Raw genomic sequence first — 62,893 nt, 5'->3', positions numbered from 1 at the left:
TATCAGTAAAAACAGGGCTGAAAGAAAAAGGTTGTTAGTCATATCATAATATAATAATATCAATTCAAGAAACATGTTTATTAGGAATGTTTGATTTTAAAATGGCTCATTTGGAATATTTGCTCTTTAAAGAAAATGGGTAGCTCTTAAAAGAGCTTTTGGTTTGGAGGAGCCATGGTGACCCTACACCACTTTATGCTGCCATGACACTACACCCTCCTCATTCAAATAGGAGCAGAAGGTCTCCCGCAGTTGGATGGATCGGCGTGTGGCGTTGTTTGAGCCCATCATAGGTGCATCGCGCAGGGTTGGAGCTTCATCACTCGACTCTGCGACGACAGGTGTGCGTGATGACCTTCCTGTTGTCTTCCTGCGGAGGAAGTTGTGCAACACACAGGTGGCCTTCACACACAACTCTGTTACCTCCGGGCTGGTGGTGATGACACACCGGAACATTCTCCACTGAGATGAGAGGATGCCAAACGCACATTCAACCACCAACCTGGCCCGGCTGAGGCGGTAGTTGAACAGCCTCCTTTCACGCGTGAGCTGACGTCCAGGGAACGGACGCAGCAGGTTGTCCAGCAGCGGAAAAGCCTCATCTCCACCGAAGACATGGGGGAGAAGGCCCAGCCGCTCTGCTCCTGGGATGACGGTGTCAGGTGGTAGCTGCAGACTGCCATCTCTGAGGCTCTCTCCAAAAGCGGAATTCCGCAGGCTCCCGCCGTCGCTGCTCCTTCCAAAACCTCCGACATCCACTACCCTGAAGAGGTACTCAGCATCCACGACAGCCAGCAGTACCAAGGAGTGGCTGGACTTGTAGTTGAAGTAGAGGGACCCAGAATTTGCCGGAGCCTGGATCACCACGTGCTTCCCATCAATGGCACCAACGCAATTTGGAAAGTACCAGCGCTCCTGGAACCCAGCAGCGATGGCTCTCCAGTCCTCCGTCTGTGGTACCGGCATCCTCGACCAGCACGGTCCAGATGGCACCCGCAACCTCCTTGACGATGACAGCCACTGTTGCATGCCCGACCCGATAGCTGAATGCTATGGTCCTGTACGAGTCACCGGTTGCCAGGTACCTGAGAAAAAAGTAATATACAAGATTTAAAAAAAAAAAGTTATACGCCACGCAGACACACCACAGGCACACACACACACATCACAGACACACACATACACCACAGGCAGACACAAACACCACATACACACACATCACAGACACACACACCAACATACCACACACACACACCACAGGCACACACATCACAGACACACACACACACATCACAGGCAGACACAAACACCACAGACACACACCACACAGACACACACACCACAGACACACCAACATACCACAGACACACACATCACAGACACACACACACCACAGACACACACATCACACAGACACACACATACACCACAGGCAGACACACACATACACCACAGGCAGACACACACACCACAGGCAGACAGACCACAAACACACACACACACAGGGGAGCAATACTGCGTTTACCTAGCTATCTTAATTAATGTCATTCATCTGAACTACATCACAGACTTCATTCATCCATTGCATGCATTCTCTCTCTTTATATACAGAGTCATATTAAAGAAGTAGAAATACACAAAACGTACCGTAGGCAGATGGCGAGTCGCTCGGCGGGTCCGATTGACAAACGCATACGGGTGTCTGCCTTTGCAATCAGTGGACCGACTTTTCCGAGCAACTCGTCGAACTTTGCTCATCCTGAAGTACTGCTGAAACAGTACACCATCCAGGCGGAGCTCTTGGACAAGAACGTGGTATTCCCCCCGTTGCAGACGTTTTCTGAGTATTGTATGTACCCAACAGCGACGCACTATACGTGGCCTCCTGCGAGACATTGCATAAACCAACGCTACCGTTGCTACAAAACCGGCATCCATTTTGGCAATAGTGTAGAAGAACCGGGCTTTTTTTTGCTTTGTATGCTGGGGGCGGGCGGGAGATTCCTGATTGGTTGTTGGTCGCCTTGGGCGCGAGAAAGCGCCAAGCCTCAGACACGCCCAGCTTCAAGCTTTTTCGACGCCTGTAGTGTAGACGGGCCGTGATGAAAGGGGGGGATGGTTGCTTACCCACGCGCCGCGACTCACAGCCAAAGTGACGCGGCAGCTCCAGCTGAAAGTGTCAGAGTTTGCAACGATGCAACAGCAAGAGGCAAACAATTAGAATTATGAAAAGGTCCAAGCCTTCAGGGGCAACGGGAAGGAAACGGAAAAAAGAACAGGAGGAATCGAAAGTCAAAGACAGAGGCTTGTGTAAAAAAGAAAAAAGTCAGTATGTACTGTACCGTTAGACATTTTATTTTAAGCTAGCTAGCTAGCTCGCTAAGGAGGTAGCCTGCCCATGATACAGCTTTGATGCCATGCTAGCCGCGAGCCTCTGATACAGAATGATAAATACAAATGATTTAAAGTTTTTATTTATGTGTTATTATTCTTATATCATCTTTTTGTAAATAATATACTAATTTTCTATTGTGATAGCTGTACATTGATCCTCCAATAGTGTTTAATTTGTCAGATAGTTTATTTTCACGGTCAACTTGTGTGTATATAAAAAAATATATATATTATATATATATATTTATTTTTTTGTTTATTTTCTATTATATTTTATAATTTGTTTATTTTCTGCTCTTTTTAACGTCTAATTATTGTACAATGCTTTGTTTTATATGCTTCTGTAACGAAATAATGTGAATGTTAGCCAGAAGAAAGCTATCTGGATAACTGCTCCTTTGTATAAAGTGAGGCTGACCAACAAATATGGGCATGTGTTATTATTTACATTACATGTCATTTGTTAGACGCATTTATCCAAAGCGACTTACATACATTCAGTACTGTGGACAATCCCCACAGGAGTAATTTGGGGTGAAGTGTTAGGGACACAACGACATGCTGAATGCAGTGGGACTCGAACTTGCTACCCCCTGATTCAAAGTCCAGACCTAACTTTTATATAGGCTAGTTGTGAACTTGCATACAGCTGAGGCAGATTGCAGCAGTTATTTTTTCCTGACTGTATATACATGTTTTTGCTTGTAATGTGCTAATATCTACCATATAATTTTCCAGCTGCACTTGAGAAATACCTCAAAAAGCCCCCAGTTGCTGGAGAAGGAACATCTGATCTCCCATGTCCATCACACTCTGAAGAATGTAAGTTTTGCCAAACATTTATGGTCTCTGTGTAATCGTTAATACACTACTTTTTTGTCATTATTATTATTGTTATTATTATGATAAATAATGAAAACTGAAGCATGAATAACTTCTTTGCATGATTGGATTGCCTGCCTGCAGGTGAAGGAATAACGAGCACAGTATGTGAGTCCACCATTGCAGCCCCCTCAGATCCTGCTGACTGCCCAGGCCCATCTGAGTCCAACATTACAGTCCCCTCAGATCCTGCTGACTGGCCAGCACTGAGTGATACAGTGAGAAAAGCCATGTGAACATCACATTGAAATCATGGTCTGATACCAGATGGGAGAGTCGGATCAACAGCATAGGTATCAGGCTGCAGAAGTCAGAGATGCACTTCTAGAGGTGAGGGATAAAGCTACAGATGGAGTTGTAAAAATTGAGGCACAATCTTTGGCTGAAGAGGTTGGATCAGGGGTCACCAACCTTTTTTAGGATGAGGGCTACTTTCAAAAAATAAAACAAGTCGGGGGCTACTTTTACTCCTCTTTTTTTTGTTTTTTGCAGTGTATATATTTAGCACATTTTAACATTATTATATGCTTATCTTTAACCTTTGTGTGCTGTTTGGGTCTTTGGGACCCGTTTTCAGTGTTTACTAAAATAACATGCAATTTAATTATTTTAACCTGCTTTATTTGGGGGTGGACGGGCCTCACCTCCTCTAGGGGGGGGCCTCACATCCTCCAGGGGGGACCTCACCTCCTCTAAGTGAAATGCATCAATCTGGTGCACTTTGAGCACAACATGAATTTCTGGATACAGCTCTCAACACTCAGATGAAAGGGAGCTGTATACTTTTCAAGAATCCAAACATCTTTAGAATATTATCACAACCAATAATAAATCATTTAAACTTGTTTATTCTTATCTTGTGTTACCACATTCTTTCTTTTTATTTATGCATATTTTACTAATCACTCCCCTTTTAAACTGTTTTTGTACTGTCCTATTGTACACATTGGAATGATTTCTTACTTTATCTATATTAAATAGATAAAGGGGTGCGCACACACACACACACACACAGGCTGTATGCTCCTCCGTGGCGATGACGGCTTGCGCTCACGAATAATAATAAACATATTTGTAAAGTGGGGGGACACAAACGGGATTTCGAAAAGTGCTGGGGACATGTCCCCCCCTGGAGATTACGCCATGCGTGTGTGTGCGTCAAGTGCAATAAATAAATATGCAAGTTGCAACACACACAGTAAAACTCTGCCCCTCATGTGCTGTATATAGGCTGGCATGATGGGCTGTTCAATGGGGCTGATGTGTTGTGTAGATTCTGCCAGAAGGGAAATCAGCAGGGAGGTGCCACATTGCTTTTCTTCCCGACTGCAACGCTGGTCCATGGATGTATAATAAGAACGCGCTGGTCCCGCAAATCAAGCAAGAACGTGATTGGTCGATATTCATTGTGGGGGTGGGGGGAGGAGGGGTGTTAGATATAGAGTTGTAGTAAGTAGATAGAGTTTGCTATGATTTATGTGTCGTTTATGCATAGGGTAGATTATTTTAATTACATTTCCTTTTTTGTTTTGTGTATTTTATACATTTTGGATTTTCTTGGTGAGCTATTTTTAGAACGTGCCCGGCGGGCGCCTCACGTTGCCCCTGCGGGCGACTGAGTGCCCGCGGGCACCGTGTTGGCTACCCCTGGGTTGGATCATACCGCTTTGCAATATGCACTGTGGTAGGGTATGACATCCTGACCAACATCAAACATGTCAGCAAAATGTTGCAATCAGTGTCAATGCAGCTGGATATTGCTGTTGACCTCCTGAGAAAAACAGAAGTTTCTTTGGTCAGCTACAGAAGCAATGGATTTGCTTCTGCCCAAGCATCTGCCAAAGACATCTGTGGCCAAATGAATGTGGAAGCTGTTCTCAAGCAGAAGAGGCTGAGAACAACCAAGAGACAGTTCTCCTATGAGTCCCCGGAGGAGCAAGTGAGTGATGCACTAAAGAAACTCGAAGTTTCTTTTTTCAATATGGTGGTGGATGTTTCCATTGCATCACTGCAGGACAGATTCAAGGCCTTAGGTGAAGTAGAGGAAACGTTTGGGGTGCTACTCAACTTCCCTGACCTGCCAAAGGAAGATCTGACAAAGCAATGTGAAACACTCAGCAACACCCTGAGCTGGGGTGGACAGTCAGACCTGGATAAGAGGGAACTTGCACTGGAGATGCAGAATTTCCCAGCTTTGTCAAAAGCCAACATGACCATCCTGGAACTTCTGACTTTCCTACAGGAGAAGAAAATGAACGAAGTGTATCCAAATATGTGGGTGGCCCTCAGGATCGCTGTCACTATTCCAGTAACAGTTGCTGCTGGGGAGAGGAGCTTCTCCAAATTGAAGCTCATTAAAACATACCTGAGGTCGTCAATGGCTCAAGAACACCTCAATACATTAGCTTTAATAAGCATACATCGCAAGGTTTCGGTCAAATATCATTTGACGATACAATAAATGAATTTGCAGCAAGGAAGTCCAGACGTGTCCGACTTTAAGGATGTGGACTAATTAAAGGACACAATAACATAGCAGAGACTTGTTGTTCTGATTGCCTGTTTCATTTGATTTATAGTGTGTGTAATGTTGTTCGTTATCTTAATTTATTTGCAATAACCTCAGTTGTAAGAGCTCCGTTGGCTATATTTGTGTCCACGTTTGCACTTTCTTTTCTTAAAGTTGTAAGAGAAGCTACTTTTGTTTGATGAGTGATTTTCATTTAATAACTACAATATTAATAATAAGGATAAAATAAATAAATATGTTACATTTATTTATTATTGGCTGTGGGTTATTGGTTATGTTCACATACTTATTTGGTTATTAAAATGTAAACCGATCTTTTTCATATGGGTGTTTTAGAGTTGTACCTCCTATCAGGTCTCTAGTAATTGTGTGCTCAAAGTGCACCAGATTGAAGTATTTTACTTTAAAATGTAAAAAAATAATCTTTCCGGGGGGGCATAGGGACTCCCCTAGAGGATGTGACATCCACCCCCCAATTAAAAGATGTTCATACAATAATGAATACATTTGAAACCTTTATGTATATTACCTATGTCAATACGTTTCTGTTTTTGTAGTGTATTGGTCTTTTGTAGAGATTTTTCATTTATTCTTTATATATTCTATTGTGTATTGCTTGGAGGGGGGGGGGGCACCAAATCATAATCTCGCCTTGGGCACCAAAATGTCTAGGGCCGGCCCTGGCTAGATGTGTCTAGAAATAGAACAACAACATTCTGTTTTATCGTTAATGTCCTATAACCAGTGGCGTTTTTATATGTACAAAAGTGGTGGGGCACAAAAAACTTAGATGTCTATATATAAGCTTCTGAGGTTCATGGCTGGTGAGGCACTGACTCTTCAGGTTTACAAATATTATATTTTGACCTAAATCAAAATATAATATTATTTTCAAAAGCTTTTTTTGTCTGATGCTTCAATTAATTTTAAACAGACAGTTCAACAAAAGGATACCCAAAAAATGTAATTTTATCATTTAAATATTGAATTGTTCTCTCTTAGTAAGATCCCATTTTCAATACAATTGCAGTCTTACCTTGACATGAAGATGAAGTCCATTTGCCTATCCTTCTGGACAAAAATCTCTATGACTTTTTTGTAAAAGTCCTCCTTATGTTCTTGTAGTTTCAAAAGTCTATCATAAATCTGATCTAATCAATAGATTTATGATTCGAAAATTATAAAAGTAGGGTAGACATGTGGATATTATCCGGCTGAACAAAACGTGCATTTATCTAACAGGTTTGTTTCCCACAGATCTTATTTGGAGCTATTTTCTAAAATCCTATGGAGAAATATCATTGCTTTTTTGTGGAGGGAAGCCATGCGCAGTTTATTTCCGGATTTTAGGACGCCTCACTGCAGCTCTCTCTCCTCCTCTTCACACACCACACTTTTCGCGGCACACGTACTTACAGCCAATCAGCTCTGAATTATGTGAGATGACGTATGGTGGGGATGGCAGCTCTATGCCCCTATGGTCATTATTTTTTTGCCACACACATTAAATAGGACAATACTCTGAGCATGCGCAGTGTAGTTTTTACAGTCACCATTGACTTAAACAGGGAGAGGGAGGGGCAGGATCGGGTTTTGTCCCACATGGCTCAAAACAGCTCAATAGGCACACACTGTAGACACTAATTAGAAGAACACAGACTAAAACAGCAATGTACAGACGAATCAGATGATTAAACATGATCTTAAAATATATTTTTTAATTTATTTTTTTGCATTTTTTTGTAATCATTACTTTTAATACTTTCTGCTGACACTAGGTGGGGCTGTGCCCCACCTGCCCCTAATGACCAGTCGCCACTGCCTATAACATAATCTTCCTGTGTCAGAATAATGCACATGAACGCATCAAAGCTTTGTGATTGGCCGTCGTGACCCCATGTGTCGGGGCGTGGCTGGTGGGCAGTGGGCACTATTTCGCTGACCACATTATTATTATTAATTACGGCAGAAGCAAAAAAGCCCAAAATATATAATTTTCACTCCGAGTGGGAGGGTGATTATTTTTGTATCTATTCCAATTCAAAGTCCATCTGTCTCATCTGCAATGCGAGCGTGGCTTTATCGAAGAAGAGTAATTTAGGAGCGGCATTTCAAAACAGTGCACAAACGCTACGAGACGGAATTCCCTCCTAATTCCAATATGGTCTAGCTGCGGCCGCGGACAGTACACGACGGTACTACTGATGTGTCGGTCGCCGTAACGACGGGAGCCGGTGTTATGCCGTAGGTTGAAGCCTTGCCGTGGATTGAAGCCCTGTTCGCGGGGACGCGCAAAGGTGACGTCATCGCCTGTATTGAGCGTTCGCCGTTTTTTCACCCTTTTCAAAGCTTTTTTCTCTCTTTTGAATGATATATCAGATTAAACAGCAAACGGCTGAATAAATAATGTGCATACAATTGCGAGGAGGCTCGTTTTAAGGACACGTTTTTCAGATCTGTCACAATCTTCGTATTGGAATAAACTTCCGTTTTTGAGTGTTTAGTCCCACTCTGTTATATTCCTCCTTCCTACAGAACAGACAATGACAGGATAATATGTGATTTGTCAATAGTCCTATTTCTTAAAACCTTCTCTGTTGTTTATGTGTCTGATAACCACGAATAGTAAGCAATGATATAACAGTAATGATATCACATGATTATGTCAGACACTGTGTTATTTTCAATCAAGCCTTAAAGATAATGTGTTCAAACTGGCTTCACTCACTTGAATTGCTCCTTTGAATATCATTTTTATATATCCCTACTCAACACATGTTTGTATTGTAATGCCACTCATATTTTTTAATTGTATTTTAAGGTGACATTGAATGCTTTGAAAGGTGCCCTAAAATAAAGTGTATTATTGGTGTCAATAGGGAAGATCTGCACTGTTCTCTACATAACATGTTCAGAGCAGGTATTTCTCCTGCCGGATTTGGAACCCCTCCTATATCTTTCTCCAGGATAGTCACAACTTCACCAAAATCACACTGGTGCTTGCTGTTCCCCTCTAGTTTGTGCTCACAAAAGCATTTCACTCTGGGCCCAGCAGGTACAAAAACTAAAGAGGGGCTTCCAAATCCGGCAGTGCAGTTGCTAGAGCTGCCGGATTTTGAAGCGCCCCTGTAATTTTGGCCAGGATAGTCACAGACTCACCAAAATCACACAGGGTGCTTGCTGTTCCCCTCTAGTTTGTGCTCACAAAAGCATTTCACTCTGGGCCCTGCCTGTAGAAGAGGCATCACAGTCTTTTTACAGTGCTTTCATCCTGATTGATGAGTCAATAAAGCAGTTCAGTGTTTATGGTCATTTGGCATGTGTATTTGATTATTGATTTTTAATGGCAGTGTTTTGAAAATGGCAAACAAGTGACTATGTCAGTTTGTTTGCCTGAACTGTAGAACTGCGTTGCAAGTGGCAAAAGTGCCCTGTTGAATTTAAAATTGAGTGCAAAAGCTGAAAATGTGTTTAGATTTTTTGGAGACTTGAGCTGGGGTTTGCTTTTTGAGTGTCACTTTAAATAATGTTGCTTTATGTGTAATTTTAGTGTGTTTGCAAACGAAAAATAATACTGTATTGGTCTAATATTATAATTTCACAAACTTATTGCAATAAAGTGAAGAAATGGAGAATGATACCACAAATGTGAACAAATATGGTTTGGGGTGAGGTTAAAAAGAATGTCCCTTTATTTGTGTCCATGTGGTAATAAAGAACGTGTGCGCTGTTGAAATTAATTAGTCACAAATAATAAAATAAAATAAAAATGTGGCTTGGTGCAGAATTCTAGCCTTAAGACTAACTAGTCTAGTATTAATGCAATGAACATCAGCAGCTTAACATAACATGAATAAACAAAGTATTATATTTCCATTTTACTGGAGTAACACAATTCAATAGTGTAGCGTCCCCAGCTGAATAATGGCCATACTCTCGAACTGATGGTATCCTTTTATTGTACACCCTTGAATGTATACATTACGTATCAACGTAAGAGCTAAGAAAATAAAGAAAACACAATAATTAGCCACCATCTCACAGATAAAACATCTACATTTCTTGCATTTATAAACGTTACATTTCTAATATAAACTAAATAATGCAATTATAGCTCACTACTGCCCCCTAACTAACAGAGCAGAACGCATGTCGGCTAATATAGCAGTTTTGCTAATTCAAAAGCATGGACTCAAAACTCTGCAAAACTACGAAATAACACCACATAATATCAATACACAGATTATTAAAGTAATAACAAACCTTGTACCCCTATCAGCCAGGTGCTAAAAACCCAACGTAACTAATTATTTGATGTTAATTTCTCCGTCATTCATCCGTCATTACACGTGTTTACACTCCTTTGTTCTCTATTCACTTCCGGCAAAAGTCTCTTCAAAATAAAAGTCCGGATCTTATAACTATCAAAATAAAAGTACAAAACTAAAACTTTACCACAGGAAAACATCGGCACACAAATATAACCACCTCTACAAAAGGTTAAACATATTAAAGGTCATTTACAAATAGTAATCAGCAGCGAACCACTTCAACACGTGTATTTCGGTGTATTCACGGCATTAATTTAGTTATTCTACAGTATTGTTGTTTTATAGTTATTTGTTAATGTAACCCAATTTGTGTTCTTTGAAATTGAAAAGGATATCGCATTGTGTTTGTTACTTTCGTTGCAGTTGTATATGTCTTAAGTGTAATTTGGCTTGGCTTCCTATTTGTGGACATGCTTTTATTTTGAAGGAGAGGTAGCGCTGTTGACAGGAAGTTGTTTTGGAAACAACGTGACGGAGATTAACGGAGAAAAGTAATATCTACATATAAAGACGGAGAAAGTAAACGATAACGTTTATGGTTAAGTGTTAGCACCCCCCGGAGAGGCACAAGCTCTTACGTTGATATTGGAGATTTCAATAAATTCAATTTGAAAAAAAAAACGGGGGGAAAAATGAAAAAACAAACAATCGTATTAGATTGGTCGTGTTGAACGTAGCTCTGTTCTTTCCACCACGCGGAACCTCCTTCTTGCAAACATTGCATCTGGCTGTTGCACTGCCTTCGCTTTCAATTTTATAATACTTCCAAACTCCTGACATTTTCTCTGTCCCGACTCTCGAGTCACCAGCTGAACGTAGCCTCTCGTTAGCTTGCTGCTACTATTAGACACTGCGCCCTCTCTGTTGCCAGATTTGAGAGAAATAAACAACCAGGTCTGAACACAAGCCCAAAAGAAGCAACACACACATGATGTTGTGTAATTTTAAACCAAAACTAAGACCTCAGGATGACTTTAAGACGTGAATATGGTCATTTTTGTTTTGTAACATTAAATAAAATAATTGTTTTAAGGATTCCCGATCCCCTTCTCCCGATTCCGATCTTTTAAAAATCACGTGATCGGCTCCGATCCCCGATCGGATCGGGACATCTCTAACACAGGGTCATAGATACGTTGAGCGATACACTGACCATGGTGCTGCTTGCATGCGTCCTTTTACGACTGATCCTGAATGTAGGTGGGACATTGTCGCTAAGGGTCGCCCTGCCTTCCTCACTATAGTGAGCAAACTTCTTTCCATACCTGCAATTAAGACACATTTTCTTGACCAGAAGGTTGCATTTTAGATCCAGGTGTTCACCCCCAAATCTTCTTGATAATACAATTACAAATTCAAATGTTTTTGTAGCACTGCAGCATACCCTTCCAGTCCAAAGTTTTCCATCAGGATAACACACCACCACCTTCTCAGGAGAGACATGTCATGCTAAAGAAAGAGCATCAATTTTCATTAAGTTTGTTATAGCATTTTAATGTGACTTCTTTCCTTAATACTTACAATGCTGAAGTCAAAGCTGGCCTCCATGGCAAAATACCAGGCATACTGTAATGAGAATGTTATTAGTACATGCAAGACATAATGTACACGTGACGGCTTATAACTCAGTGAGAAAGTAGTCACACACCTCCAATAAAATGTGGAGGTGATAACGCCACAAGAAAGATGCACGAGAGGCCTACCTATACGTGAACATTCCTTAAATCCTTTTATTATTGCACACCTTTTTATTTGCAAGTGCATAAAGTGAGAGAACATTGGGATTCAAACAGAACGTTTGTCAGGTCTAAGTGGTGGTGAATCACTATTGTATGTATTTACAAATGAAAGGTGTTAAGGAGCAATCATAATCATTGCAGGATCCTGGACAGAGAAGACTGCTCTGGATTTTGAGGTGTTTGCAATGTCACTATCGTATTGTCACAATTGGCTATTATGCTCTTACTAACTTTTCTTCAAACGGGCTTCCGAAGCAGACCCATGGGAATGCTACGTGGCCATGCAAGGGGTGTCTGATGTCTGTCTCCTGTGTTCTCCGTTCATCTTGAGCGATACCTAGTCGTCTGATGTGTGGGGGAGAGATGCTGGCTAGCGCATAGAGGCACGGGACAGGTGTTGTCTTAACGCATCCCGTGATGATGCGGCAGGTGTCATGCAAGGCTGTGTCGACCAGTTTGGTGTGACGTGATCGGCTCCAGTTTGAAAAACTCAAGTTAGATACTGTTATTAATCAGCTGTAAGTTTTAGTTTGTTTGAACTTATTCATTATAATTATTGTACAAAATGGTATAAGAATGCAAACTTAAATTGATTATAGTCTATTATCAATTCAGGTTAAGAAACTAGTGTTGCTTGCATCCTATTTTAAAAGGCATTTATTTTTATAATCTACTAAAATGCAACAAAAAAAGGGTTTGATTATATTAATGTTGTCTTTTTATTGCACTTTGGCAGCAGATTCCTGAGTAGCTTCAGATCTGAGTTGTCTTATTAGTGAGCCTAATTTATACTTTTGTAGCAACACTGTTTTTATATAATGGCAAAGAAAGGGTTCAGTGTCTTTTCTTTTTTCCTGTGTCATATGTGGCAGCACTTCAATGTTTCTTGAAAACATTACCCACTGTAGTATGTGATGTGTGAATAAACTCTGTATCAACAACACTGTTGTGTGACTTCAGTTAAATACTTGTATGTGTGTAGATTAGAAAGAGGTAATATAAAGGATCTGCAGTATTTTATGAAGTATTAATCGTACAAAGGTCAGTTTTATTCAAGTAGAAGTGTGTATTTACCTGGTAGGCTGTCACTAATGGCTACGCCTCTCGATTTGGACTGGTAGATCTCGGAAGACTGGCAACTTTAAAAGTAGCTCTCGGTTCAAAAAAGGTTGGGCACCCCTGTAACTAGGGCATTGCGTTCCAAGAATGCAGGGTTGTTGGTTGTTCCTAGAGTCTCTAAAAGTACAATGGGAGCCAGAGCCTTTTCTTATCAAGCTCCACATTTGTGGAATCAGCTTCCAGTTTGTGTTCGGGCGGCAGACACCCTATCCGTTTTTAAGAGTGCGCTTAAGACCTTCCTTTTTGATAAAGCTTATAGTTAGGGCTGATTAGATTCAGCCCCTAGTTTTGCTGATATAGGCTTAGTTTGTCGGGGGACATCTTACTTCTTCCTTCTCTCTGTCTATACCTGTGTACTCTCATGTTCCGATTAACCCAGCTTCCCCAAATGTCTTTCTTTTTGGTGTCTATATACGCCGGGATCCGGAGTCATGGATGATCCTGCGGTCCTGTGTCCTGGATCGCGAGCCCTGGATCGCGAGTCGTGGCTGTGGTCCTGGATCATAGGTCCTGGATGGATATCCTCGTGGATTCATCTTCCTATTATACACACATGCATTTCCAAACATTTGGACTACCTATGTTGCAAATGTATTATCTTTTCAATGTACACACGGCATCTATTGCATGTCTGTCCGTCCTGGGAGAGGGATCCCTCCTCTGTTGCTCTCCCTGAGGTTTCTCCCATGTTCCCTTTAAACTGTGGGTTTTCTCCGGAAGTTTTTCCTTGTACGATGTGAGGGTCTAAGGACAGAGGGTGTCGTATTGCCATACTGATATTCTGTACACACTGTGAAGACCACTGAGACAAATGTAACATTTGTGACATTGGGCTATATAAATAAACATTGACTGATCATTTATTATTATTATTATGATTATTATTATTAAAAGGGGAGTGATTTGTAAAATATCAATTTTTAAAAATAGCACTTTACCCCTGCTTACACCTATGCCGTAAGCTGATTATCGAGCCTTCATTGTAACAAGTATACTGTGTATGTGTGTGTGGGGAGGGGTGTTCACTGCAAACATCGCTGCTACAACCCGCTGCTGCAGATACACGCTTTACAACATCAGGAGGATACGTCCCCAGCTGACCCAGAAAGCCACGCAGGTTCTGGCCCAGGCTCTCGTCATCTCATGCCTAGACTACTGCAACTCCTTAAACCTTCCTAAATGTTCCCACACCACTCCGCTCCCTTCACTGGCTTCTGGTAACTGCTAGAATCCACTTTAAGATACTGGTACTTGCGTACCATGCTGTGAATGGATCTGGCCCTTCGTACATCCAGGACATGGTTAAACCGTACACCCCAGCACGTGCACTCCACTCTGCATCAGCCAAACGACTCGCTGCGCCCTCGCTGCGAGGGGGACCCAAGTTCCCATCAGCAAAAACACGTGGGTTTGCTATCCTGGCTCCAAGATGGTGGAATGAGCTCCCCATTGACATCAGGACAGCAGATAGCTTACACTTCTTCCGGCGCAGACTGAAAACTCATCTCTTTCGACTCCACTTCGAGCGATAGAACTATTAACAAAGCACTTATATACTAATAAAGGACTGGCTTATCTAAAGCCAGTTGAGTAGCACTTGAAATGTTTGGCTCTATGAAGCCTGATGTACTTATATGATTCTGTTTTCTTCAAGGTTGTATTTTGTTGGTCGAACGCACTTATTGTAAGTCGCTTTGGATAAAAGCGTCAGCTAAATGCAATGTAATGGGGAGTGTAGCAGTAGAACATTTAACTGTAGCGCCCGGTAGATTAAGGGAAACCCCTAAATGCTTGAGCACCCTCTGTGAAACGTCAAGGCAACAAACGTCCGACTGGACTGGCCAAAGGCAGTCGGAAAAAAAGGCGTCGGCAATTGTGCTAAATTCAACCTCACATTTTCAGATAAAAATACAAAGTATGGTTTGTTGAAAAATTTGCAAATAAACGACATTAAAAACATCTACAAAAAGATGACATAAATATAAATATTCCCCAAAACTACTTAGTATAGTGTGTCGACATCTTCAGAAAGAACATCATTGTATAGTATGTTGAAAAATATGGGAGAAAAACGACATAGTATAGTTAGTATGTCGACAATATTACAAAAGTACCAACCAAAGTGTAAAAAATAATTATGTTATGCATACAGTAATATGTTATATTCTGGTGCAGGGGATACAACAAAGCAGTCAAACAAACAAATATAATTTTTAAAGCAAAGTTTATTGCATATAAAGTAAGATACAAGCTAACAAAGGAACAGAAGTAGTGGCTGATAATGCAGCAGAAACGTACTGGATGAGAGAGAGAATGCTGATGAAGCTTCACAGTTTTTAAAGTTCAGCCACCAAGCGGTACAACATACAGTATCAAGGGAAGGTTTGTCGAACTTTTTTAAAAAACGACATAGTATGTCCTGTAGGGGTTTATATAGCAAGAGGCAAATTACCCAGGATGGACTCCATTTCCCACACTGCTGAGCAGTAACGTGAAACGGTAGATAGAAAGACACAAATTTAGACCACATGGAACACAATGCAACATAATATGAACAACCCTCTTCACAAGCGATGTATATTGCATTGTATGAGAAAACAGTTTTGCTTCTATGCTTAAAAATATCACCTCTCTATTAAGAGAACTGAAGCATTACAGGCATCATGACACGGCGCTGTTCTGACACAGCGGCATGTTTTGTCCAATAGGGAGCATCAACCAGTTGTCACATACCTTAAATCCCATGCCCTGCCTAACCCTAATTAGACACAGAAAGGGTTAAACAAAAGGTGGGAGGATGCAAGTGGATGGAGTCAGTAGTGTATTGTGATAGAGAGAGGGAAACACAGGAAAAGACAAGCACACAAGAGCTGAATGAGGAATACAATGCGTATGAAGCTAGAGCCAGGAGGTAATATTAACAGATTGTTCTAAATCTCTCTTCATCTCTTTTTTATTCTCCAATCATCATCTTTCTTTGGAATATCATATATCCACTGCTCTGCTGCTATAGCCAGGGTGATCTAATCTCTTGTGTGCACCAGGACTGAATTGTGAATATTTAAGAGTGAGTAAGGACTTAGCTGGGAACTTCCTGCCAAAGAGAGGGAGAGAGAAGAGAGCTAGTGTGTACCTGAGAGAGAACCGAGGAGGTAAGATGAGTCAAAACAACGGGGACACACTGACAGCCCGTGGACCTGACTTGACCAGTGGACCTGACTTGACCAGTGGACCTGACTTGACCAGTGGACCTGACTTGACCAGCATCAGCAAGTTGAAGCCCACCACCTGTCAACCTAAACCTGTGAGTATCCTTCAGCCTTCATCCATTTACAGCTGCAGTATCAGAGTTGTTGACAGCAAAGGCGAATGTAAACGTTGGAGTTTAATTATGTTTCTCTTACTTGATAGTGAAAGCCTGCCAAGACACATTTATGTTCAGGACTTGAGGCTGCTTATTTCCCGGTGGTCATGATCTGACCTGTCATCTGAATTTAGTGCAGCATTGAAAGCCTCAGTAAGAAAAAAAGTTATGTTGAGATATCGTTAGGTGAAGCAGGAGATAGAAACTCAGAAAGGCTTTATTGTTAGAAACTGAGCAAAGCACAGAGGGCTCTTGTTAGTGCGAATGCTGTGCAACAGAATTTGCCTTTTTTTGCATGAAATACAAATTCTAGTTTGATATCAGGTGCAAGGTTGTCTGTGAAGGATATTGTTTGGATTTCTTACCTGGAAAGGATGCAGTAAAACACAAAAAAAGACAAAAACAACTGCTACTTCAGTCCCTTACAGGATGTAGGGAGTTGTCTCAGTTGTAAGTTAAAAAAATGTGAAACTAAATATTTGTTAAATACTCTTTAAGCAGTGGAAGTACGTTTTCAACCCCAGGTTTCAGGTTAAAATATCTTCATGGTATTATCTGGTCTTTAAAAAACTACTGACTTTACAGTAATATCATTTACAAAAGTATAACAAAACCACAGAACCTCAAAATGTGTTGTGGTTATAATATGATGACCAAAAGTGTGATCACCATTATAAACAGTGTGCTATATTCTGTGTTGTTGTCCCAGTGTCATAATGCTTAACAGGCCGACTCTGTATGTGGGCCTGCACTATCAGAGTCTTGCAAAGGAAAGTATTTCTTATCACATCGTCACCTCTATTGTCACAAAAACTCACTCAGTTTACCCACTGTTGGCATTAAATAAAGCCTTTATGAAATAGTTTATATCTACTTGGAGCTGCAAATCAGAAAACACTTTTCCAATATTCTAGTGCCACTGCTCACAATATTAATAATGCACTGCGTTTGTTGTTGGATAACAACAAAAAGAAGGACAACTTGTTTATGAAACAACATTTGTGTGGCAACAATTGTATTAAGGCTTGTACAGAGATATCGTTGATATCGATAAAGCCACGCTAGCGGTTTCTCCGTATTACAGTCTTCATGCTAAGCTAGCTGATGTGTCTTGCTCATCTCAAATAAGGCAATTGTGATTGTTAACAAAAACTAAAGCTGGATGTTAATGCAACTTATTTTTACTCTAGCCGAAGCCGGAGAATGCCATCACCATCGGCATCTCGGCACAAGTTCTCTTCAACATGGAGAAGGAGCAGCAGGGCCTTGAAGACTACATCAAGTATCAGATGGAGCATGAAATGCAGCCTTTCAGCCCCGGCCCTGCCTTCTCCTTTGTCAAAGTCAGAGAACACACACACACACACACACACACACACACACACACACACACACACACACACACACACACACACACACACACACACACACACACACACACACACACACACGCACATGCACACACACACACACACGCATACACACACACACACACACACACACACACACACACACACACACACACACACACACACGCACATGCACACACACACACACACGCATACACACATACCATGTATACATCACTTCAGGGGACATTGCATTGACTTACATGCATTTCCTGGAGACTTATCCTAACCTTAACCATAACCAACACATGCCTAACCCTAATCCTAAACCTAACCAAATCTTCACCCTAAAATGTATGATTCCCCTCGTGGGGACCTCCATCTCCTTCATACAACTAATAATAAGGCGTAATAATCGGGCAGTTCGATGTGTGTGTAGAGGTGTGTTGTGTACCGTCAAAAGTGTTGAGTCAGTTACGTTTCATGTTGTTGTTTAGTCAATTATTGTATTGTCTCCCACTTCCTGTTTCATTTTGACACTCAACTGTTACGTTTCATTCCAGGTTCCTTGACACCCTACCCTTGTGTGTGTCTCCCGCGCTCATCAGCGCCAGCCCCGCCAACCCCGCCCTTGATTGTTTCCCCCTGTGCCCAGTTACCTCTTGCTTAAATCCCCCAGTCTCCCCTTGTTGTTTGTCACTTTGTCTTGTCCTGTCCTCATGCCAGTACTCTGCTCATCAGCGAATGCTTATCTAGTCACAAGCCTGATTTATGCTCCTGAAACTTTTTGTAAGTTTTGTTCCTCACGTTGTGAGCGATTTCTGTTGTGCCTTATTGGAGCCTTTTTTGTCACCTCGTTAAGAGTGTTATTTTCTTTTTGTATACATTTTTGTAAAATATATTGAATGTGAAAAAGGTAGATAAAGACACAAATTTAGACCACATGAAATACAATGCAACATAATATGATCAACCCTCTTCACAAGCGATGTATATTGCATTGTATGAGAAAACAGTTTTGCTTCTATGCTTAAAAATATCACACACACACACACACACACACACACACACACACACACACACACACACACACACACACACACACACACACACACACACACACACACACACACACACACACACACACACACACACACACACACACACACACACACACACACACACACACACACACACACACACAATATGTATACCCAATGCAGTTATATCTCTCACAGGCTCCGCCCTCTACTGGACTCTATGGGTACTACCTTACCCTGCGAGCATTCTCCCACTGAGACTTCTATAGACGTAGCCGGCCTTGGGCGGGCCTACCTGAATGCGCGCGCATCACACCGTATAAAAGGAGGCCTCACCTCCTGACTATCATCCTTTTCTCTTCAGCAGCGGAGGTGATTCCACGAAAGACTGAGAGACGTTTAAAAAGAGTTATCATACCTCCAGGGAGTCGCCACTGCTATATTCGAGTGTTTGGGGGACCAGGATATGGCCGAGGCGGTGCCATTCACGTTCGCCATTCCTTCCGGGTCTGGCGTCCATGGAAGTCCACCGCCCAGGGCTGTACTCTCCCTGGATGATGATCATGGCGGCGGGTGTGTGGGCTACTCACTCATTGCTAGAGATGCCCCCGCCTCACCAGGTCAGAGCGATTATTGGGCCGCAAGGCCGAATAAGTAGCTTGGTCCACGGGCCTTGCCCCAGGCCCGGTTCCCCCGGGGACCGGTGCTCGGTGGCTTCACATGATATAGGGTCGACCCTACTTCATCACAGGCCGCCGCCGCTGCCCGCCGTGTGATGTCCCTGGGATATCACGCCGCGTGGCACTTTCCAAAGAGGATCGTGTTGATCTCCTGGGAGCCCCCGTGTTTACGGAGGGCTCTTTGGCTCGATCTCCTTGCTCACGGGATGAGGAATAGTCGCAGCGTGGCTGCTTCTTGCCCATTCCCAGAGGAAGAAACACTGTCCTACACTCCCCGCCCCCGCTGTAAACCCCAGTATATGGAGCCAGCAGGTGGGCGTGTGCACGTGAGTGGAATAAACCGAGTGCTGTCAAAGCACTGTGCGGGTTCAAGAGACGCTATTGCCGGCGTGCTGTTGTCAGAAAACACACCTTGCCTGGTATAATAGCCCCGATTAATGCATTTCACCGTTGCAATGGGAAATACAGCATTAATACGTGGGCGCGCGGCCCTCGTGAGAGTGGCCGCGGTGCGTTCAGGGACCCCCGCAGGAGAACGGTGGTTTACGTTTGTAAACTCTAGTTCTGGAGTGAGGTATGTGTGTGGGAAAAATGCATTCAGTAAAGACTATTGCATTTATCCCAGAGTAAGAGTAATTTCTCACCACAATTCCACTTTTCCCCATAATGTCCGTTTCAAAGAGACGGCATTGTGACGGCGCGCGCGGCCCCCGTCCCCCGAGGGCGGGCCACGATGCGTTCAAAGACCTCAGTAGAGAGGTGAGACGAAGGGAGAGGTGCCGACACGGAGATCCCGTGGCTGCGGCGCCCTCCACCTCTTCGGCCCACCCCGTGGAACCGGCGTGCCGGCACTCACGGGGACGGGTTTTCCGTCTTTACGGATCTGGCTGGCGGGGGGAGAAAATCTCTCCGCCCGGGACAGGGGGGCGAATCCCGCCTCCTCCCTGTATAATGCACAGATCACTACGTTTTCTAATAGAAATGATTGATCTGTATCCAAGTCTAAGTGTCTTTTGTTTCCACAAGGGCCACACTTACACACAATGTTAACCGTACAAATTCCCCATTCGCTGCCCCATGCTGCAGCTCCTGTAAAGGAGGTGGCTAGTGGGCATGCGCAGATGAGAGGGATGAACCGCAGGGAGTGCTATCTAAGGGAGAGCACTATGCGGGTACAGGGACATTATGGCCGGCGTATTGCTGTCAGAGAACACACTACGCCTAGAGCAAAGACTCCAATGCAGTTTTCCGTGGTGGTAAAGGCTGCATTATGGCGGAGCCCGCACTCACACAAGAGCGCGTGGCGGTGCGTTCAGGGACCTTAGTAAAACACACTACGCCTATAAAGACTCCGATGAATGCTGTTTACCGTAGTGGTGAGAACAGCATTAGGGTGGAGCGCGCGCTCTTGTGTGAGCGCGTGGCGGTGCGTTCAGGGTCCTCAGTAAATAATCGGCCCTTTCTGTGTCAACCCTCCAGGGGCAAATCTTCCCTTCGCGGGGAGTTTTTGCGGCGGAACGGGTCACCAGAGAGTATCACAGCTTCATAGCTGCTGCCCCTCACCTGAGGGCTTGTCCATTAACACAATGTTCTAGGGAATGGAAACTCAGCTGTGTGCTAACAAGGTGGAGGGACAGGACGCTGAAACGGGGCCATTCACTCCAGTTTTGCAGCGTCCCACTGTACCACATGTCTATACACTGTACCAATGTATCACATGGACCACTGTCTTGTGGGTGTCCCACACCCACCTTCTTTATGGGCATGCAAGAGGTAAATCTTTCCTCCCAGGAGGAGATGTGTTTCCTCTCAGCAGAGATTCAGGCTCTGGTACAGAAACAGGCTGTGTCTGTTGTGCACCCTCAGCACAGAGAAAATGATGTACTTCCTGGTTCTCAGGAAGACAGGGGAATTTAGACCTATTCTAGATCTCAGCGGCCTGAATCGCCACATTTTCTGCAGGAAATTCCGCAAGTTAACTATGAAATAGTTACTGGGGCTTGTGCAGCCAGGCGATTGGTTCACCACCATCGACCTGAAAGATGCGTACTTTCATGTAGAAATTGCTCCAGAGCACAGAAAGTATCTGCGTTTTGCCTTCCAGGGAATAGCCTACGAGTACAACAGGCTGCCGTTCGGCTATTCCCTATTCCCACGCACATTCAGCAAATGTGTGGCCACAGCGCTTCAACCGCTGCGCGCACACGGCATGAGAGTTTTCTTTTACATAGACGACCTCATAGTCATGGCTGGGTCACGGGAACAGGCAATGTTTTGCACAGCACAATTGATCACACACCTGACCAAATTGGGCTTTGCGATCAATTGGAAAAAGAGCACCCCCATACCTCACCAACGGGCGCTGTATTTGGGTGTGGTGCTCGATGCAGGCGCGTCGCGCGCTACCCTGTCAGAGAGCAGACGTGCGTCCCTTCTTCAGGGGGTGCGCAGGCTGCGACAGGGGGCAACAGTGACAGCTTTTACTGTCATGCAGACATTGGGTCTCATGGCGGCTGCTCACATGGTGGTCCCGTTAGGGTTACTACATATGCGCCGCCTGCAGAGGTGGTTCTCCAGCCTGCGCTTGGATCCCAAGAGGCACAGGCGGCGGCTGGTGACCATCCCCCCCTCAGTGGAGGGCAACCTCCGGTTTTGGGGGTCTCCGGATCACCTCCGGAGGGAGTCTCCACTGGGACGGGTGACCTCCTACATCACAGTGTTCACGGATGCGTCCAGAACAGGATGGGGAGGGACCTGCCTGAAGAGCGCTATAGGTGGGCGCTGGGCTCTAACAGAGTCTCGACACAGCAACCTCCTAGAGCTACGGGCGGTAATGTTAGTCCTCCAGCATTTCAGGCCCCTAATTCAAGGGAGGCATGTAATGGTCAGGAGCGACAACAGCACCACAGTGGCTTACATCAACAGGCAGGGCGGAGTCCGCTCCGCCGCCTTGTTGACCACAGCGGAGAGGCTGTGGTTATGGGCTTCAGAGGTGGTGTTATCTCTGAGAGCCTTCCATATCCCGGGACTGGAGAACAGAGGGGCCGACCTCATGTCGAGGAGCGGCCCCCTGCCAGGCGAGTGGGTGCTTCACCCGAGGGTGGTGAAGCAAATCTGGGCCCAGTTCGGGAGAGCGGAAGTGGATCTGTTCGCCAGCCGGCGAAACAGCCACTGTGCCCTGTGGTTCTCCGTGGCTCAGAGCGACGACCCACCCTTGGGGGTGGACGCGTTTGCACACGAGCCATGGCCAAGGAAGCTGCTATACGCCTTTCCACCGCTGCGTCTCATTCTCCCCCTCCTGAGGAGAGTGAAGCGAGAACGTCTGTCAGTCATCCTAGTGGCTCCGGATCGCGTTGGGGCGCCGTGGTACTCAGAGATTACACAGATGAAGGTGGGCCAGCCCTGGGCGGTTCCCCAGTTCTGGGGGCGATGTCTCAAGAGGCAGGTGCAATCGGGGCATTACCCACTCTCGGCCGTCCTCTCCAGGTTTGGCTCCTGAGAGGGACAGGCTGAGACAGGGTGGATTGTCTGATAGTGTTATTCAGTCTATCCAGGCAGCTAGAGCTGGATCCACCACAGCCTGTTACAGGCCAAGGTGGCTAGGATTCCAGCGATGGTGTGAGGAGCGGAGAATAGAGCCCCTATCTTGTGAGTAGGCTCTATTTTATCCTTCTTACAGTTACTGGTGGACAGAGGGCTTGCACATTCAACAGTGAAAGTGTATGCAGCAGCCATCTCGTCCTGCCATGAGGGATTTGGCGGCAGGTCAGCCTTTAGTCAACCACTGATGTCGCGGTTTTTACAGGGGGTCAGGAGGCTGCGCCCAGTAGTGCACGCCTCCACCCCACAGTGGGACCTGCCCCTAGTGCTCGAGGCTCTGGCCTCTGGGCCGTTTGAGCCTCTGGAGCTCTCCTCTCTGAAAGCATTGTCGTGGAAACAGCTTTGCTTCTTGCCTTAACGTCAGCCAAAAGAGTGTCCGAGTTAACTGCTCTGTCGGTGCACCCGAGCTGTTTACAGATTCGGGGTGACCAGAGCGGCGCGACACTCAGACCGAACCCCTCCTTTGTGCCCAAGAGCCTAAGGAGTGCGTTCAGGTCAAGGGCTATTCAGTTAGGGGGTTTTAGTCTTCCCCCCCATGGTGGGACCAGGGAAGCTAAACTGCACCTCCTCTGCCCGGTGCGTGCGCTAGCATGTTATGTGCAGCGCACGGCTACCCTTAGACGCACCGAACAGCTATTCGTGTGCTTCGGGGGCGGGGTGATCGGGAAAGCTCTGTCCAAGAAACGCCTGGCAGGCTGGCTCTGCGAGTGCATTGCACATGCCTACGGACAGGCAGGGAGAGCCTGCCCCACGGGGGTTCGTGCACACTCCACACGGGCTGTGGCTGCGTCAACAGCCTTATTCAACGGTGTGAGTGTGGAGGATATATGCACAGCGGCGTCTTGGTCGACGCCAGGCCCCTTCATAAGGTTTATCTCTTGGACATGTCGGGCTCTTTCTCCTCGTCTGTGTTTGCGGGGGCAACACAGGACTGGTAGGGGGGAGGGGGGTTGTGGGTCAGTTGGCATCTGACCCCCTCCCCGGACGTAATGCGCCTTCGCTGTTCTTGGGCCTTCTGAGGGTCCCGGGAGGGGCGGGGGGGGGCGCACTGGGCCCTTACAGGGCTGGAGGACTACTCTCCTCCTGTCGAGAGGCAGGAGGGGGGTAGCCCTCCACACTTTAGTCCACACACTCTGCACGGGGTCAGTGTTTGAGTGTGGGACGTGGGCTCTGACGCTCTCCCTGTTATCCTTAGGGATTCAGGGAGGCAGGCGTGTAGTAAGCCCATTCGGGGCCGAGGGGGCTCTCCCCATCCGTCTATGGGCGGGGGGGGGTCCCCCGGCACTGTTTTTTGAGCACACTTTCTGCGAGGCAAGCGCAGCAGGGTGTGCTCTGTCAGCCACAGCCCAGATTTCTCCTCGGTTACAACCGGGTTAAAGGAGAATGTGGGGCAGCAGCTGCTGACCATAAAAGCCGGTCAGGGGCAGTAGGGTGGAATATTGTTGTTGGACGACAGTGCGCGTATACATCGCGGCTCCACCCACTGTACCCATAGAGTCCAGTAGAGGGCGGAGCCTGTGAGAGATATAACGTCGGGTTACGTATGGTAACCCTTGTTATATTAGCACAGGCGGAGCCCTCTACCCAGGGCACTGTCTGTCCTATTCCGCTCGCTGAAGAGAGGTGTAGGATGATAGTCAGGAGGTGAGGCCTCCTTTTATACGGTGTGATGCGCGCGCATTCAGGTAGGCCCGCCCAAGGCCGGCTACGTCTATAGAAGTCTCAGTGGGAGAATGCTCGCAGGGTAAGGTAGTACCCATAGAGTCCAGTAGAGGGCTCCGCCTGTGCTAATATAACAAGGGTTACCATACGTAACCCGACGATACTTTCCTTGTTGTCAGTGTTTGATGTTAGGTCGTGACTCTATGAGCTGTGATTGGTGATTTTAACATCCATGTTGACAACCCCCAGGACAGAGGGGCTAAAGAACTGTTTTGTGTTCTTGATAGCTATGGACTGACTGAGCATGTGATGGAGCCCACGCACAATAAGGGGCACACTCTGGACTTAATTATCTTAAAGGGTCTGAATATCTCTAAGGTTGTGGTGACTGATGTTGCACTCTGACCATTCCTGTGTTTTCTTTGAGAGCTTTATTTCTGTTCACAAAAATGTTCAAAAAGAGGTAACCACAAAGCGATATTTAACTAAACATTTTTTTGTTCCATGCCCCTGCTAACATCTCAGTAAATGAGCGAGTAGATCATTTTAATTCAAAGATTAAAAATGTTATAGATGCCATTGCTCCAACTAAGGTAAAGGAAGTGACTGGGAAGAAAATATCTCGATGGAGAAAGGCCATGACCGTGAAAACAGAAAAAAGAGTGTCGAAAAGCTGAACGCAGGTGGAGGTTCACTTTGAAATCTATAAAGAGGGACTTGGCCTTTATAATTTGGAATTGAAAAACGCACGACAGTCTTTCTTCTCTGACATCATTACCAAAAACAAAAACAACGCACGCGCCTTGTTTGCTACCGTCGACAGACTAACTAACCCCCCAGTGTCAGTAGCCTCTGAGCTTCTATCCACCAAGGCGTGCAATGATTTTGCCTTTTTCACTGACAACATGCAGAAAATCAGACAAGCAGTCAGTGCCTCTGCATCAGGTACAGCAAATGTGTTGTCCCTATGTCCACCTAATATCAATTCAAACACCATGACACAATTCCATCAGATTCATGATAAAAACCTAGAGGACATTATACAACTTCTGAAATCCTCCTCCTGCTACCTTGATATTATTCCAACAGGATTTTTCAAAGATGTTTTTCCTTGCATGGCCTCAAATCTACTTCATATAGTTAACAAATCTCTTCACTCAGGTATTTTTCCACAGGCCCTGAAAACTGCAGTCATTAAACCGCTCTTAAAAAAGAATAATCTAGATGCTTCAGTAATGAACAATTACAGGCCAATATCAAACCTCCCATTTCTAGGTAAAATCATTGAAAAAGTTGTTTTTCAACAGTAATTTCTTGCATTTAAATAACTGTTTCGATGTGTTCCAGTCAGGCTTTCATCCAAACCACAGCACTGAGACTGCTCTTGTTAAGGTCTTCATTGACATCCACTTAAACACAGACAGTGGCAGAACTTCAGTGTTAGTATTATTAGATCTCAGCGCTGCGTTTGACACTGTTGTTACTCAAAAAAAGTAATATATTACTTTACTTCGTTACTCTCTACATAAATCAACGCGTTACTTTACTCGTTACTTTACTCGTTACTCTACTCGCAGGGCCGCCCCTCCATACAGGCAGATCACGAAGACTGATGCGACGACGACGCTCTCGACACAGAGGGCCTCATCATATAACTTTGTTCTCTCTCTGTCTCGCTCCCTCACAGAGGCTGTGTGGTGAAGTGCACATGTAGCCACACACACACACACACACACACACACACACACACACACACACACACACACATCCCCACTGCAGTGGCATAGAGTATCTTTTTTTTGTATAGCTGAAATCTGTGTTTTGTCATGTTGCCAGGCTCTGGAGGCTGTGAACACTCAACTGAAGGAGCTTTACCCTGACAGCAAGGAGCTGTTTGATGTGGTGCTCATGACCAACAACCATCCATACGCTGGCCTAAGACTTATCAAGACCATCAATCATCACCGTGAGTTACAGGAGCAGAGCCGGCCCGACCCATTAAGCGACATAAGCGGCCGCTTAGGGCCCCGCAGCCACTAAGGGCCCCCTAGCAAAACAAATAAATAATAATAATCTCAGTACACCATCGCCGTGATAAGTATGTTTAATTAATTGTGTTAATATGCCTAGTATGCATGTATTATATTATTGAGTCAATAATGTAATACATTAACCGTGCTTTACCTGAACCTCATCATGACACTAGAAAGGACGGCAGGATTGTAATTTCCCGTGTTCAGTGAATGCAACAGAGGCAAGGCACCAGACCAACCAGAGAGTTGAATGGAAATAAACATCTGTAGTGCCGTGAAAAGAGAGTCGGAGGCGGTGTATTAAGAATGGAGTTCCAATCTTTATTATCCATTACTATCAGAGAGGTTAACACATGCACTGCTCTGCCTGATGAGCTAGCAGGAATGGCAGCTAAAGCTACAGGTGTTCCCCACTAAAGGGTCCGTGTGGCAACACAATAAGCAAGGTGAATTATGTCCAATAACGTGTCACCACACAAGCCCCCCCCCCCAGAATTCACACATAAACAAAATCAGTATGGCGGGGAGGAACGACACGCCGACCCCCACGACTCCTGAGCACGGGAGTCGGAAAAGTGACTTACGCCTGTGCGGCCCCCGGAAGGGGAGGGACCGGAACAACAGGTCTTAAATCCGTGACAGGGGACGAGGCCGGGGGGCGGCCCCGTCGCGGAGGTCGAGCCAGCACCACAGGCTGGTCCAAGTCCAGGTGAGCAGCCTTCACCCGGTCCACCGAGACGTGCTCGGCCTTGCCACCCAGGTCGACCACCAGGTGTTTGTCCCCGTGCTCCAAGACCCGGAAAGGCCCATCATAAGGGGGCTGCAGGGGGCCTCTGTGCGCATCGTGCCGGATGAACACGTGCTCCGCCGAGCGGAACTCTGCGGGAACCTGGGACACCTGAGTACCGTGCTGAGTAGTAGGGATCGGAGCAAAGGCCTCAGCGGCGTCCTGCAGGAAAGCCCGCTGGGCCGACGCCGACCAGGGAGCCGATGCGTTAGGGAGGAAATCCCCTGGAACTCTCAACGGCTGCCCGTAGACCATCTCAGCCGTAGAGCACTGCAGGTCTTCTTTAGGCGCAGTCCTCAGGCCCAGCATCACCCAGGGCAGCTTGTCGACCCAATTCCCGTCCTTAAGGCCGGCTTTGAGGGCCGCCTTCATGGAGCGATGGAAGCGCTCGCAGAGGCCGTTATCCTGAGGGTGGTAAGCGGTAGTCCTGTGTGTGAAGGTAAACTTCTGTTGTTGCAATGTTGAGGTAGAATGAAGGAGTCTGGAACCGTTGTTAGCCAAAAACACTGAGAGTTTTATTGGAGAAAGTACAGACAATACGGCCGGGAGATCATCTTAGTTTCACACATGTCCAGTGCTCCACCAGCGATCTCTGAACCAAAAGCCACAAAACATCTAACCAACACGAGGAGAGGCCGGCCCATAGAAAGCCCACGTTTACCTAATCAATAACCGATGGGAGACAATGATCTGCTTGTCTCAAAGAGATGCGGCCAGGTCTCAACCCCCCCACGGATATAGGAGAAGCGTTTGACCTGTGACCTCAACCTACAGAGGAGTCTTTGAGTGACTACAAGCAGATGTTTGCAGTATCACAGACTCTAAGGAATAATAAGAGACTCTATAAACTGATCAGATTAAAATATTCTCTTACTGTGCTGTCCCCGGTATATGTAGTGTATATATCTTAACAGCCAGATAAACTCCCTCCGTACACCAAGACTCTGAAGACGTGAATCCTTTGCCCACAGGTTTAATGATATAAGGAAGGTGTGAAACTAAAAATAAACAAGACAAAATATAATCAATTCTATGATCATTTCTACATACACAAATATGCACAATGTATATAAATCAACACAGCTTTAACATTAATTGAATTGCCTTGTTATATTTACTGTAAGCTTTTTAATGTATTTATTGTAATTCTAGAACTTAAACAGTTATAAATGGCATCATATTTTAAACATATAATCAACCATTTGTACATTTATTCATTTAACTCTCCTTGCATTAGCCTTGTACAATATTGAGACAACTCGGAAGATCTCCAGCATTAAACACCACATAATACAATATTTCCTAAAAATAATCATCTGCAATTGTTAATAACACAAACATAAACAATACTTACATACGATGCGATCAAAGGCATTAAGACGTATGCAGATGTAGCTGGATTTCTAACAAACAATAACACATTGCTCACAGAGCCATGCTTTGCCTATTTCCTGTCTAATGATCACCTGACACACCCATCTGATGATGTCATCCTGATTCTTAAAGGGACCACGACTAGGCACAATAGGCACACAAAGAATAGCCTAGAAGATGCAAACAAGAGTAAACTTAGCTGTAACAAAACACTCCCCGTCTGGCGTGGTTACACGTCACCTGAATCTAGAACACCTAAATTACCTAGACATTTGGGGAGAGAAGAAGCACTATCTCTGTAATAGGCCTAAGAAAGAGTGAAGTCCCTCCTGGTTTAATGACCTTCACCTCGACCTGACGCACCTTCCCGTCTTTGTTGGGAAAAGTCTGTGTTATCAGTCCAAGAGCCAGTTAGTGTATTTTAAGTGACCTGCAGCGACAGAACGTGTTGCATGATCTGCAGGGTTCTGATCTGTTGGCACATAGTACCATTGGTCTGGATTGGAAGATCTTCGGATACGTACTACCCGGTTACTGACATAGACGTAAAAACGTCTGGTTTCGTTACAAATGTAACCCAGAACTACCTTACTGTCTGAGTAATAGGTCACAGCATGAAGCTGAAGGTCTAGTTCTGCTAAGATTACATCTGCTAGCTCAACAGCAAGAACTGCTGCACACAGTTCTAGTCTTGGTACTGTGTGCTCGGGGCGGGGGGCCAGCTTAGCTTTCCCCATTACAAACCCAACATGATTTTTTCCAGCTGCGTCCGTGAGTTTCAGATATGCCACTGCAGCAATAGCTTTGGTTGATGCGTCACAGAAGACGCACAGTTCTCTTCTGACTGCTGCTGCAGACGATGTTTGGGTATAGGGTCTGGAGATGGAAAGATTAGACAGTCCTGACAAAGAATCTCTCCATGATATCCAGGCTTCCTCCTTTTCTTTAGGCAATGGCGTGTCCCAGTCACCATCCTCAACAGTGAGTTCTCTCATAATAGCCTTGCCTTGGATTGTCACTGGCGCTGCAAACCCAAGAGGATCATAGAGGCTATTCGTGGTGGATAGAACACCCCGCCGAGTGTAAGGTTTTATCTCATCTGAGACACTAAAGAGGAAGTAGTCTGTCTGGAGGTCCCAAATGATTCCCAGACTGCGTTGCATAGGCAGTGTATCTGCACCAAGATCAAGATCTTTAAGCTCATTTGTATGGTCTTTGGATGGAAATGCTTCCATGACCTCTTTATTGTTTGCTGCAATCTTATGCAGCCTCAGGTTTGATTTGGAGAGGACGTCCTGTGTCTTTTTTAACAAGTCGATGGCAGCTTCAACCGTCGGAAGAGATTTCAGACCGTCGTCTACGTAGAAGTCACGCATCACAAAATGCTTTACCTCGGCGTCGACATTGAGCTCTTTGACTTGAACAGACTGCTGAAGGCCATGAATAGCCACTGCAGGTGACGGGCTATTACCAAAGACGTGGACATTCATGCGAAAATCAACAATGTCTTTAGAGAGGTCGTTATCACGAAACCAAAGAAAACGTAGGAAATTCCTGTCTTCTCCCTTGACCAGAAAGCTATAGAACATCTGTTCTATGTCTGCTGTGAAAGCGATTGATTCCTTCCTGAAGCGGATAAGTACACCAAGAAGTGTGTTGTTTAGATCAGGCCCAGTCAACAGTACATCATTGAGTGATACACCGTTGTACTGGGCGCTGGAATCGAACACGACTCTGATTTTTTTGGGTTTCTTCGGGTGGTACACACCGAATGTTGGCAAGTACCATCTTTCTTCTTCTTCATCGAGAGGGGGGGCTAACTCAGCATGACCATTTTTAAACATCGTGTCCATGAAGCTGAGAAAGTGCTCTTTCATTTCAGGCTTCCTTTCAAAATTGCGGCTGAGGGACTTGAGACGTTTCAGTGCTTGAGGCCTGTTATTGGGGAGCCGTTGACGTGGACTTTTAAAGGGTAATGGCGCTACCCAACTGCCGTTTTCATCTTTATGTAACCCATTATCCATTATTTTCATGAAAGCGGCATCCTGAATGGAAGGAGTCACCTGATTGTCCTCTTTGGTCCGTTTGAACACAGTGCATCCAATGTGGTCGGCATCACAGGCGGTTCTATCCTCTGCATCCAGAGAAGGATGATTGGCAACTTGGGTGTCACTGTATTTTTCCCTAACATGAAACGCATTAGGGCATGGTTCAAAGAGAGTAGGACGCTGTAGGTCTGTGGTTTTCGTGTAGAAGGTGTTGATAGATGATGGTTTGTGAACGCTGCCTAAACAAACATTGCCTACGATGACCCACCCCAGATCTAAATTTTGAGCATAAGGCTGGTTGTGTGAGCCATTCATCTGTTTGCGAACCTTATGAACTCTGATAACGTCCCGACCCAGGAGAAGCATGATAGGGGCTTGTGGCTCAATGTCTGGGATGAGGTGCGCCACTGACTTGAGGTGTGCATGATTGAGAGCCACATCAGGGGTTGGGATCTCATTTCTGTTGTTAGGAATGTCATTGCATTCTATGAGGCTGGGTAATGGGATGTGGACAGTTCCATCCAGAGACTCAACTTCATAGCCGCTGGCTCTTCTTCCTGCTGATTCCTTCACTCCAGCACATGTTCTCAATGTGTAAGGAGCACTCGGACTTTGGTCACTGAACATTTCAAAGAACTGTGAACGAACTAATGATCTGTTGCTCTGTTCGTCCAAAATTGCATACAGTTTAATTGCTTTGTCTTTGTGGCCTGATGGATATACATTTACAAGACATATTTTGGAGCAGGATCTACCTGCCAGATCTCCGCCACAGACGTTTGTGCATTTGGTGGTGACATGAGGAGGAGGTGAAGTTTTATCCTCCTCCCCGCCATGCTCTGGAGCAGGGACCACCTCCTCCATCCAGGGTGCGGGTCCAGGGTGAAGTGCTGTATGGTGTCTTTCACTTTTGCATTCAAAACATTGAATTTTCATTTTACAGTTCTTCGCGAAATGTGATGATGAAGAACAGCATCTGAAGCACACATTATTCTCTTTTAGGAATGCCTTACGCTCATCAATGGGCTTTGCTCGGAATGTACGACATTTGCGGAGTGGATGTGGCTTTTCATGTATCGGACACATTTTATCAAAGTCCTCAGATCTCGTTGGGGGCTCACCGGTTTCAGTAACGACTCCGGGGAAGATCTCTGTTTTGTGGACAGAGACCTCCCGATATTTGTTTGGTTTCCAACCTGTCTTATCATTCTGTTTAGCTGTGTCTGTGTGGGAGGCAAAGTTGAAGCTTGGATCATTCCTCATGATAGCCTCCTGGCTGACAAAGTTCACGAAGAAGTCAAAGGGTGGATAGTGGACAAGATTTTGCCGCTTGTAGGATGCACCGACTGATGCCCACTTTTCCTGCAGACCGAATGGAAGCTTCTGAACTATTGGGTTGACGCCTCTGGCTGTGTCGAGGAAGGAGAGACCAGGCAAGTCTCCTTCTGCTTTGGCAGATTGAAGTTCCATTAATAGATCACTTAACTTTGTCAGTTTGGAATAATCTTGATTTGTTATTTTAGGAAAGGTGTCAATGCGTTTGAACAGAGCGTCTTCAATGACTTCTGGTGAGCCATATGTTCGCTCGAGTCTGTCCCATGTCATTGCTAATCCTGCTTCAGGGTGATTTATGTGTATTGCTCTTATCTGTTCGACATGTTGTCTTGCCTCGTTACCAAGCCACCTGTGCAGAAGATCCATCTCCTCACTTGGTGTCAGGTTTAAACCCCGGGTTGCGGTCTGGAAAGACCGTTTCCATGCTCTGTAATTCTGAGGTTTTTCATTGAATTGAAGCAAACCTGTAGCAACAAGCTCGTGCCGTGCAAAATATCTCACAAAGTCATTCAGGTTTGAGTCGTCGTGATTGTAATTTGGAGACATGGGATGGGGCGATGAGGAAGGATTACCACTCTGGTTTTGAGGTCTGTAATACTGTCCAGGAGTACAACGGTTGTTCTCAAACTTTACATTGCGTGAACCACGAGCACACTCGTCTCCGTTGATGCCAGGCTGCTGTGAGGTAATATGAGGTGATTGAGATCCAGGATTGGTTTGATGGAGAATGAAAGGTTTGGCTTCTGGTTTGAGCTGTGAATGTGAAATGCTGTCGCCAGGACTTGGCTTTGTAATTGCTGGTACATAATGATCACTTAGTTGAGGTTTAGCCTCCGTTATTTTGGCTTGGTCAGCAACATATTGCTGTGTGCGTAATGCTGCTTCCAATGATACAGAGCTTAAACAGTTTTTACTCCTTTCTTTCTCAATGTCTAAATCCTCAGCAGCTTCAAATACTTCTGCTTCAGCTATAGCCGCAGCTGTCTCTTTCTGTATGTTGAGCATTTCCATAGATGCTTCCAATTTAGCTTTATCCAGCCTTAGATTCATTTCCTCTTCGGCGTAGGAAAGACGTGCTTTAGCTGCTTCTGCTCTCGCTCGTGCCCTGACTGCAGCGGACCCAGTTGATGATGCTCTTGATCGTAGTTGGGAGCCTGAAACACGGGAGCGCGTGTTTAGCGAAGAAGCCTTTTCTGTCATGGCACCGTCTGATAGTGTACCTCTCTTTAGACACTGTTTTGACGGTCATCCAGTGGCTGTATGTGAAGATGCTGTCATTGTCTGCCAGCTTACACTGCGTTGTCCTGCCCGCTAGAATGCCGTATTTTCACTGTGCTGTCCCCGGTATATGTAGTGTATATATCTTAACAGCCAGATAAACTCCCTCCGTACACCAAGACTCTGAAGACGTGAATCCTTTGCCCACAGGTTTAATGATATAAGGAAGGTGTGAAACTAAAAATAAACAAGACAAAATATAATCAATTCTATGATCATTTCTACATACACAAATATGCACAATGTATATAAATCAACACAGCTTTAACATTAATTGAATTGCCTTGTTATATTTACTGTAAGCTTTTTAATGTATTTATTGTAATTCGAGAACTTAAACAGTTATAAATGGCATCATATTTTAAACATATAATCAACCATTTGTACATTTATTCATTTAACTCTCCTTGCATTAGCCTTGTACAATATTGAGACAACTCGGAAGATCTCCAGCATTAAACACCACATAATACAATATTTCCTAAAAATAATCATCTGCAATTGTTAATAACACAAACATAAACAATACTTACATACGATGCGATCAAAGGCATTAAGACGTATGCAGATGTAGCTGGATTTCTAACAAACAATAACACATTGCTCACAGAGCCATGCTTTGCCTATTTCCTGTCTAATGATCACCTGACACACCCATCTGATGATGTCATCCTGATTCTTAAAGGGACCACGACTAGGCACAATAGGCACACAAAGAATAGCCTAGAAGATGCAAACAAGAGTAAACTTAGCTGTAACAAAACACTTACACTGTGCAGCTTAACCCCCAAACCGCCTGCCACGGCGTTCCAGAGTTCGGACGTGAACTGAGAGCCCCTGTCTGAGGAAATGTCCGACGGGGTGCCAAAACGACACACCCACGTTGCAATGAAGGCCCGGGCAACGTCCGCGGCCGACGTCGAAACGAGCGGGACCGCCTCCGGCCAACGGGTCGTCCTGTCCACCATGGTGAGGAGGTAGGAAAAGCCCTGAGAGGAGGGCAATGGACCAACCAGGTCGATGTTGACGTGGTCAAACCTCCTCTCAGGCACCAGGAAACGCTCCAAAGGGGCCTTCGTGTGGCGGTGCATCTTAGCGCGCTGACAAGCCACGCACTCACCAGCCCAAGTCCTCACGTCCTTTTTCAGCCCATGCCAGACAAACTTCGCGGCCACCAAGCGCACCGAAGGCTTAACGCCGGGGTGTGACAGTCCGTGCACTGACTCGAACACAGAGCGCCTCCAGCTGGCGGGAACGACTGGCCGCGACAGGCCCGTGGAAACATCACACAGGAGGGTAATGCCCGCGTCGCCGAACACCACGTCCTCCAAGCGCAGCCCCGCGCCCTCCACCTTCAGAGCCTGGACGCCGGGGTCTGTGACCTGGTCCGCCGCCATGCGAGTATAGTCCAGGCCCAACTGGACGGCTCCGATGACGACTCTGGAGAGGCAATCTGCAACCAGGTTCGACTTGCCAGCCACGTGCTTAATGTCTGTGGTGAACTCAGAGATGTATGAAAGCTGCCGCTGCTGACGTGCCGACTAAGGCTCCGCCACTTTAGACATGGCGAAAGTGAGTAGCTTGTGGTCGACAAACGCCGTAAACTCCCGGCCTTCCAGCATGAAACGGAAGTGCCGGACGGCCAAATAAAGACCCAGGAGCTCACGGTCAAAAGCGCTGTACCTGCGTTCTCTGGGCGTCAGCTGGCGGCTGAAAAAGGCGAGCGGCTGCCAAGCGCCCTCCACCCACTGCTCGTGCACCGAGCCGACCGCGTAGTCCGACGCGTCCGTGGTGATGGAGATGGTAGCCATAGATGATGGGTGTGCCAGCAAAGCCGCCTGAGCCAACGCGGTCTTGACCTCAGCAAAAGCGACGTCCGCCTCTGCCGTCCAGTCGATCGCCTGGACGGGGGTCTTGCCCTTCAATGCTTCATACAGCGGCCACATGATGTGTGCGGCCCGGGCGATGAAACGGTGGTAGAAGGTTACCATCCCCAGAAACTCAGGGAGCGACCGGGCTGTGAGCGGGCGAGGAAAAGCCGCAACAGCCTCCAACTTCGCCGGCAGAGGTGCCGCACCGCCCTTGGTGACGCGGTGCCCCAGAAAATCAATGTCAGACACCCCGAACTGGCACTTTGCAGGATTGATGATTAATCCGTGTTCGTTGAGCCGCGTGAAAAGGGCTCGGAGGTGGAACAGGTGCTCCTGCACTGAAGCGCTGGCGACGAGTATGTTGTCGAGGTAGACAAACACAAACGGCAGGTCCCGCAGCACCAAGTCCATCAGGCGCTGGAACGTCTGAGCAGCATTCTTGAGTCCAAAAGGCATCCGCAGGAACTCAAAAAGTCCAAAAGGCATTATCACTGCTGTCTTGGGAATGTCCAGAGGGTGCATGGGCACCTGGTGGTATCCACGCACCAGGTCCACCTTGGAAAACACCCCCGTACCGGCCAGATGCGCCGAAAAGTCCTGAATGTGCGGCACCGGATAGTGGTCAGGCGTAGTGGCGTCGTTGAGTCGGCGGTAATCCCCGCACGGGCAGAACCCGCCGTTCGGTTTGGGGACGACGTGCAGGGGGGAAGCCCAAGGACTGTCAGAGCGGCGGACAATGCCCAGGCACTCCATGGTTGCGAACTCCACCCTCGCTACAGCCAGCTTAGAAGGGTTCAACCGCCAGGCCCTGGCGTAGACAGGAGGCCCCTCGGTAGTGACGTGGTGCTCCACGCCATGCTTAGTGGTAAGCAGAGAAGGTGGGCAGCGACAGGTCTGGAAACTCGGCCAACAGTCTGAGAAACGTGTCTGCCCCCGACAGCGAGCCCATGCTGCGCTGCCAAGTGTGCACACGAGGGAAGAAAACGTTAAGGCATCAACCAAACGCCTATTCTTAACGTCCATGAGCACACAAAAAATCCGCTCCGAGGAGGGGAAAAGAAATGTCCGCTGTCACAAAATCCCAGCTGAAACGCTGTCCTCCGATGCACAAACACATAGACCTCACGCCGTACGTGCGAATAGGACTACCATTAGCCGTCGTCAATCGCGGTCCGTGCCCACCCCGGGTGAGGTCTTCACTCGACCTTGGAACTACGCTCCGTTGAGAAACACAGGCTCCCCGAAACGCTGTCGCTGACGAAGAGGAGCCTGCACGTGCCGCCGACGCTCAGGGCCACTACTGAGCGCCGGCCCCTCCGTTTCCCGGGGGTTTGTAGCTGCACGGGGCGATGCATTTCTTCGCCATTGTCCCGAAACGTGCGTGGTAAAAGCACTCTCCGGTGTCTCCACGCCGGCTCGATACAGCCGTGTCCTGCCTCCGCCACGCTTTCTTGACTGCAGATGGGCCGCTGAGCGTCGCGGCTAACGTCTCTGCACCGGGCTGTTGTGTAGCCAGGAAAAAACTATTTGCTTCCTCAGCCAAGGGACGGGGGTCCGTGACAGGCGTGTTGGCCAGCGCTGTCTGGACCCGGGGAGGCAAGTGACGCAGGAAAATCTCCGTGAATAATATCCGATGATCTTCCCCCCCTAGCAGATTTAGCATTTTCTCCATTAGCTGGGAAGGCTTGCTGTCTCCTAGGCCTTGAATGTCAAGTATCTGGCGGGCCCTCTCCTTAGCAGATAAGCTAAATGTCTTAAGGAGAAGGGCCTTAATCGCCTCATATTTGCCATGGTGTGGGGGGTCTGTGATAAATCCCACCAACCTGGACGACGTGGAGCTCCCCAGCGCTGCTACCACATGGTAGTATTTCAGGTCCCCATCACGGACCTGTCGGCAGGCGAAATGTGCCTCCACGTGTGCGAACCATGCCTCCGCGGCGTGCTCCCAGAATTCCGGCAGCTTTATGAAAACATCGCGCTCAGCCATGTTCGTTAATTTTCCGGAAACTTTCTCGGAAAAGTCAGGGTCACCAGTGTAGTGCCGTGAAAAGAGAGTCGGAGGCGGTGTATTAAGAATGGAGTTCCAATCTTTATTATCCATTAATATCAGAGAGGTTAACACATGCACTGCTCTGCCTGATGAGCTAGCAGGAATGGCAGCTAAAGCTACAGGTGTTCCCCACTAAAGGGTCCGTGTGGCAACACAATAAGCAAGGTGAATTATGTCCAATAACGTGTCACCACACATCCGTCTTATTGGCTCACAGGTACCTATCCTGTGAGCTGTGACAATGTTTAAAATAAACTGTCAGTCGGACTCAGAGTTTTTGAAGATGGACATAAGCAAACATTTTCTTAAAAAATACGACAATTCTCAAGTGGTGGCTCACACAACAACCCAGAATCACCACTTGAGCCAGGTGAACAAGGTATGTAAATGTCAGTAAACTTCCAAGTTATGCGAACATGTAAGCAACGCATAAATTACAAGCTAAACCGTTAGCAAGTAGCTATAGCTAGCCAGATATATTAACTAAACACTTTGTCATACAATCTAAATGTAATGTTTTTTAGCGTTACCTGGTGATTTCAAAGAAAGCTCTGGGAAATGTTGACTTACTGTTCGACATGAAGCTACCTTACAGTACACAGTTGATCCTGAGTCCTGTCAGTTAAAGTGTTTCATAGTTAGCTTAGCTAAGCATCAACCTAGCACTGAAATATATGGATGTTATGTGACAATATTTCTGAGAAAAAGTCAGCTGAAATGGTGGCATAGTTGCCACTGCTTTACGTGTCGACAGCATGTTTGAACGTATTTGCAGCAGTAAATAAATGTGGCTGTTTGGCCACTGACGTTGCCATAACAACACCTGCATTTAAATGTGCAACCTCTTTTTGTGACAGATTTTTGCATGAAATTATAATTCTTCAGAATGATATTCCTAATGACAGCTGTGTCAATTGTGAACATTATGAGATGGACAGCCAGAGAGAATACATGAAAAACAGTTATGAAATACTATATGACAAAACAAGAATACCGTTTAAAAGGGGAGTGATTTGTAAAATATCCATAAAGAAAAATCTGTTTACAGTTCTGTTTCATATGGGTGTTGAGAGATGTATCCATAGATCTCTTAATTTTGCTCTCAAAGTGCACCAGATTGATGCTTTTAACTTAAATATTATACAATAAATCTTCCCGGGGGAGCCTGCCCCCGGACCCCCCTAGAGGAGGTTCGGTCCACGGTGTTTGCATGCTTATTTATACAATATGTGTGCTTATGCTAACATCATAAGACAAAAGTTGGTTCCGTGTTGTAGTGAGAACGCGCTAGAGTGAGGGGGGCGCCAAAGATCGCTTAGGACCCCCAAAAGTCTAGGGCCGGCCCTGAACATGAGTGATAAAGGCTTGTGACACACCCTTTTGTCTTGTGTATATTCTCATCCAGCATCACTGGTTCCTTTTCTGAGTGACTATTTTCAAGCCATCACTTTAGCCATCAGATTGTTGATACAGTTCAGTTGGTCTTTTTGTTCATTCTCGATATAGTTTTGAATCAGTAGTGTAATCTAGATCTGTAAGACAGAACTAGTGTTAGCATGCTGTATTGTAACTGCAACTACGCAAATCAAAATATATTATGCATGCTTGGCATTACCATCCAACATAAAAACCTTAAAGTAAAAACCTTTAGTTTTCATTGTGTAAATGACTGAAAAAGCAAAAGATCAGATGTGGCTGGACTCTAGCAATGGGCCGACGCCGTGTGCGCCTAGCTGCTCTGCCAGCCACCACCGGCATTCAGTATTTAATGTTGAAAGTGATCAGCTATGAATGTAAAAATATGAGGTTATATATGCACCAATTCATTTTATTCTTGCATATCTTGAATGTAATGCACATCAACTGATCTTTGATTCCTCTTCTCCACAGAGTTGTTCATCGAGCGCTACTGTATGACGGGAGGGAACAGTCCCATAGGCTACTTGAAGGCCTTCCACACTAACCTGTACCTGTCTTCTGATCCAGACAAGGTTCGAGAAGCTCTGAAAGAAGGTACATATGACTGAGAAGCTGGCTAGCACTGTCCAGAGTTGTAAGCACCTGTCAATATTCATAATGCTTTATAAAATAATCACAGCAGTAGGGTTCAATGTACATTAGCAATTGGTTATTGTTACCTTTGCGCCATGATGTCACAGGGTTAAACAACCGCGACCCAGTAAAGTGTGAAAGTAAACTAAAACAAAACAGTGCTATATAATCAGATATTTTGCATCATAAGTATGATTATATTGTATGTGCATCATAGAAAGTGTTCCAAGAAGCTATATGACTGCACTACAGAGGCCAAAGAGAGTATCTCTGCTATATGGTATGTAACATGTATTTATACACACTTGTTTCTGATAACACACTCAGGTATAGCAGCAGCTATCATGCTCACCCCAGAGAAGATAACAGAAGTGTCGAACACCCAGCTGCGAGTCGCCTTCGATGGTGACGCCGTCCTCTTCTCTGATGAGTCTGAGCGCATTTACAAGTCACATAAACTGAAGAAGTTCTTAGAGTATGAGAAGGAACACGAGAACAAGCCTCTGGGACATGTAAAGTATACACAAAAGAGACAATTATCAGTATCACACCACTATTGTAAATGTACTGTACTACATTCAATGAAATGACTGGTTTACTACAACTTAGGTATTAGTGAGTACTTTTGACGGTCATTTCTATTACCTCATAGTCTACAAATAAAAGTAATTTCTAGGATTGGGAATCATAGTGACATCTCTACAATAAAAATGTGTATTTGGTCTGTAAACTAGTTTTATAATTGTACCATTTGCCCTTTCACTGCTATTTGGCTCATCTGAGGGTTTGTCTTTATCCTAAATGCTTACTGCTTACCATATTTGAGTGCTGTTGTGATATCACTTTATACCAGGTCTCAGGAACTAACCTGTTAATTACAAAATACATGATAAACTACAGTATGAAATATGATCGAAGACCCAAGTTATCATAGAAATGCTGGTAAACTCTCTCTTTGGCACAGATTATTCCAATCAGGCAGATTCTATCTTGAGTTGGCCCTTAATAATATAAAAACTATCAAAAGGGAGACTTTGGATTTACTCTATTCCTTCTTCTTTGTGCAGGGACCCCTGAAAGGTTTCCTGGAGGCTTTAGAAAAGCTGCAGAAGAAGTTTTATGACAAAGGTCAGCGCAAGGACTGCCCCATCCGGACTTACTTGGTGACCTCTCGCGGGGCACCCAGCCCTGCTGCCAGGGCTCTGAAAACTCTGTACTCGTGGGGTCTGGAGATCGATGAGGCTCACTTTCTGTCAGGGGCACCCAAGGGCCCCGTGCTTGAGAAGATCAGGCCGCACATTTTCTTTGATGACCAGATGTTTCATGTGGAGGGGGCATTGAAAATCGGGACAGTAGCATGCCACGTGCCCTGTGGGATATCTCAGGAACCAGCACCAAAGTAGCCTGAACTTCACTGGGTTACAACTGTATCTTTACCTGTTATTTTATCAGTGGTGAACCGTCAGGGCCTTCAAGGTATTAAGAGAATACCCTCAAATACTCAGATAAAACAAACAAAAAATCGGTTTAATTATATAAATAACCCTTTCTGTTACATTGGTATGCATAGCTGTGATTTATGACCCCCCAATAAACCTTTGATGTCTGGTGTACTGACAGGTGTCTAATATTTTTATGACGTGTCTTGACAGGTGGTATGTTTTATGACATGTTGTTTTATGGTGTCTGATATTTATGAGGTGTTGTTTTATGGTATATTAAAACGTTGATGTTGATCCTTTGATGAGTGTCTGATCACCTGTTGTTCAATTGTCCTCTCTAAAGATGAGTTGAATATGATGTATGATAATTAAGGGTATTCTTTTAAGTTGTATGGCGTGGGAACTAATATTTAATTACTTTAACTATAAGGAAGCTTAAACAAAGAAAATATATTTCCCCATATATTAGCTGTCAATATATTACATTATTTAGTGTTCTGATTTACTAGTTAATTGAAAAGATTTAATAAAGTAAATCTTGCTGTTTGCTTCATCAACTGATACTGATTAATAATCAACAGGAAAAAAAAATATATTCATATCTACAAAATATATTGAAGATATATAGAATAATATACTGTGTTAATATATTACAATATATGGAATAATATATCAGTAATTGCCGCTTTTCATATATTGAGTAATCTGCAGGTCACCCTTGAAAAAGAGATCTTTTGATCTCAAGGGGCTTCACCTGGTTAAATAAAGGCTACAATATGTAAATATATACAATATATTGGTTGTGTATGGATGTGAATATACATTTACTATATATTAACATTTATATGGGGACATGTATGTACTATATATTCAGATTTATATGTGGACATGTATGTACTATATATTCAGATTTGTATGGGGACATGTATGTACTATATATTCACAATTATATGGGGACATGTATGTACTATATATTCACAATTATATGGGGACATGTATGTACTATATATTCACAATTATATGGGGACATGTATGTACTATATATTCACAATTATATGGGGACATGTATGTACTATATATTCACAATTATATGGGGACATGTATGTACTATATATTCACAATTATATGGGGACATGTATGTACTATATATTCAGATTTATATGTGGACATGTATGTACTATATATTCAGATTTGTATGGGGACATGTATGTACTATATATTCAGATTTGTATGGGGACATGTATGTACTATATATTCACAATTATATGGGGACATGTATGCACTATATATTCAGATTTATAAAAAACCATGTACGTACCATATATTCCGAACATGAGTGCAAGATATGTTCACAATTATGAGGAGAAATGCATGTTCTGATTAAAAAATATCTTGAATTCGTTTTTTTCTATCAATGTGTAGAAAGGAAAGAATAAAAGAAAAGGCCTATTACATTATGTAATGACTCAAGACAATTTTCACGTAATTATGTAATAAAACCCACATTTTGTAATAATCTGCTGCATTCTGTAATCAACAGCCTGAACGCAATATAAAATATGATATACATGTTGGCTAATGAATATGGTAACACTTGATCTAGTTTTGGCCAATGAAAGATATTCTACTGAAATATTTTTTAATTAATTATGAGTAAGGATGATTCATGGTTGAATAAATAAATAAACAGTTGTAATGTTATTGTTTTCAACTCATTTTGTAATAACCACTGCACTATGTAATAATATATTTCAAAATGTGGCGACATTACATATTTGCATTGAACTTGTTTACTACATAATGGGCAAATTATTACAAAAGGAGGTGTTATTACATAATGAAGGGAAAATGTATTACATTTTGTATAGGTATAGTTAATAAATGATGCATTGTTATTTCATACAGGGCCAAAAAGAGCAGTCTGTTATCCTATTTAACAATCTTGTTTTTTGTTTCACCTGGTACTTTAAACATGAGCTGATCACTCATTAAAACAAGGTTCGGAACAGGGCCAAAAAAACAGTCTTGTACCCTATTTAATCGTTCATCTTGTTTTTTCGCTTCACCTGGTTCCTTAACTCACAAATTCTTGTGTTAATGGATTTTCTTATATCTGATATCTTGGTCCCTGGATGGTGGTTTACTACAGCATCTGTGGAACAGAACAATTCACAAAAGACAGCAGGAATTATAACAATATCCATAATATCTATTCAAGCGTGGGCTGGCTTGGTGAATAATGTGGGAATGCAAATAGTGGAAGAATAGGCTTTGTACATTTTCGTCTGAGTGTGGTGCTACTGGTTGGTATATTTTATGGAATTTGGACCAAGCATCTGCATCTGTAACAGTTCTGTTTAAAACTTTTTTAAATATAATTGCATTCATCTTTAAAAGACTACTTTTATTGAATGAGAGTTTTACCTAGCACAATGAGCCTGGGGTAGTGGGAAGGGAGAACTGGGCCACGGCATCGGCAGGAGTTGTAGTCGCCTATGAGTATTCGAATTTAGATGAACAAAGGCATAGAAAAACCCTCAAATATGTACTGACACAAAGCTACAACCCTCGATTGTGTAAGTAGTAGTAGAAAATATATACACGGAACAAAAATATAAATGCAACACTTTTGTTTTTGCTCCCATTTTTCATGAGATGAACTCAAAGATCTAAAACATTTTCTATTTACACAAAATAACCATTTCTCTCAAATATTGTTCACAAATTTGAAAAATCTGTGATAGTGAGCACTTCTCCTTTGCCGAGATAATCCATCCCACCTCACAGGTGTGGCATATCAAGATGCTGATTAGACAGCATGATTATTGCACAGGTGTGCCTTAGAATGGCCACAATAAAAGGCCACTCTGAAACGTGCAGTTTTGCTTTATTGGGGGGGGTCCGAAAACCAGTCAGTATCTGGGGTGACCACCATTTGCCTCACGCAATGCAACACATCTCCTTCGCATAGAGTTGATCAGGTTGTTGATTGTGGCCTGTGGAATGTTGGTCCACTCTTCTTCAATGGCTGTGCGAAGTTGCTGGATGCAGTGGCTCCGCCCCAAAGTGTGAGAAACTTTTCACGCGCGCGCAGACAGACTCCGCGAGCAAGTGAGGCTTATATGGAACGCCCTTTGCGCCACAATTTGCGCGTTTATTCGCGCGGATTAACGGGGAGGTCCGTTTATTCGCGCGAAACTACGCGCGAATAAACGGGGAGGTCCGTTTAAGTTAAAAGTCTCAGTAACGAATCAGTGAAGAGCAAAACCAGACCAAAGCAATCTGTAGATGAAAAGTTCCTGACATTGTGAGGCCGTATATTGTACATTATTCCAGATTCAGGGGACTATGTATTAATTTGGCTTTCAATATAATACATATATCAATCAATATATCCTGCCTTCATTGTCTTTTAAAATAAAATCGCCTTACCTTATCTTACTGAAGTGAAGGGTATTGATGTCTCCTTAAATCACCTTTTAAATGTACTTCTTATAACATGGCATGGTGTAACATATCAAAATGTTCAGTCTCTGGTCTTGCTAGAAATGCAATGTCACTCACCTTAGAGCACTGTCAGATTTTTGGAAAACTTAAAAACTCTTGTGAAAACACAGATGTACTCATGTCATCCATTTTTTTTGGTGTTTCAGATTTGGTTTACCAACGTTTTTGGTTCACAAAAGTAGTGAAATATATGAATTACACTATAGGCCTATATAAATGTGTTGTTCATGTCTAAAATGAAAATGTGTAAATTAGAATTTGGAGTAAAATAGTTCTATCACTATACTTTCACCACAGAAAAGTTACATCAGGACTGATTCATGACTTCATATCCCATACTGAGGTTCATGTGATGTGTACAAATACAAATTGAGCATTACAACTTTTTTTTTCAACCAACTATTTATGTTAACATAAGAAACTGTAAAATCTCAATATTTACAATACAGGGTTCATACACTTTTTCACCAATGATTTTAAATGACTTTCATGTGGCTAGCATGCGCTGCCTCGCCCATATTCGAAATATTGAATATGTTACAACACAGTTTGCATTTAGCACGTCTTGGGTCAATGTCTTTTGATAACCACAATTGGTACTTATTCTTTAGAAGCCATACATTGTTGAAACTGCACTTCCCTGGCATCTTTATATCAAATAGTAGCTCCTGTAGACTAGAGGGCGTGATTGTAAACATCTCTCACCAGCTAAATACTGCCAGTTGCCATTTTACGTTTCACTATACGATACAGTATTTATTATCATTATAGTATTACTATTTCGGCAATTAGATAACATATAAATTATATTTGATGCAACTTTAGTTATATTTCCATGACTTTTCCAAAACTTTGGGAAACATATTGCATTCCATGTAGGGCTGCACGGTATTGAAAAAAACGGACATCGCGATTTTTTCCCCCCCCTGCGGTATATATTGCGTTTTTTTTAACCTGTTAAACCCCAAAGTCCCGGCGGGTACTTTACTTTTTTTTTTCACGACAGTGTCTCAGGGGATCGTAATATTTAAGAACCTATTAATATGTTATACCAGATTAACGGAAATAATCTCAGCTAACTGACGATACAAACCATTTTTACCAAAACAAAACACAAGTCTCATAAGAAGCATCTAAATGACCCCTGAGCGAAAAATGCTAACGCACTTTGGCACAGAACTCAAGATAAAAGTACCCTTATTACTTATCATAGCTGCACTTACAAGATATCCGATTAAAGCTGAGGTTCCACAGATTATTTAGGTATATAGTATCATCACTGAGTGATCTGAACTCGGACAGGGGAACAGACATCACAACACGTACCTTTACGTAGCTTCTAGGGGAGATGTCTCACCGTAGCTGTCAATCTGATCAAAAGACGTGTTCAATGGCATTAAAACGAGAAAGAAAAAACGCGGCTGAATCGGTTAATCCATAGGTTTTTAACGTGTCTGTATAAAAAAACGATTTAATTCATAATCCATAATTTCATTTGTATGTAAATATCGCAGAGCAAAAGTTATCTACTAATGGTAGCCACCATAGTGGCTGCTGCTTCCGGTCTTGGTTATGCGGAAGTCTCACACACACACATTACCAAATAAGGACTGTGTGATTTCCCCTCGATTCCATTGGCTCTGACGGTCAGAAAGACATTTCACATGTCAAAATCCAGCAAGGTGGGCCACAGATATGGAAAATCCACCCAAATGGCCTCAAAAGAGGTTTTTTTGTGTGCTAAATCTGTCTAAAAAGGTCAAATATCACTTGTTTTGCATCAATCTTGATACAGAATGATTGTGATTGGTGGTTTGCTGTGCATGCAGGGGAAGTTCTACACACACCAACAAATAAGGAGTGAGAGTGACGCGTAGCCAAAACCGGAAGCTGGCTACCATTAGCAGCTAACTTATGTGCTCCGATTTTTACATAAAAATGGAATTATGGATTATAAACAATTGCTTCAAAGCCACAGATACATTATCAACCTATTGATCAGCCGCGTTTTTTCTTTCTCGTTTTAATGCCATTGAACACGTCTTTTGATCAGATTGACAGCTACGGTGAGACGATCTCCCGTAAAAGGTACGTGTTGTGATGTCTGTGTTTGCTTCCCCTGTTACGAGATCGGATCGCTTAGATACTATACTTAAATAATCTGTGGAGTCTCAGCTTTAATCGGATATATTGTATGTGCAGTTTCGATAAGTATTAAGGGTATCTTTATTTTGAATTCTGTGCTAAAGTGCGTTAGCATTTTTTTTAAAAATGAATAAAACCGCACATCCCTGCGGTGTGAATACCGCGCATGCGCATACCGCGGTTATCGCCATGACACGGTATATCGTTCAGCCCTAATTCCATGACTTTTCCAGGTTTTTAATGACTGTACGAACCCTGACAATATCAGAACTTTCTCAACCAACTATTCATTATAAATGTAAAGACAGGGGGAGCAGTGCCATGGTCTTTGTCTGTCTTCCAAGACAGTGGGTCTGGCTGCTGTGTAGGTGGGGGTGATGGTGCATGGGCTGCTGGTGGCTTGAGCCACGGTAGATCTTGACCTGGGTGCAGGCACAGATGGAGGTTCTTGCTGCTAGGCCCAGGCAGCTGTGAAATCGGAAAGAAATGTAGGACAATAATTACTACTAAGTTCATTAAAATATAAAGTTCAAGTGGAATGTTTCTTAAGCACAAATAACAATGCACAACTAAAAATAAAATGGGGAGGTGGGACAGGAGTCTCTCTCTCTCTCTCTTACAACCTATTTAACTATGTTACACCCACACAATGAAAGTACACTATTACTGTAATATTTACCTATCTTCAAATGGATCCTTGTTGTTGTTGCTGTATTCTCCAGGTTCTGATGCTCCATCTCCACTGCTGCTACAAGTCCGCTGTGCAGAGCTGGTAATCAGATAATAAGCCTGTTGAACAGGAGAAAAGAATGAAGCAGAGGGAAAGTTGCTGCCGTTTGTGTGGTTGTCCTAGCCAGAATTTATTAAACACATTAATAAATTCACTTACAAATTATATCCGTTTTCTCTATTTATCTAATCATTCTCTGGTTTGACGCCACATGTATCTCTGCGTTGTGTGGTCGAATGAATATGGCTTCCTTCTTGCCAACCAGGTTTATTATCTGTGCAAACAGAATATAATGAAATGGCTTCACCAGCTTTCTACCTCAATACTTCTCCTCAGTGAGGCCTGAATCTAACTGAGAATGTAAAAATACATTTAGCCAATCAAAATAACTATGTCTGACATATTTCGTTTTCTAATCAAAAATTTACATAAATGCACATGCCATATTATGACTTTATGAAGGATTAAAGCCTTTTTCATTTACAGTATAATACAGTGATAACAGATAACACACACAACCGGACTGTACTCACTTTAACCTGGCTGTTGTACAGGTACAATATTAGCATAGCATTAGCGCTTTAGCATTTAAATAATATGAACAATTATGACCTCAGGCCAGCATTTCACATATTTATGCAAACAGAATAAACTTGAAATGTAAGCCAGACTAGTGCACGGGACTCATTACACATACTAGAGCTACATTATTCAGGGAGCAACAGCCTGTGTTAAAGAAGCTAGCGGACGCCATTAGCCACACGCTAGTGGCGTAGCTCACAGAATGACATTAAAGTTAACTACACATAAAACAGTTTCAAACACACTTCTTAGATCGAAATATGACATAATCTGTGTTCACACTACTAACCTGTTGAACAGGAGAAATGAATGAAGCAGAGGGAAAGTTCCTGCCGTCTGTCTTCTTCTCCTTCTCCTCCTCCTCTCGGACCATGCCGTTGTCAGTACCAGATATGTTCGGGTGTATTTCCGTCGCATCCGTCTTCCGTCATATCCGTCATATACTCACCTCCCTCTGCTCCCAGCGCTCTGCTGCCACACACCGGCCGTGTGGAACTGCAGCCGGAAAAACTCGGGACAGCTTGTTATGTGTGGGGTGCTATGGTGGGGTCCCATGTACTTGTGCACATAAATAATGTTTCTAATTATTTACAATTACTTTACTTTACGTTACTTTAGCCAACACTTTTATAAGGCCACTAGATTAGATAATTACGAAATGTGTAGATAGAATACATATATTTCAGATTGTTATTTTGTCATTATGTTTAATGTTTTATTTACCTTTTAGTATTTTTATATAGTATCTGAACTTTGGAGAGGAGTTGGGAGACACACGACACATCAAATCACATCTACAGATCAAGGCGAAGTGAATGGAAGTACTCCCATACTCTATATAGCCTACTAGCGTGAAAATGTTTGTGAAAACGTGTGCAAAGTCTCCGAAAATCCTAAAAATAAGCTCATATTTGAATTCCCCATAAAAAAACACATCATTCAGTAAAAACAAGGCCCCACTGATCATCTACTCTCTGAGACGATTCCAGGGATGTCTGGCTTGAGTTTCGACCACCAGGGAAAGTGGACAAAAGTGCCCGAGATCAGCCTCTTAATTTACCCAGGGCCTAGTGCTTGGTTTTGGGCATGAAAATTCAGGAAACTCCCTGAGTATTTTATTAAATATCTGAACTTTGGAGAGGAGTTGGGGGACACACGACACATCAAATCACATCTACAGATCAAGACGAAGCTAGTGGAAGTACTCCTAGCGTGTGAAAATGTTTGTGAAAAACGTGTGCAAAGTCTCCGAAAACGGAGCAGTGGCTGTGATGCTAGCTTTGCGGCTAGCGGTTAGTTGTTATTGTTTGAAGTTGTTGCTATGGAAACAACATGACGGAGAAAACATTAATATCTTCTACATATAATAACGGACAAAGTAAAGAATGAAGTGTAGGCTATGCCTGTTTGAAGTTGTTGCTAAGGAAACAACATGACGGAGAAAAAGTATAATCTTCTACATATAATAACGGACAAAGTAAAGAATGAAGTGTCGGCTATGTTTAAATGTTCGGAATTTGACCGTGATGGCCCTCTTGAGTTGCCGTAAAATATGACGAATATGACGGATGACGGATGCGACGGAAATACACCCGAACATATCTGGTAGCCCGAACATATCTGGTACTGACACTGTTTCTCTAACGCTAAACCGGAAGTGAGGCTAAGAACGGCGAATTTAAAGATAACAATACCATTAGCACTCCTAGTGGTGACTTTATGAACTGCAAACAAATTATAACATAAAATGCCTTTAAGTGGTAGTTTTGATTTGTTGTGTTTTCAGAAGTGTCCTTGATTTTAGTTATTTTTGTATTCTCTAGACATCTAAGGACTCTGTGATCAACTCAAACAAGCTGATAATCGTACTAGTCGCCGGGCAACATGGCATTAAAAGAACGACCCATGCTGTTGTTCCTGTTTCCTGTCATTACATTACGTTACATTGCATTTAGCTGACGCTTTTATCCAAAGCGACTTACAATAAGTGCGTTCGACCAACAAAATACAAACTTGAAGAAAACAGAATCATATAAGTACATCAGGCTTCATAGAGCAAAAACATTTCAAGTGCTACTCAACTGGCTTTAGATAAGCCAGCCCTTTATTAGTATATAAGTGCTTTGTTAATAGTTCTATCGCTCGAAGTGGAGTCGAAAGAGATGAGTTTTCTGTCTGCGCCGGAAGGTCTATCACTATAAGAGGTGAGATGTTTTTATTGTGTTGTGCAGAGAATCTTTTTTGTGACTACTTCTTCTCGGCTGACTTTGTTACCTTTCCGCGACAGGACAAAGTTTGAGGGCAGTAAGCAGCCGCCCCTCTCTCTTCCTGCTGTGTATTCAACAGGTGCTTTCTCTCTAAAGCTGATGACCGGTATGTGAGACCTATTCAGTGTTTCATTGAGTGTGCATGTAGTATGTGGTGGATGAAGTAGTCACACACTTTACCTCAAGGACCAGTGTGTAGAATATAGTGGCATCTAGCAGTGATATTGCAGATTTGAACGGAAAACCCCTCACCTCTCAATTTCCAGGCATGTTGGAGAACTGGAGTTTTTTTTAAATATATAATTTATGTATCTTTTTAAAGGAATATCACCCACTAAAGACAATGTGTACATTAATTCCTTGCGTTGAATTCTCAAATCATACATAAACAGTGTGGTATTTGGCAGGGCAATTTTTTCTTTATTTATTTTTTGGTATACTACTGGAGAAATGGGTCTTTGATTTTCCTGCACAAGTTTTTTAAGACATTGTCAATGGATGTTTTGCTTTTCTTAAATGCGACCACCATTTTAATTAGAAAAAAACCACCCGTCATTGTTTAATACAAAATCAAATCAAATCAAGTTTTATTTATATAGCACATTTATAAACGATTTTGGTGGAGCCAAAGTGCTGTACATATAATACAAATAGCCTACAGTAGAGACACTTTACAGCAAATACAACAGCACAGATTGTTCAGAATATCAGTATGAGAAAAACGACACCCTCTGTCCTTAGACCCTCACATCGTACAAGGAAAAACTTCCAGAGAAAACCCACAGTTTAAAGGGAAAAAAATGGGAGAAACCTCAGGGAGAGCAACAGAGGAGGGATCCCTCTCCCAGGACGGACAGACGTGCAATAGATGCCGTGTGTAAATCGAAGAGATAATACATTTTACAGCATATAGACCGAATGTTAGGAAATGCATGTATCTGTAATAATCAATCAATCAATGTTTATTTATATTGCCCAATATCACAAATGTTACATTTGTCTCAGTGGACTTTACAGTTTGTACAACATATCAGTATGACAATATGACACCCTCTGTCCTTAGACCCTCACACCGTACAAGGAAAAACTTCCAAAGAAAACCCACAGTTTAAAGGGAAAAATGGGAGAAACCTCAGGGAGAGCAACAGAGGAGGGATCCCTCTCCCAGGACGGACAGACGTGCAATAGATGCCGTGTGTAAATTGAAAAGATAATACATTTGCAACATAGGTAGTCCAAATGTTTGGAAATGCATGTGTGTATAATAGGAAAATGAATCCACGAGGATATCCATCCAGGACCTATGATCCAGGACCACAGCCACGACTCAAGATCCAGAGCTCGCGATCCAGGACAGAGGAGCGCAGGATCATCCATGACTCCGGATCCCGGCGTATATAGACACCAAAAAGAAAGACATTTGGGGAAGCTGTGTCAAGGAGAGACTCTGAGGCATGAACTCAATTGCACGACTCAGATAGTGTTCTCAAAAAATAAAGACTTTACTGGAATTTAGCACAGTAATCAAAACAAGGAAAACAAATATACTCTTTCGAGGAAAACTAGCAAGTGATCAATGAGGTAGATCCGTGGGAAGTCCGTGAGGTAATCAGGAACGTGGGTCATAGTAAGACAACGAACTGACAATGAACAGGAGGAAGCTACCACAATATATACACAGGTAAAGGGGACACAGGTGGAAACAATCAGGGCGGGGGAAAACAATCAAGGACGCAGGAGACAGAAGGGGGCGGGGAGCGTGGAGGCCTGAAATGAGAGGGATGATTAATTAAGGGAATAAACATAAAGCACAGGGCAAAGGGACATGACAAAACTAACATAAAGAATAAACTTTCACTATTAGTTTCCTAGACATGACAGTACCCCCCCCTTCTAGGGACGGCTCCTGACGGCCCAGGCTCCTCTGAGTTGAGGCAGTCAAAATCCTCAATGAGGCTTTTGTCTATGACGAAGCGGGAAGGAATCCATATCCGCTCCTCAGGACCATAACCCTTCCAGTCAACCAGTAGCTGTCGCCCTCTATCCCTTTTCCGACTAGCCAATATCTTCTTGACGGTGTAAACCGGACCTCCATCATCATCCGGGGGGGCGGGGGGGGTTTGGCGGTGGGAACCATAGCGCTCTCCTTCAAGGGTTTTAGTTTCCCTACATGGAAGGTGGGATGTACCTTCATGGACCTGGGAAGCCGTAGTCTCACTGAAACCGGGTTGATGACCTTGGTGACGGGAAAAGGACCCACAAACCGGGGAGCCAATTTACGGGAGAGTACGTGGAGGGGAAGGTCTCGTGTAGAAAGCCAGACTTTTTGGCCTGGCTGGTATACAGGAGCTGGTCAGGCGTTTTCAGTCTGCTGCTCTTTTCACCAGTTGTGAATTCCTGCAGAGGATCTTCCTAGCCGCAGCCCACACGCGCCGACAACAGCCTGACCAGCGCGTGGGCAGACGGGACCGTGACCTCCCTCTCCGTGGCTGGGAACAGTGGCGGCTGGTAGCCATAAACACAGTGAAATGGGGACAGGCCCGTGGCAGAAGTAGGGAGGATGTTGTGCGCATACTCAACCCATGTGAGGTGCTCGCTCCAGGAGGATGGATTCTGGGACACCAAGCAGCGCAAACAGGTCTCCAGTTCTTGATTTAGGCGCTCTGTCTGGCCGTTAGACTCCGGATGGTATCCTGACGAGAGACTGACCGTGGCACTGATGAGGCGGCAGAACTCCTTCCAGAAGCGTGACACAAACTGGGGGCCCCGGTCGGAGACAATATCCTTTGGGAAACCATGAAGCCGAAACACATTATGCATCATGACCTCAGCCGTTTCCTTCGCTGAGGGCATCTTGGGCAAAGCAATGAAATGTGTCATTTTAGAAAAACGGTCCACTACCGTAAGAACTGTGGTTTTACCTCTAGAGAGGGGCAGGCCAGTGACGAAGTCCATGGAGATCTCTGACCAGGGTCTGTTGGGAATAGGGAGTGGTTGTAATAGTCCTATTCGCGCCCTGGAAGAGGTCTTGTTTCGAGCGCAGACAGGGCACGCCTCCACATACTCCTTCACCTCCTTCTCCATGGATGTCCACCAGAAATGTTGTTTTATGATGACCATAGTTCTCTTGACTCCAGGGTGACAGGTGAGCAGCGAAGTGTGAGCCCAGTGGATCACCTGTGGTCGCTCGGCCTCCTGAACGAAAAGCCGGTTAGGCGGGCAACCCCTTGGTGCAGGAGCTCCAGCATTGGCTCGTATTACCTCCTTCTCTACTGACCAAGTCAGCGCTCCTACCACCCGGTTTAATGGGATGATGGGTTCCGGCTCCTTGACTGCAGGCACAGGGTCAAACAGACGGGACAGAGCGTCAGGCTTGACCTTCTGAGACCCCGGCCTGAAGGAAAGAACAAAGTCAAAACGGTTGAAAAACAAGGTCCACCTAGCCTGGCGGGAGTTCAGCCTTTTGGCCTTTCTTATATATGCCAAGTTTTTGTGATCGGTCCAAACCACGAAAGGATGCTCGGCTCCCTCCAACCAATGCCTCCACTCTTCCAGTGCCAGCTTCATGGCCAGCAACTCACGGTTTCCCACGTCGTAATTTCTCTCTGCTGGGGAGAGCTTCCTGGACAGGAAAGCGCAGGGGTGAAGTTTGTTGTCCTTCTGTAGTCGCTGGGAGAGGACCGCTCCCACCCCTTCGTTGGAGGCATCCACTTCTACCACAAACTGACGAGTGGTGTCCGGCAAGATGAGTATGGGAGCAGAGGTGAACATTCCTTTAAGCCGAGAAAAAGCCTCCTCAGCTTGAGGAGACCACAAAAAAGGCACTTGAGGGGACGTGAGGACATGAAGAGGGGCTGCAATAGCACTGAACCTCCGCACAAAACGTCTGTAAAAATGTGCAAAGCCTAAAAACTGCTGCACTTTCTTACGAGAGTCAGGGGTAGGCCAACAAGCTACTGCGCTAACCTTCTCTGGGTCCATCCTAACCTGACCTGGCGAAATGATGAAGCCCAAGAAAGTGACTGTCTCTGCATGGAATTCACATTTTTCTGCTTTGACAAACAACCTATTCTTGAGCAGCTCTTGTAGAACCTGGCGGACATGTTGTTTATGGGTGTCAAGGTCAGGGGAGTAGATCAGAATGTCGTCCAGATATACAAAAACGAAACGGTTCAGAAACTCCCTCAACACGTCGTTGATCATAGCCTGGAACACAGCAGGAGCGTTTGATAATCCAAATGGCATTACACGGTATTCATAGTGGCCTGAAGGGGTGTTGAAACCCGTCTTCCATTCATCACCCTCCCTGATCCTGACTAAATGATAAGCGTTACGCAGGTCTAACTTGGTGAAAACCTTGGCTCCCTGAAGCTGCTCGAAGGCTGACGAGATGAGAGGAAGGGGGTACCGGTTTTTAACCGTAATGTCATTGAGATGCGAGTAGTCAATACAGGGCCTAAGAGACCCATCCTTTTTCCCAACAAAAAAAACCCCCGCTCCTGCTGGTGATGAGGAAGGGCGAATAAGGCCTGTTTTGAGGGAGGCATCAATATAGTCCTTCATGGCCTCTTTCTCAGGTCCTGAAATAGCATATAGTCGACCCTTAGGAATTGTAGACCCCGCAATCAGGTCAATAGCACAGTCATAGGGGCGGTGAGGCGGAAGAGTCAGAGCCTTGGATTTACTGAATACTTCACTTAAATCGTGGTAGCAGGAAGGGACTGAAAGAACATCAGGAACATATATTTCTGGGATAGTTCCCTGCCTAACCCTCCCAGTGTTACCTCTTCTGTCAATCTCCGCTACCTGCTTAACACAGTGATCTCTGCAATTCTTTCCCCACCCCTCCACCCTCCCAGACTGCCAATCAATGTGAGGGTTATGAAGTTTCAACCAGGGAAACCCCAAAATGAGTGGATGTTGGACTGAATTAAACAAGTGAAATGACATTGTCTCGTGATGGTTATCACCACATCTTATTTCTAAAGGCTCTGTTTGGTGAGTCACTTTAAACAACAGCCGCCCATCGAGAGCACTCGCTTCAAGAGGCTGGGGTAGAGGTTTAGTTTTTATGTCCAATTTTTTAACTAAACCCCAATCCATCAGACTTTCGTCTGCCCCTGAGTCAATGAGTGCACCATGAGTAACCACATTGTCTCTGATTTTTACCTGGATGCGGGTCAGGGTGCGAGGAGGAAAGTCAGAGGAAGAGATCCGGCTCACCAACGTACTCCTCTTTATTGGTGAGCCTCCTCTTTTACCGGACAAGCCGCTTGTGGATGTCCGCGCTGCCCGCAGTAGAAGCACAGACCCTAATTTAATCGACGCTGACGTTCTGCCATCGAAAGCTTGGCGCGGCCCAACTGCATTGGCTCCTCCACGGAGCCAGGGGGCGCTGTTGTCCGGAACGCAGGTGAGGGGTGACGGGGCCTCCAAGAAGAAGTAGTATCCAGCGGCGAGCGTCTCCTCTGGGGAGGCGGATCAACCTCATCCTTGGATTTATTCCTTCTCCTCTCCGTCAAACGATTATCTATCCGTATTGCCATGGATATGACAGAGTCCAAGTCAGCGGGCAGATCGATAGGCGCCAGCTGGTCTTGTAGGGAATCTGAGAGACCGCTGACGAAAGCGTCAAACAATGCAGCGGAGTTCCAGCCGCTATCGGCTGCCATAGTCCGGAACTCGATGGCGTAGTCAGCCACACTCAGCTGATGTTGTTTCAGCTTAATCAGAGCCCGAGCTGCTTCCCTGCCCGGCGTGGTTTGATTGAAGATCTTTCTCATAGTGTCTATGACATTTTCCAGAGACCCGCAGATGGGGGAGCCTCGGGACCACTCTGCCGTAGCCCACGCTGCTGCTCGGCCGGAGAGATGGGAGATCATGAAAGCCACTTTGGAATTGTCCGTGGGAAAAGCAGCCGGTTGGTGGTGATAGTGTAACTCACACTGCATAATGAACGTCCGGCAGCCCTCCGAGTCTCCGGAGTATTTTTCGGGTGGAGCCAGACGCATGGAAGTACTGTGCGGCTCAGTAGACCGGTTGGGATCGGAACCGGTCGCCGCCGGAACCGGGGGAGTCGTGGGAGGAGAAGCAGCCTGCAGGTGAGTGAGCACACGCTGGACCTCAGCTGCCAGCAGATTCACCTGGGTTGTCACCGATGATTGTAGTTCCCGTGGCTGTTGGATAGGTGCTGCACTCCGTGCTGTATGGCGGCCATCTGCTCTTCTTGTTTCCCAAGACATTGGCCCTGAGAGCGGATGGCGTTCTTTAGCTGGTCTGAGTCGGCTGAGTTCATTTTAATGGTCAGTTCGTACTGTCAAGGAGAGACTCTGAGGCATGAACTCAATTGCACGACTCAGATAGTGTTCTCAAAAAATAAAGACTTTACTGGAATTTAGCACAGTAATCAAAACAAGGAAAACAAATATACTCTTTCGAGGAAAACTAGCAAGTGATCAATGAGGTAGATCCGTGGGAAGTCCGTGAGGTAATCAGGAACGTGGGTCATAGTAAGACAACGAACTGACAATGAACAGGAGGAAGCTACCACAATATATACACAGGTAAAGGGGACACAGGTGGAAACAATCAGGGCGGGGGAAAACAATCAAGGACGCAGGAGACAGAAGGGGGCGGGGAGCGTGGAGGCCTGAAATGAGAGGGATGATTAATTAAGGGAATAAACATAAAGCACAGGGCAAAGGGACATGACAAAACTAACATAAAGAATAAACTTTCACTTTTAGTTTCCTAGACATGACAAGCTGGGTTAATCGGAACATGAGAGTACACAGGTATAGACAGAGAGAAGGAAGAAGTAAGATGTCCCCCGACAAACTAAGCCTATATCAGCAAAACTAGGGGCTGAATCTAATCAGCCCTAACTATAAGCTTTATCAAAAAGGAAGGTCTTAAGCGCACTCTTAAAAACGGATAGGGTGTCTGCCACCCGAACACAAACTGGAAGCTGATTCCACAAATGTGGAGCTTGATAAGAAAAGGCTCTGGCTCCCATTGTACTTTTAGAGACTCTAGGAACAACCAACAACCCTGCATTCTTGGAACGCAATGCCCTAGTAGGACAGTAGGGTATAATGAGTTCTTTGAGGTAAGATGGCGCCTGCCCATTAAGGGCTTTGTAGGCGAGAAGAAGAATTTTAAATTCTATCCTGTGTTCTATAGGCAGCCAGTGTAAGGCAGCCAGAACAGGAGTAATGTGGTCCCTTTTCCTAACTCTGGTTAGTACACGAGCTGCAGCATTTTGAATCAGCTGAAGCGACTTGACTGACTTCTTGGTACACCCTGATAATAAAGAGTTACAATAATCCAGCCTTGAAGTAACAAATGCATGGACTAGTTTCTCTGCATCGTTTTGAGGCAAGATATGCCTGATTTTTGCAATGTTACGTAGATGGAAGTAGGCGGTCCTTGAAATTGATTTTATGTGGGCGTTAAAGGATAAATCCTGATCAAATATAACACCAAGATTCCTTACAGTCTCACTGGAGGCCAAATTAATGCCATCCATAGTTAGTATATCCTTAGATAATTTAAGAAGATGAAGATGAATCCACGCGGATGTCAGCTACAATCCTGAGGAAGCCATCAGGGAAGCAGCATGGCGAGGGATAGAGGATCCAAGACACAGGACTACAGCAAGAGGATCAGCCTCGACTCCGGATCCCGGCGTAGATATAGATACAAAACAAGAAAAAAGATTTGGCTGGGTTAATCGGAACAAGAGAATACACAGACACAGACAGAGAGGGAAAATGTCATTGGATACAAGTTATTCTTGATCTTGGGTTCTGCTGAAGCAACCTAGCCTGAACACCTTTATTCTTACCCTTCATGTTGGCACCGTTGTCATACGACTGTCCTCTGCAGTCCTCAAAGGGGATGTTAAGTTCCTCCAGCCTTTTGAGAATGAGCAATGTCAAACTTTCCCCTGTTGACTGCTCTGCCACAAGAAAGCCCAGGAAATGTTCTTTAACCTGTGGTTTGTCTTCTAGCGATACTATCCTGACAATAACAGAGAGTTGTTCTTTATGACTCAGATCAGGAGTGCAATCCAAAATGATGGAGAAATACTTACACGTTTTTATCTCTTCCACAATTGTGTCCAGTATTTTAGAGCTGATTGAGTCAATCAGTTCATTTTGAATTATTTTGCCCATATAATGTGTGTGACTGCCAGCTCCACTTGCCACCCTACCAATATGCTGCTTTATGACTGGATCGAATTTGGCCATAAGATCCACTTCTTTTAAAAAGTTGCCATTTTCTGGTTGGTTTAATGTGTCTGTGGACCCCCTCAGAGCCAGGTTTGTCTCTGCTAAGGACATTATTGCCACGAATCGGGTGAAAACGTCGCGCCACCTATTTCTCTCAGCCTGAGCAAGGGCCATCTCTTGCATATCTATTGTAAGCCCCCTGGCAAGACGGACGTCTAACTCCTTCCATGTTGCCATGTTTGTGTTGTGCTCCTTGCTTTCTTCATGTACCTTGAGCAAGTGACTTGCATTTTTCCAGTCCTTTAGTCCTTCCCTATTGAGTATGTAATTTCTCTGTGAAAACATTTTGCAGCAGAAGCAGTGCAGTGCTATCATTCTTTTTTGAATACATCAACCAGCTTCTTTTGATTTTTTCTCCGTTGATTAAGACTCTGTTAAAATAGTCTTGCTGACACCTTCTCCCGTCTTTTTATTTGGGAAAGATAAAACTAGGTTTCATTTGATATGGTCCACTCTGAACAAACTCTGTCCTGTCATTATCAGTAAGAACAGATGGCCAGTCGGCAGGGTCTATTGGTGAAGCCTTTATCCCTGATGCTGTATAACTTGGCTCTGCTGAGGTGGAGGGGACAGGAGCGCTTGATGCTGTATCACTTGGCTCTGCTGAGGTGGAGGAGACAGGAGCGCTTGATGCTGTATCACTGGGCTCTGCTGAGGTGGAGGGGACAGGAGCGCTTGATGCTGTATCACTGGGCTCTGCTGAGGTGGAGGGGACAGGAGCGCTTGATGCTGTATCACTGGGCTCTGCTGAGGTGGAGGGGACAGGAGCGCTTGATGCTGTATCACTGGGCTCTGCTGAGGTGGAGGGGACAGGAGCGCTTGATGCTGTATCACTGGGCTCTGCTGAGGTGGAGGGGACAGGAGCGCTTGATGCTGTATCACTGGGCTCTGCTGAGGTGGAGGGGACAGGAGCGCTTGATGCTGTATCACTGGGCTCTGCTGAGGTGGAAGGGACAGGAGCGCTTGATGCTGCAGGGCTGGGCTGGTGGTATGAGGCCCAAAAAAATTCAATAGTGCATCTGGAGAGAGAAGAGATGTATATGTGACCATCAAGAGATGCATTATATTTGCTAGACCAAATTATATTATAGAAATCAGAAAACAGGAGCAGCTCACAAAATAATTAGAATATCATGGAATATATTGCCTCCATGTAGAATTGATGCATTTATCTCTGCAAAAGGAGCCAAGTACTGAGTACATATTTGAATAAACTTTTCAGAAGATCGAAATATCTGTATTATCCTTATCTAATATTATACTAGATACAGGATTATTGATTTTCATGATCTGTAAGCTGTAATAATCACAATTAAAACAAAAAAGGTTTGAAATATTTCACTTCATGCATAATGAATCTAGAATATATGATTAATTTGTTTTATTAAATTAAAGAAAAACAGTTCTATGATATAGTTATTCTTTTAGATGCACCTGCATATTCTGCGACTTACCAGATGGCAAAGAAGCAGCTACATATATTGTAATATAGCATATTAAAGATAAAGGCTAAGGTATGCAGTATTTACAGTAGTGACAAGCATTTTAACACTGATGTAAACGTTACACTATTGATTATTGAACATACTTTAGACAGCATAAACTGTAAGGCAATACAATTAAAGGCCTACAACTATAAATTATTGAGGGGATGTAAAAGGAATAGCATTTTAATGACTATCATTATTAGCCTATTACTACAAGCAGGGCAAACATTGGCTCACCTCAACAGATATAGTAGATGATATATAGCAGGTGATGTAACTCTTTCCAAATGTCCCTGAATTTAAGGTGGGAGTAACGGTAATAATTGACGTTAACTCTAAATGTAACTATTGATTAGCAAACAAACGACCTTGCTATCGTCTAAAAGTAAGCTAGCAAGTTACAACTGTTCCATCAACGGTAACTACAATACATTTTTTGACTTTGTTTAATCATCATCACATTAACGTTACTGTACCTTTGTCTTTCTCCCGTTTTGTCCTCCTCCTCTCCCCCTCGCTCCTTGAGGACATAAACAGCCTGCGGGGCTGGGGCAGTTCAACTTACCTGAATTAGGGGGGGGGGGGGGGGGGGGCGCCATAGTGTATAGGCTCTGCACGCAATATAGACGTAGTTCTGTTAAGATAAGATAATAAGATGTACTTTGTTGATCCAAAATCGGGAAATTGTTTTTTTTAATAAAATATATATTTCCCCCAATTTTCGGCGCCCCCCTGGCTTGATGCGCCCTTATCATTCGCCTATACTGCCTATGCCAAGGGCCGACCCTGTGTGTAGATGATTAAATTAATAATGTGTTCGTCCCACAGCGGAGACATTTACAGTGACATGTTTTTGCCATCGATTATTTTATCATACTGTTCTGTACAGATGAGACTTTGTCATAGATTTATTTATATGTGTGCCTGTTATTATTTTACCGTCCTGTACAGATGAGACTTTGTAATCAGATGTAGCCTATGTATATGTGTGTCTGTGATTTTATACTGAATGTAAAGTAACTGGAAATACCTGTGTGTGTGTGTGTGTGTGTGTGTGTGTGTGTGTGTGTGTGTGTGTGTGTGTGTGTGTGTGTGTGTGTGTGTGTGTGTGTGTGTGAGAGTGAGAGAGATCGAGAGAGAGAGACTCCTTCTGTAACCTCCCAAACTTTATTTGTATGTGTGCATTGTTATTTGTGCTTGAGCAACATTTTACTTGAACTTTATTTCAATGCAATTAGTTGTAATTATTGTCCTACACAGGCGGCGTTTATCCAGCAGCCACAACATCCATCTGTGCCGGCCCCCAGGTCAAGATCTACCGTGGCTCAAGGGCCTTCACCAGAGCCATCACCACCAAGGACCAGCAGACCAGCATCACTACAGCTGCCTCCACCTCCATCTGCGGCTGCCACCAGGTCAAGATACACCTCAGCACAAAGGCTCCACCACAGCCATCACCTTCAACCCAGCCAGCGTGGAGGTCTCGTGGAGGTCTCGTATAGCACTTGTACACCCCACCTACACAGCAGCCCATGCACCATCACCCCCATCTTCACAGCAGCCAGACCCACTGTCTTGGAAGACAGACAAAGACCTTGACACTGTCTTGACATTTATAATGAATAGTTGGTTGAAATTTCTGATGTTCAATATTGTAAATAGTGAGATTTTCCTTTTTCTTATATTTATATAAATAGTTGGTTGAAAAAAACATATTTATAATAAATTGTTGGTTGAAAAAAAAAAGGTTGAATGCTCAATTTGTATTTGTACACATCACATGAACCTTGGTATGTGATAAGAAGTCATTATTCAGTCCTGATGTATCTCAGTCCCTGCTGTGGTGAAAGTAGAGTGATAAACACCTATTTTACTCAAAATTTGAATTTAATGTTTTTCATTTTAGACATGAATAACACATTTATATACAGTGTAATTCAAATATTTCACTGCTATTGTGATCCTAGGACTTTCGTAACCAAATCTAAAACACCAAAACAATTCGATCAAATGAGTAAATTTGTGTTTTGAAGATTTTCCAAAAATCGGATTTCACATTTTAAGCTTTTGAGCTACTTATCTCATCAAACAGTGCTCCAAGGTGAGAAATATGCATATATATCAAGACCAGTGATTGTCCTGAACATTTTGATATGTAACACATGGGGTGCCATGTTAGAAGAAATACATTTAAAAGGTGATTTAAGAAAACATCTAAAAATCGAGAAAATGCCCTTAGACTCCAGAGGGTTAAGAATGGTAAAACTGCGCCCCCTGGGTTGTCATTCCTAAATTATGAATTACAGCTTGTGGAAAGTTTGCTAGACTACTGGTTGCATGGCAACTAGGCATCTCGCGAGTTGCGGTAATTGGTTAGTACAATAAAGAAAGGATTTGTTTTGGAATTATTTTGTGTTCCGTTTTTTCTTGGGCGGCCCTCAATCCAATATTGGGTACCTAAATTGGCCCTCACTCATCAAAACTTTGAGAACCCCTGGTCTAGGGAGATCTCATGAACTTCCCCACTCAATCTATCAAGACCCGAGCAGTTCTATTAGAAGTCCAAGGTAAAGGCACAGGTCGGCGCATACCGCTCATGGAATCCCTCACCATATGAACTCTGACCCCTCAAGTGTACAAGTGAAGAGACACCATGTGTCAGCTCCTTTTTAGAATAGTATTTCTTCTCTTCTCAAAGAAACAAGGGTATGAAAAGAACAGCCAGAAACAGAGGAAGAGAGGCAGAACGTGACTACGTAAATGCACTCTCCTAAATATTAAACGAGTAAGAGGTGAAGAAACACAAAGCCAGAAATTGAAAAGAAAAGGCATCCAAGAACGCTTTCCCTCTAGTCCAGGGTGAACAATGTAGGATAAGAAGCAGAGATAGAGAGCACAACAACCTATCTCTTCGTCAGATG

The 62,893-nt window shown here is 44.3% G+C and overlaps 2 protein-coding genes and 1 pseudogene across 3 annotated transcripts; 2 read left to right on the top strand and 1 right to left on the bottom strand.

Moving 5' to 3' along the window:
- Positions 1-16,152: 16,152 nt before the first annotated feature.
- On the top strand, positions 16,153-42,000 carry LOC117533940 (cytosolic 5'-nucleotidase 1A-like). Its single transcript, XM_034197974.1, has 6 exons — positions 16,153-16,299; positions 17,550-17,702; positions 26,527-26,656; positions 39,357-39,479; positions 39,846-40,030; positions 40,586-42,000. Exons 1-6 carry the CDS (start codon positions 16,153-16,155, stop codon positions 40,919-40,921), a joined length of 1,074 nt encoding a protein of 357 aa, XP_034053865.1. The 3' UTR covers positions 40,922-42,000.
- Positions 28,385-33,330, bottom strand: LOC117533931. Of its 2 annotated transcripts, none has more exons than XR_004567133.1 (2): positions 28,865-31,730; positions 28,385-28,508 (listed from the first exon to the last, which is right to left on the bottom strand). XR_004567133.1 is itself a non-coding variant. In XM_034197969.1 (2 exons), exon 2 carries the CDS (start codon positions 31,557-31,559, stop codon positions 29,280-29,282), a length of 2,280 nt encoding a protein of 759 aa, XP_034053860.1. In that variant the 5' UTR covers positions 31,560-31,666; positions 31,785-33,330; the 3' UTR covers positions 28,400-29,279. The 2 variants fall into 2 exon arrangements, 1 of the variants encoding a protein (XP_034053860.1); XM_034197969.1 differs by adding an exon at positions 31,785-33,330 and having other exon boundaries at positions 28,400-31,666.
- Positions 42,001-48,229: 6,229 nt separating the features above from the next.
- Positions 48,230-62,893, top strand: part of LOC117533939 — an 18,169-nt pseudogene continuing 3,505 nt past the window's right edge.

This window comes from Gymnodraco acuticeps, unplaced genomic scaffold (assembly GCF_902827175.1).
Source record: "Gymnodraco acuticeps unplaced genomic scaffold, fGymAcu1.1, whole genome shotgun sequence".
Lineage (NCBI taxonomy): Eukaryota > Metazoa > Chordata > Actinopteri > Perciformes > Bathydraconidae > Gymnodraco > Gymnodraco acuticeps.
The sequence above is the reverse complement of the archived record's forward strand: the minus strand, read 5'-3'. Positions and strand labels throughout refer to the sequence as shown.

Excerpts from the sequence above, each read along its gene's own strand:
- LOC117533940 (XM_034197974.1), top strand. The coding sequence starts at position 16,153 with ATGAGTCAAAACAACGGGGACACACTGACAGCCCGTGGACCTGACTTG. Across the intron at positions 17,703-26,526 it reads CTGCCTTCTCCTTTGTCAAA|GCTCTGGAGGCTGTGAACAC; the intron begins GTCAGAGAACAC and ends TCATGTTGCCAG. Across the intron at positions 39,480-39,845 it reads TCGAGAAGCTCTGAAAGAAG|GTATAGCAGCAGCTATCATG; the intron begins GTACATATGACT and ends TAACACACTCAG.
- LOC117533931 (XM_034197969.1), bottom strand. The coding sequence starts at position 31,559 with ATGTTCAGTGACCAAAGTCCGAGTGCTCCTTACACATTGAGAACATGT.